The sequence below is a fragment of the Zea mays genome, chromosome 3 (genome assembly GCF_902167145.1).
Source record: "Zea mays cultivar B73 chromosome 3, Zm-B73-REFERENCE-NAM-5.0, whole genome shotgun sequence".
Taxonomy (NCBI): Eukaryota; Viridiplantae; Streptophyta; class Magnoliopsida; order Poales; family Poaceae; genus Zea; species Zea mays.
In genome coordinates, this window is record NC_050098.1 from 228315176 (window position 1) to 228387264 (window position 72089).

The 72089-nt window shown below is 42.5% G+C and overlaps 3 protein-coding genes and 1 long non-coding RNA gene across 6 annotated transcripts; 3 read left to right on the top strand and 1 right to left on the bottom strand.

Moving 5' to 3' along the window:
• Positions 1–22838: 22838 nt before the first annotated feature.
• On the bottom strand, positions 22839–23893 carry LOC100277071 (uncharacterized). The gene is made up of 2 exons (NM_001196351.2): positions 23389–23893; positions 22839–23244 (listed from the first exon to the last, which is right to left on the bottom strand). Exons 1-2 carry the CDS (start codon positions 23714–23716, stop codon positions 23078–23080), a joined length of 495 nt encoding a protein of 164 aa, NP_001183280.1. The 5' UTR covers positions 23717–23893; the 3' UTR covers positions 22839–23077.
• Positions 23894–26793: 2900 nt separating this feature from the next.
• On the top strand, positions 26794–35609 carry LOC100382646 (uncharacterized). Of its 3 annotated transcripts, none has more exons than XM_020549860.2 (12): positions 26794–27669; positions 29917–30016; positions 30105–30322; positions 30422–31260; positions 31378–31492; positions 32183–32302; positions 33086–33129; positions 33231–33276; positions 33370–33410; positions 33519–33596; positions 35045–35125; positions 35212–35589. In XM_020549860.2, the coding sequence occupies exons 1-9, from the start codon at positions 27053–27055 to the stop codon at positions 33395–33397; spliced, it is 2127 nt and encodes a 708-aa protein (XP_020405449.1). In that variant the 5' UTR covers positions 26794–27052; the 3' UTR covers positions 33398–33410; positions 33519–33596; positions 35045–35125; positions 35212–35589. The 3 variants fall into 3 exon arrangements, with proteins under 3 accessions (XP_020405449.1, XP_020405450.1, NP_001168841.1); XM_020549861.2 differs by having other exon boundaries at positions 26894–27669; positions 33503–33596; NM_001175370.1 differs by having other exon boundaries at positions 27029–27669; positions 33370–33439; positions 35212–35609.
• Positions 35610–38986: 3377 nt separating this feature from the next.
• LOC103651563 (probable boron transporter 7) lies at positions 38987–39769 on the top strand. The gene is made up of 3 exons (XM_020551197.2): positions 38987–39082; positions 39162–39278; positions 39494–39769. The coding sequence occupies exons 1-3, from the start codon at positions 39047–39049 to the stop codon at positions 39629–39631; spliced, it is 291 nt and encodes a 96-aa protein (XP_020406786.1). The 5' UTR covers positions 38987–39046; the 3' UTR covers positions 39632–39769.
• A 350-nt stretch (positions 39770–40119) lies between these two features.
• Positions 40120–40675, top strand: LOC103651564 (uncharacterized). The gene is made up of 3 exons (XR_564812.3): positions 40120–40228; positions 40337–40439; positions 40516–40675. It is a non-coding gene; the product is annotated as an uncharacterized lncRNA (long non-coding RNA).
• Positions 40676–72089: the final 31414 nt, after the last annotated feature.

Here is a 72089-nt window from a genome sequence, read left to right on the forward strand (position 1 = left end):
AGACGAGGCCTGCGCTTTATCAGTCGTTTATGGTTTGTTCTGAAGATGTTTTCCAGCCGGATTAAGGAGCATTGGGGGAAACCCTAATTACGGTCCCCGACAGATATATACTGACACAAATTATACTACACTGTGTAGGTATTTATGCAATTCGGTACACTGCGTAAAAAATCTGGCATGTTATTCACTGATGGACGCATCTCCGGGTTGGAGCTTAAAAACCTTAAGTTTTGAGCATAAAATTCCTCAATTATAAGCGTAAATATCGAGCCAATGTGAGAGGTTGATAGCTCTAGTATGTTGTTATTATGATCCTATATTGATGGCAGATCCGAAAAACATGGCAGCCGCATGCATGCGGTTTCTAATTTTATACAAATCCAAAAATTATGGCAGAATGCATGCATGAGTCAAACATGTTCCCTTGCACGCGTAAATTTAGGAAAGATATGTGTGACGGTTTCTATTTTTAAATGCTTTATTTCCTCCATAAATTTAGGATCGCTGCAATAGCCATGCAGCTAGACTCGTAATGACCATTTTATGATATATATTGATACTAAATATGCTACACTATGTAGATAATTATGCAATTCGGTATACTGCATAAAAATCTGTTATCAGCTGTATGCGCATGAATTTATGATCGAAAGAATGTGCAATGAAAGGAAATGAATTGCACGTATAGAAACAAAAAATCGTATTTAATGTTTTATTTTCTTCATAAATATAGGATCTCTCCAACAGCTATGCAACTAAACACATTAGAACTAGTTTATGATATATACTGACACGAATTATACTACACGGTGTAGGTATTTATGCAATTTGGTACACTGCGTAAAAAATCTGGCATGTTGTTCACTGGTGGACGCATCGTCGGGTTGGAGCGTAAAAACCTTAAGTTTTGAGCATAAAATCCCTCAATTATAAGCGTAAATATCGAGCCAATGTGAGTGGTTGATAGCTTTATTATGTTGTTATTATGATCCTATTTTGATGGCATATTCAAAAAACATGGCAGCCCCATGCATGTGGTTTCTAATTTTATACAGATCCAAAAATTACGATAAAATGCATGCATGAGTCAAACACGTTCCCTTGCATGCGCGTAAATTTAGGAAAGATATGTGTGACGGTTTCTATTTTTAAATGCTTAATTTCCTCCATAAATTTAGGATCGCTGCAACAACCATACAGCTAGACTCGTAATGACCATTTTATGATATATACTGATACTAAATATGCTACACTGTGTAGATAATTATGCAATTCGGTATACTGCATAAAAATCTGTTACCAGCTGCATGCACACGAATTTATGATCGAAAGAATGTGCAATGAAAGGAAATGAATTGCACGCATAGAAACAAAAAATCGTATTTAATATTTTATTTTCTTCATAAATATAGGATCTCTCCAACAGACATGCAACTAAACACATTAGAACTAGTTTAAGATATTGTCGGCGTTTCGGACCCACGAGGACCGTCAACCGACTAGTGAATTTATTGTTGCGTGTCCCTGCCCAGATGAGTTGATGCAAGATGGAACACAAGAGGGGAATGAGGCTTATATTATCTTGCACCGGAGTGCTCATAGTAGGGGTTACAAGCGTTGCGAGAGAGCGAGAGAGAGAGAGAGAGAGGGAGAGGGAGGGAGTTTAGCCCTGAAGTGAGGCGTCTGAGTTAGCCTTCATCGCGTCTCTCCTACTCTGCCTGCCTCTCTTCGCTCGTCTCGTCCCTGCGTGTGTCCGTCTGTGTTATGTCTCCGTTGTTGTGTGTGTGTTCCCCCGTGTGAACGTGCCTTAGGAAGGCCCTGGACATCCCCTTTTATAGATACAAGGAGATGCCCAGCTGTACAATGGTGTAGCTATGTGCTAACGTGGCTGGCGGAGAAGTGCCTTGAGCCCTGTACGTGCGCTAACGTGGCCGTCGGATAAGTGCCTTGAGCCTTGTAGAAGCATAGCTGGCGGTGCGGCATGGATCCTGCTGACGTTTTCTTGCTTCCGTAGGGGGTTGAGAGCAACCGACGTCATGAGCGCACGCGGGGAACCATCATTACCTGTTACCGGAGTGACCTTAGATGGGTCACCGGTCTTGTTCTTTCATAGCCTGAGGCGGCTAGCTAGGAGTAGGGTAATGATGTATCCCCTGTAGCGTAGTCGGTCCGAGACCGGGGTCGGGCGAGGCAGAGACTTCTCCTGAGGCCGAGGCCTGGGGTCGGGCGAAGCGGAGACCTTCTTCCGAGGCCGAGGCCGAGGCCTGGGGTCGGGCGAGGCGGAGCTCCTTGTTGCGCCGAGGTTGAACTCGGGGGAGGTCGAGACCTGCTGTCGTCAGTTTTACCCTGCTGGTTGGCACAGTAGTCGGAACGGGGTGAATAGCGCTGTTTTCCTGTCAGAACAGTAAGTAAAGGGGCGAAATGACTGTGGTCACTTCGACCTTGCCGACTAAGGCACGCGTGTCAGGATAAGGTGTCAGGCGATCCCCGCATTAAATGCGCATGCGATACGGTCGGTTGGTAAGGCGATCTGATCGAGGTCGCTGCACGACAAAGTTTGCCCAAGCTAGGCTTTGGGCGAGCCGAGGGTGTGCCCACTACCTGAGGAGGCCCTCGGGCGAGGCGTGAATCCGTTCGGGACTACTGTTCCCGCCCGAGGCCGAGGCTGGGCTCGGATAGGGTCGCGTCCCTTGTTAGACGAGGCCTGCGCTTTATCAGTCGTTTATGGTTTGTTCTGAAGATGTTTTCCAACCGGATTAAGGAGCATTGGGGGTACCCCTAATTACGGTCCCTGACAGATATATACTGACACAAATTATACTACACTGTGTTGGTATTTATGCAATTCGGTACACTGCGTAAAAAATCTGGCATGTTATTCACTGGTGGACGCATCTCCGGGTTGGAGCTTAAAAACCTTAAGTTTTGAGCATAAAATCCCTCAATTATAAGCGTAAATATTGAGCCAATGTGAGAGGTTGGTAGCTCTAGTATGTTGTTATTATGATCCTATTTTGATGGCAGATCCGAAAAACATGGCAGCCGCATGCATGCGGTTTCTAATTTTATACAGATCCAAAAATTATGGCAAAATGCATGCATGAGTCAAACACGTTCCCTTGCACGCGTAAATTTAGGAAAGGTATGTGTGACGGTTTTGTATTTTTAAATGCTTTATTTCCTCCATAAATTTAGGATCGCTGCAATAGTCATGCAGCTAGACTCGTAATGACCATTTTATGATATATATTGATACTAAATATGCTATACTGTGTAGATAATTATGCAATTCGGTATACTACATAAAAATCTGTTATCAGTTGTATGCGCATGAATTTATGATCGAAAGAATGTGCAATGAAAGGAAATGAATTGCACGCATAGAAACAAAAAATCGTATTTAATATTTTATTTTCTTCATAAATATATGATCTCTCCAACAGCTATGCAACTAAACACATTAAAACTAGTTTATGATATATACTGACACAAATTATACTACACAGTGTAGGTATTTATACCATCGTCGCACGAGGCGTCGCTAATGAATCGTGGTGGAGCGTAAAAAACTGAACCCTACCACTCTGAGTCCTGTTTTATAGACGTCTGAATCTGGTCCGGCTCGACCGGATTGCACCGTCCAACCTGGGCTTCCTCTAGTTATTCGAAACACAGGGCTCTTAATATATAAACTATATATATATATAATCTTTCTATGGAAAAAAAAATTATGAAAACGAGGTTAATATATTGGTAATTGGTGCATTTGCTATGGAAACACAGACAAATTTGAGTAGCATAAATGATTGGTAGGAGTACGTGAATATATATATCATACAAACAACTGATAATGATAGATTTTGTACCATCACTACTATAGAAAAACGTTTTTACGGGCAGCCCTAAAATGATACACCTATATTTAAGCAGAGGATAAGTCCGTTTATATGCTTATGAGCATTTAGAACCATTTGTAAAGACCATCATTTGCAAGCAGATGTCTTAAGACAACCACACAAATAATACTATTCAATACAACAAACACGAGTGATTGAACTTACCCGAAATTGGTATGGGGTCATCCCAGATTCCTTGCCTCGTCTCGTCTCACAATATGATCGATTGTCCGAGCTTTGTACAAAGCAACCTCCGTTCTACTCTATGTCATATTCTGTAGTTTCTTATTAAACTCATTTTTAGTCATTTTTCAAACTCCTTCGAGTTCTTGTTTAAGTCGACGGTTAAAACCTGCCTTGAAGACTGGGTGCACCAGACACTAGAGTGTACACTGGACAAAAATCATCGGACAGGACGTACAAAGAGGACTGTAGAAGTGGCCATGGTAGTTAAAGGGCACTACACATATCCGATGCAACATCGGACTCCATACTGGATGCGGCACTCAAAGAGGTTGCAAAATGCGGCCGAGCTAGGTGTAAGGCACCAGAGATGTCTCGTATATCTGTCATCAGTGGAACACCAGATACCCAGAAGGCTCAATGGTCGACAGCGGCTAATAATTCCCAATGGCTAGCAGGTGTAGAAGGCACCGTATGTCTAGTGACACACTGATGGAGCATCGAACATGCCTGGTAATACACAGAAAAGTGTTCCAGTTTTCGATGTCTCTTTTGAGTGTGGGGGTCATAAATACCAGCTCAACTGGCCATTTCAAGTGTGGGAGCTCAGATAAATTGCCAAAAGGTTAAGACTTCATTACATAGCTCTTAGATACTCAAGTGCTTAATAGAATCAATCGATGATTAGCATATGTGATTTGTGAAGTGTTTTGATTAGTTAGATTGTTTCCATAGCACTTGTTCTAGGTTAACCCCTAGTGAGAGAAGTGCAGAATAGACAGCTCCAAATCATTAGTTCTTGTGTGCACCATTGTAACCCTCGTTATTTTCGCTTATCATTGTAATTGTGTTGAGTGGGCGAGTGTCTTGCGAGATCACACCAGCCACGTTTGTGGTGTGGTCACTACCATGTACCGGAGGGGACAACGCCCACGATGTTTCATCTGGAAGCTCAATAGTGGAGACGGCGTGGAGTATTCAAGTGAGATTAGAAGAGCATCACTTGCACATGGAGAAGGTCCACGAGTAACTATGGAGTTATGTGATCGGGTGATAGGCCCTCGCATGAGCTTCCCTTTATAGAGGGGCACCAACGAGGATTAGTAAATAAAAATATTGGTGCGTCTACGGGAGTTTGCATCTCTATCACTTTTAAGCTTATGCTTTATATTGACTCCTTTGCTTATGTGTTTTTTCTATCCTAGCTTAATTAGTTATAGGCTAGTTGGTTGATCTGAAACCTATGTTGCATAACTCCATCTTGCAGTAGAGATAGCAACACTTAGAAAAAAATCTTAGTAGCACTAGCTAGCTTGGTTATCCACATAGGTTTTATTTAAGTGAAAAAATAAAGGACTAGATTAGCGAAAATATTTGTCCTAGTTCACTCTCCTGAGGCATCGACATTCCTTTCACCTAACATTGTGCCATGACAGAAGGCATGATGCTACATACAACTTTATAAACAAAATAATAGTAGGATTGTTGGGCCTTAGCTCACTGAACCCATGGTCCAGCTGATGTAAACCTCTGATCTGCTACCTTGAATATAAAATAAGGGAGCAAACTAATCATAATAGGGTTCATCCAGGTAGGATATTTTCTCCTAGATCGAACACATACACAATATATATTGGGAGACACAAAGGTGAGCTGCGGACCAATAGGCTAGAAGTCCCACCAAAACCAAATGGAAAGGAGAGCTACAAGGTCAATGTGCTTAGCTGGTTCTTAAGCTTGTATTCTTTTTTCACTTTTGTGTTCATCGATCAATTAGTAGTAAGTGGGCGTAGGGTACTATGAATACTACAACTTGGACCTCTTTAAATTGCTTGTGTGCTAGTTATCGGTTGTGCCCAGGTTCAACACATAGCTCTCCTTTGCCCCCACTCTCTCTGATAACTCTCTTCTTTGTGGTACTTGACTTGCCCTAGTGTCTACCCACGACGACAAATTATATATTCAAGATTTGCATTTCACAGTGCAAATTAACCACTCTATCATCATAAGGATATCTATTTCTCCTCCTTATTTTACCAATAATATCAATTTTCTTACTTTGAAAATAGAATTGTTCCAATTAGGGTTGGTTTGATGACAAGGGGACTAGAGGGGATTGAGGGGGAAATGAAACTAATTTCCCTCTCAAAATCCTATAATCCTACTTAATTCTCTTGTCACCAAACCAGACCTTAAAGAAAATAATTGACACTTATAGTGCTTAGGATCATTAGATTGTACATTATGCATTTCATGTTGCCTTGACTCGTTCTCTTTTGCCTCCTACCTAGAAATCCTCTAATCATTGCCACCAGTTCAGGCATCCTAACTCAGTGCCACTGGGAGCTATTTGGGCTAAGATTGTACTCCCTTTGTCCCAATATATAAGGGCATGTACAACCCCATTTAATAGGGGTCTCTCGAGGGGTCTTTAAAAAGGTTAATTGAAAAAAAATATAAGAGACGAGCTCTTTGCGAAAAGCTCGTCTCAACACGATTCTCCATATGCATTATCTCTAAACTGTATTTATGATTCAATGGCTCACGGTTGCACCATGCAGTTTTTTTGTTGTCTCTTATACTTAGAAATTTGTTCCACCGTCTCAGGGTTGTACATGTTGTAAGGTGTAACCACCTCTAATTTAAAGACCAAGAAACATATTTAATCTCTCTATCAATATTAGTACTATTATATCAATGTACTTATGTCTACAGAGAGCACACCTTATATTTTTTTGTCAAAAATAAAAAGTGGCCGTGTATGGTTTAGGGTTACTAGGTTGCTTCTTTTCTCGACGGCTTTAAGAGGGTATGAGATTTAAAGGCTGACATGCACGATGAGGAAGGTTGATAATATAGTTGATTGTTAGGTGTAAGGATCTTTGCAATCTACCACTTAGAGAAAGATTAATAATATAGCTTATAGCGGGTTTTATAATGTTGCCACGTCAAATAACAATAAAGGCTATATATTTAATGATTAGTCACTTTTATTTCTCTCACAAACTATGTTGGAGTCTGTGAGCAGCCTGCTTTTAGCTAGTTATTACTACTAAGCAACCCACTTTCTTTATCTCTCCATTTCTCTCTCTTCTACGTCACTATAAATCTAATGGAACATGTCTTACATCCCACCTACATCATCTTATTATATTTGTTCTTAGTTCATCCATATACTAGTTAGCTCTTCAATATTAATGATTGTTCGTCTCACCTACAAAACTTGTTGATTATAAGTCTGAAAAAAAGGAAGGGAGAATGAAAATTAGATGGAATCATCGCTTTCATAAAAAGTAAATCCAAAGAAATAATATTGAAATTATCCTTTGCCGAACCACATTCCTTGCCGGGATCAATCAGCAGGCTAATGCAATCAGAGGTGGGTGGGAGTGAAGTAGGTTTCGCAAGCATACACCCATATACTAAATATGTGGTGAGCATCTAATTCGTTGAGAATCGAGATGGTAGGTAGGGCATTGTGCTTAGTGAGTGAGGCATGCTCTTGCCTTCTTTTAGTGCTTCTTTAGTTACCCTACGCACACCATTGAGTTCACGTGATCTTTGTGCATGCCCAAAAAGTTCTAACTAAAGAACTTTAAACCGAAAGCAGACCGGATAAGTAGTTGTTGAAGTAGCTCTTTTGTCAAGTAGTATGTCTAAGTTGGTTGTAAATTTATAGCCCGCTTCTCCTCTATCTCTTATTCTCTCCCCTCATCATTTAGCTTGTTTGTATCCATTTTATTATATTTGCTCTAAGCGAGTGTAGCAATAGACTAGTGGTGACGTAAGGCGATGTTGGCAAGTAAGTGCGCGTACACATGCCCATGGTGTCGGTGGGTGTGTTAGATCGTCCATAGTGGTTCGCGTAAAATAGGGGACATGAAACTATAGATGACATAGTGTGACACTTAGAGTAAAGTTTGAAATAGGGGATGAGATAGGAGATTGAATAGGGGAATTACTAGAGATAGCCTTACGAGAGGGGTTCAGTTAGGCAGCATGAGCAGTGGATAACAGTTATTTAGGGCTAGTTTGGGATCCCCATTTTCTTAAGGAATTCCTATTTTTCCAAAGAAAAATGAACTAATTTTCCTTGGCAAAATAAAAAAAACCTTGGAAAATTAGGGTTCCGAAACTACCTTCCGGGATTTCCGGGGATTGAGGGGGGATCGAGAGAGAAATTAAGCTAATTTTCCCCTCAATCCCCGAGAATCATAAAGGAGATTTAAGTTAGGATTCAAAAAACCTATTATGTTATCTAATGGTACTAGAAAACTGATGTTTGTGCTGGCTAGAAGTTGGTCTGGTTGAACGCATGGAACAAGTTCTTCTAAGGTGTGTTTGGTTGCAGGATAGTCGGGATAACCACATCCCCGGCATCCCTGAGGGAGGTCCAATTTTGACGCACAAGTGGAAAAGACACTTGGATGGTATTATATTAATCCCTAACTTTGAACCAAACAACTTTATCGAAAGATTAGTCCCATCACATCTCATTCCATCATTGCAACCAAACATATTATAGTATAGGTGAGGCTCAACCTAAAGTACTAAATAACATACTGGCTTACTATAGGGTGGTAGCATGTAACAAGACCACTACAACGCATCATCAAGCCTAAATTTCACTTGCTTTTCGCACCTACTTCCAATGGAGGGAACGCCAATGCGCATGTAGGTACCTCCAAGTGTTTTCGAGCAAGGCTAACATGGAAATTGGGACTGATTCATAGTGCGATTTGACAAATGCCATAAAAATCTTTTCTACGTTTATAGGGAAACGTAATTGCGTAGACGTGAAGTCATAAATAAGCGTGTTGTTCTCTTAAGAGTAAACTAGCCAGTTTTCCGTGCTTTACTACGGTTATATCATATAAATAGGTATTAAGATATTTATTTAAATATAATTATTATTTATTTTTAAACACTAAGGCACGTGTGATCTAATGGTTAGCCTCAAATTTATGGAGCTCGGGGTGTGAGTTCGAGTGCTTGCTCTGCACTTTTTTTTTTGTACCTAAGAGAGGGACGCGAGAACTAGCGAGGACGCGTGAGGCGGGCCCAGAGTGTTAACGTGGAGGGTGAAGTTGTGGTAGCACCAGGTGATCACGTTAGGTTCTTAATATAGAATATTGATATATTTATTAAATATAATTATTGTTTATTTATAAACACTAAAGTATGTGTAGTCTGGTGGTTACTCCAAATGTTTGGAGCAAAAAGGTTGTGGGTTCGAGTGCTCACTTTGCACTATTTTTTCGCGGTGTGGTAGCGCGGAGGGTGAAGCCGTGGTAGCACTGGGTGCCCACATTAGAGTTTACCCCCAAAGAGTTGGGTTGTGAGTTCGTGTGCTCGCTTTGCTCTATTTTTAGGGTGAAGTCGTGGTAGCACCGTGCCCACCTTAGATTCTTAATAGATTTGTATATATAGACTAGGTATATGCCCGTGCGTTGCCACGGGAGACATAGATATGGAATGACAAACATAATTATAATACATAAAATCCGTGTACCAAAATATCACGGTAACACTATTATTATAAATATTGTGACTCAAATATAATGAACTGACGTCGAACAAACATTATAATATCACACAAACTATTTATAAAGAATTTTCAAATGGTTTGTTTGTCGCACCCAAAAATAGATCTAAGCCAATTCTTTTGGTGATGCCGAGCAACCTGCTAAACTTGCCTGCAGTGATGACAGGCCAGAGGCTTTCACAATGACTGAAAGCACTACAAACTGTGGGGATGAACTGTTGACAAATGTCGAAGAACCTGTGGCCAGTACAAAAAAAGAACAATTATTGGAAGACATTGAGACTATGCTAGATAATAATAAAGGTGAGGGGGCTCTATTCTATTAATCTCCTCGATTCCCTGGTTTGGATGCCCCGTTTATTAGTTGCGATCTTGTAGCTTCTATTGATCTGCAAGAATTTAGTCCCCTTGAAATTAGGCAGTGGATGTGGTCGACCATGAATGTCCCAACTCCTTTAAGATTATGGGGCTCTCCGACACATGATGAAAGCCTAGATGCATTGCTGTCAAGCTTCAAGACATGAAAGCCTTTCTTCGGTTGTCACTTGGACTCCCATTGGCAGCTTCTAGGTGTAAAACTTTAGCAGAAGCAGCAACAAAATACCCATACAGCTACTTCGTCTCTTCGGGATGTGCATGGCAAAGCCACGTTTCATTTTCTCGATTCTAAGAAATTAAATGTTAAAAAATGATTAGTATATGAGATTCCAACCAGATTAAGAAACTTTATCAAGATAAGGTTGGCGATCAGGTATTTTTAATGTTCCAGTACAGTGCGGGAAGATCCTTAATAGAAAAGAAGTGATTAGCTTACCTGGTGATTGTGACATTAGAGTAATACAGGAACTAAATGTGAGGATTAGTGACCCTTTCTATGCTTATAGTTTATACTAAACCTCATTGGTAAACAAATGGTTAATGCCTTTGTAGTTTTGCTATATATTGTAGCATTAGATAAATACAAGACTGTTTTAAAAAAAGATAAATACAGGAAACAACCTATTTGGGAACAACTTTTTCCAAGGTTTTGTCAACTGAGCATAAAATATTTTGTTTTGCTGAAGAAAATAAGTCGCATCATAAGCTAAATGTTTCCTGATATCATGCATTTATTACTGCACATTTCCTACAAGAAAGTAGAAAACGGCTATATATATTTATAGTGTCAAGCAACCTACGTGGGAGCAAGTTTTCCAAGACGACGAACCTTAGCGTCAGTCGTATCATCGACCACACTTCCTGATATCTCGATATAATACGACTTTCCAGGCATTCGAGAGAGCTCTCTCCCTACAAGCAAATCAAAATCTTTCTAGTGGAGCTCTCTCCCATTTACAAAGACTCTAGTGCTACCACCAGTGCAATTCTTGGGCATCAGATAGTTGAATTATTTTATAAATGGCTGCAAGGAACGAACAATAGTGTGTGATGACCGGAAATAGACAACGCTCGAGAAAATATGAACATGTAGAAAGTTCGACTTACTGGTATGATGCCTCTACATTCTTGTCCAAAGACACCCCCAAAATCCAGCACCATAGTCATACCTAAATTACAAAAAGTATGTGTTACTTTGCTTTTGACAATTCAGAATGCATTGTGAACTGAAGTTCCCAATAAACCATCCATGGTGCTGAGAAGTGAAGATCTAGTAGAATTTATTTCAAAAGACAAAGAAAAACAAGTGATACACTCATCATACTAACTTAAGGTCCAAATAATGGTAAGTGTTTCTCTGCACATTGCCGGTCTCCAAAATGTACTCATACTACTCATATATCAACCCAGATATGTACAAAGATATCGTCGTCAACATCAAAATAGTTTGACAATACACGTTCTAGGGTAAATTTATTATTTGTCCAGAGGCAGATCCTTGTCAAAGTTACACTAAATTTAACTGGCTCGTCTTATTCAAAAAAAATATTATTTTTATCTTATATCAAAAAAAATATTGTTGGGAGTGTGTCCACTCCCCAATTTTTAGCTGCACTGCAGACATTCGGTGTTGTAGATTGGGGTGGAGAGGAAATACCTCGACGATGCAAGTGCCACAACTTCCGCCGCCACCGCAGTTCATCACCTTGCCCTGCGAGCGATACAGCAAGACCAGGCTTTGTCAGGCAGGCTACAGCACAACACAAATGAAGAAGAAGAAAAGCAGAGCCCACGTATGCGGCGTAGAGCTCGATCTTGTTCTCGTTCATGACGTCACAGAGGAGCTTCTCGCCGCTGGTTGCCTCCGCCCGGTCCACCGGGAAGGAGCCGTCGGCACCAGGCTTCAGCTACCGAGCATCACAGAGTGCAGACCAAACAAATCAGGCCTCCAACGACCATGCATACTCCCGCTTCGGCGTTGGAGGAAGGGCAAGAGAGAGGCAGGCTTACCCCGATGAAGCTGATGCTGATGATGAATCATTCTCGCCAATGTAGAGGTCGTACGCCTTCCAGGTGTGGTCCAGTGCGCAAGGCTTGCCGGCGTCGAGACGGTCCCATGGCTTGCCCTTCCCAGACCAGTGCATGAGGCTGACGAGCCCGTTATGGAGAGGGCGGCAGCTACCGAACACGTTGTCGCCGCCCAGGCCGTGCTGGTTCCACCATGATGTGGTCAAGCATGCCTGTAGAACAGGGCGGCAGCAACTTATTCACACTAAATGCTAAGTCGAAATAGTGTAGTTTAACTAACACTGATACAGCATTACACAAACTTACAGTGATGACACCTTATTCACATAGTTGTACGTAAACAGCTAGCAATAAAATCAAGAAACAGGAAGCAATAAGCAAATTGCATGTATTCACACTCATATGTGCCACCTTTTTGCTTCTACGCAGCCATACTCAATACATTTCAGCCACAATCTACAAAGCGACCTCTCCTATTTACATGGTAGAATAATTCCTACAGCTGTGACAAAAAGCACAACTATGAAGGAAATGAAACATTGTAGTACCAGAACAAAGTTTACCTTGAGTGTAATTCCAGGGCCAAACCAGACGTCACCAGAAACCTTCAAGCTATCAAGCTCCGCTATGCTGCGAATGGACTTGAATCGCACAAGGAAATTGGCAACCTGTATTAGGGAAAATTTCATCGGTGCTTGTTGTGATCTGACACCAGTTGATAGGAGTGACAGTTTTTACTAATCAATGGTTTCATTAGGAATATTGAGGCTATTTCTCTTTTCTTCCTAAGAAATAAACAAAAACAACTATACAATTATACTTGCAGAGGGAAACACATCAGACATTTATTTTATTCATAATGGGAAGTAACATGTACAAGGTTTAGGACGAACCGCAACAACTGATGCAGCTAGACAAGGGCGTTCTCGTGGATCCTTGTTGTATATATGGGGGCAAAGTACCAAATCAAAGGACACAAGAAACACAATCGTTGTAAGATGGTTGAACTGGGTCTCAGGCAGTATGAGAACTTGATTATGTCAGTGTCATTTGAAACTGTTTTCAGAAACCATATATCTACAACACTTGTTATGTAGAACAGTTAGACCATGGCCACTCCTCCACCCAATCCTCCGCATGTACTTCATCTTCTTGTGCAGTGCAGGGATGTTCAGTTTTAGATCTGTACGTGTTCAACCACGGTAAGGCTACAATGGTAAAAACAAATGTATATCTAAAGGATTCAACCACATTTCTGAATTAACAAAAGATTTAAAAAAGAAAAATAATCTACCTGATAGGTTTTGTAAAGATTATTGTAGCTCCCAGTAACTCATCACTGCTTCCAATGCATGAACACGTACATGCTAGAGTTATTCCTTGAATAAGTAAAGGAGCAATACATAATGCATCTATAGTAAAAAAAGGTAATGTATTTTTATGTATGGAATCCTAGATAAGGATAATTCTACTCCTAGTTTACTTGCTTCCAGGATATGTTTGAGTTCATCTATGGAAATGGTAATTCTACTCCTAGTCTCATCAAAGCAAAAACAATGGATAAAACAAAGAAGAGGAACATGGGGGCTGGCACACCATGAGACAGGGGAGTCAGTTTAGCTAAACGTAAAAATGGAAAAGTGTGACCACAACTGATTGACCTTCCCTGAAGAAGAGGAACAACAGATTCAGACCATAAACTGAATGAGATTAAGCAGGCAAACCATGCATCAATCAAATTAGGTGTCTATGTTAGAGATAAACACTTGGAGAAACATGGACTGAATGAGCCCATATAAATCAGATAATGTCTTGGAGAACCATGTAGCAAAATTTAGCCCCGAAAATAACCAAAAAACGAATTTCCTGGTTGATTTTGGGATAAAAAGATAGGTCTCTATTTTATCAATTACTCCATTCTAAAATTTGTTGGTTTAGTTTTGTTCTAAATAAAAGTTCTTTAATTGCACCTATATGATGGTGATGATAGTTGGGTGGGTTTTGCAAAGAGAACACATCAAGCAGAGGGACACGCGAGGCCAATACCTATAATTGCGCCTAACATGGGCCTTCTCTTCTTGCACGTTGTCGTCCTCTCGCCGTCGGCCTTCTCTTCTTGACACCGGTCAATACCTATACTGATTTGACAAGTGAAAGAGGAAGCTCACCTAGCCCAAACTTCATGCATATTAGCAGCTCCACTATGCATATAGCTAGAGAGAGCCAATAGAAACGGATGTATGAGCCTCCAAACTTCATAAGACATCACTGACAGGGTATGTGCATCTAGGATAGAAACAACGGCAATGCGATTCAATGCAACTTTAACACTTGCATTCTCCACCATGATGTGGTCAAGCATGCCTGTAGAACAGATTATTTTTACCATTAGCCAGAGAAACTACACTCATTAACAAAAGAAAAATAATAAAATTATAGCAAGGCAGGAATATAGGCTACCACGTGTAGCTCTTGCAGGCTGTAGTTTGCTTAGCTCACGTGACAGTGTGGTCACTATAACGTCCATTTGTGCAGTGGCATCTGATTTGACGGATGTCCGAATGTTAGGAACAACTTAAACCCATATTTTTTAAAAAAGCAAAGCTGAAATTTTACTCATTAGCAACTTGGGATATTCCTAAGAATCTCATTTATTATGTGATATGCTCATTGCACAACTTTTTTTAAAAAATAAATTAGCGGTTTGAAGCATCACAAACAAATTTGTGTAAAAACAATAGAACTAAAATTTCTATATTCAGTAAAATGGGCTATTTCTAGTAATCTCATTATTACACACATATGCTAGTATCATAAAGTTTCTTACCAGTTGGATCATGTACTAAATAACACTCACACGAATAACACTCCAGTAGCATCTTGAATCCATGTCAACGGTTGCTGGTATCACAACTCCAAATGAGGTTTGGATATTTGAATATTTGAAACACACATCAAAACCAAACGCAAAAATGGATGTAGGGGGAAATGGAGAGCAGACTGCAGTACTATATAACTTTGGATTAACCTTCAAATGATATCTTCAAGGATATGGGTGTGTCAAGAAGGTATTGAAGCTGCTCTGTCCTGGTGGTAAGAAGAGAGGAAATCACTAACCACAAATTTTGTCTGCATGCACAGATAGGAACATGGATTAGTGTGTGCTCATTGAAGATGTATAAATCATCGCTTGCCCAGACTGAGTTCTTGCTTCAGCGCATGCAGCGGAACTCGATCTCGTGGAGAGGCGAGGTGTGCGCCTCCTCGCCGGCAGCCAGCAATGGCGAAGGAACTCGAGATCGAAAAAAGAAGAGAAAAACAGCACCTTGTACGCATTGGACTGCTCTCGCCTCGGCGCGGGTGCGCACCACCGCGGGCTCGATACGTCCGTTGACGGCGTGGGTGCCTCCGCCTCGGATTCGCCGCCCTGCCTCGTCCTCCTCTCGCGCTCCATTGACGGCACGGGCGCGCATCCGGTGGCAGTCCTGATGTTCATAAGCACCTGCCTTCTGTCATTTTAAAGCACGCAGCAAAACATTCATAGTTGTTACCAGTAACATAAGTAAAAGCATCTAGAATGGCCTTATAAAAATAATAGTAAAGATTCACAAAAAAAGGGGATGGGTTCATGCTGATATGCTTCTATGGTCTTCACCAACAAAATATGAAAATTCAAAAAAAAACTCCAATACTATAATAGTTTAGAAAAGGACATCTTACAGTATGAAATCACATAAGATGTGTAACTGAAATGGACATACCCTGATCACTGGCATTAAAACAGTTTTCACCAATCACAATGGAATGTGGACAATCTACTGAAAAAACATATTAAATACTCCTTATGTTCATAAGCACCTATTGTCGGTCATTTTAAAGCACGCAGCAAAACATTCATCATTGTTACCAGTAACATAGGTAAAAGCATCTAGAATGGCCTTATAAAAATAATAGTAAAAGATTCACAAAAGGAAGGGGATAGATTCATGGTGATATACTTCTATGGCCTTTACCAACAAAGTATGAAAATTCAAAAGTTTGTTCAAACAGCAGTGCAGTAAGACAAACTTACCTCAGGAATCACTGCATGAGCAAGATTAGCATACAAAAGGTCAATTGAGACCCCATTAATTTTGAATCCCAGAACAGGCACATGAGCATCTGGTACTGGATGTAACTCAGAAACTTCTGGCATCTCAGCTAGGATGTCATGAAGCCATCTGAAGAAGTACTCCTATGGAGGGAAAAATTAAAAGGTTCATTTGGCATCATAGTGATACAATAACTCTGGGATTTCAAAGGGAGCCCCTCTTACGTTTCGAGTTGCATGTCTTGGACCAACACATAGGGTGTCAATGTCGGCACCAGGGCCATGTACCTGTACAATAGATTACACACCATATTCAGAGCAGTTCCTTTAAGCCACTGTGATAAACAGCATGATAGAAGCAATAATCAAAGATCTGTACCTAACTGAAATTTTAAGATCGTACATGGGGAAAATGAAACATAAAATCCATACACACAATGTTTAATATATACATGTAATATGTACATTATGCAGGAGACCCATAATGGTAAATGAAAGTGGCTAATTATTGAATAAAAAGCCATTTTAACTCAGTGGTAGAGTAATGTCATGGTAAGGCTGATGCCCAGCCGATTCCTGGGTCGCCTTAATTTGGTCAGCCAACTACTTGGCGGAGCACGGAAAGGCATCAACCAACTGAGACCACAGTGTACAATAACAGTTTATAATTTTTTTAATAATATATATATAAAGATATTTGATAAACAGTAAGGTGGATTACCCTAAGACGGTATGAACCAAATGTAAAGATCTTTGCATTTGCTTCATGCACAAATTGCTCCCCATACCTGCTGATCCTAGTAGCCTTCTTAATCCAAGCTTTCACAGTCTGCCACAACATCCAACATCTTCAAATCAGTAGATGCCTAAGTGAATGATAATCCAAAATGGAGGGGCATCCATGGATATTGTTCAACCTGGTCCAGCTTGCCTAAAACCTCTTCTCGCAAATAGCCTCATCTTGCCTCTCATAGAGTGGTGCATCTGAAAGGTACTGATCAACACAAATAGAACCACGATGTTAAAACAAATAGCATGAATATGAGGAAAATAAAAAAAATGTGGAAGAGCTTTTGGTTTATCAGATATACAAATCCCCAACCTTTTCAACCTCAGCTGTCTGCATAAGGTACTTCTCAGTCGGCCCACTCAGCGAGATTGGCTCAGTGACTCCATGATAACCATTATTGTTCTTCACCTTCGACATTCCACAGCCCTCACAAACTCTCCGAACACTCAACTTCAGAATTACAAATTCTCACACAGCTAAAGTACAAATCTGTGTCATTTTAGAAGAAAACAAAACCTTGGAGTACAAATTCTTATGAGTACCTCTTTGGAATTGTTAGGTAGTACTTTTAGCAAATTTTGTCTGCATGCACAGATAGGAACATGGATTAGTGTGTGCTCATTGAAGATGTATACTTTTGTTTAGCTCCCTATAAGCTATAACTGGCTTCAGATGCTCCGAGACTCTTAGTATGTTAATTCGGAAAAATTGAGTGTGGTTCGAATACCAAATACCTTTCCTCCTCAAATTTCAGCTGGGTTTCTTCTAGCACAGTCTAAATGTTTGTTGCCACACTACAGGTTCAGAAACAATTAACAACAAACTGTAGTGATACAAATGAAGGAACATGACTTTCAGATTTGATCAGAGCAACCAGTTAGCGTACTCAGTTGAAAGTTAGTCCTTTCCATAGAAACAAAAGGTTAATAGTAGCTTTGCACTCTTGATGTACTTGAGGGTAGGAAAGGGTAAGTAGATGAATTTTCAATGAATTCCATAGAAACATTAGTATACACCATATGAGTGCATATAATATGCAAACTAAACAAGCTAAGAAAATACAAATTAGAGCGCACACTTGATTATCAGACTGGAAACCATGCTCAGAGAGATGTTAACCATAGGCACAATCAAATCTATAGTGTAATAACTATAACAACAACAGAGATAGCCTTGTATACTAAACCTACCACTGGCCGGGATTGGTAGCACTAAATTCAGTACTCAGACAAATGGAAGGAGTAGATTCTAGATATAGAGTAGAAATGTCCTTATAAGCCTCGAGAAATTGGCACATAACCTAAAAGAACTGTAAAGAGGTGCATCGACAATTTGAAAAGTGCTAGTGTGGTACCCGCAATAAGAGATGGGCGTATGGTACCTCTCGGAGCCCTTCTCTTATATGCACTGTAGAAGTTGAGAAAAGAGCATCCTTCATAGTTACCTGCTCCAACAACTTTGTGAATCTCATCAATGAAAAGAATGGTCTGCCCATCAGAATCTGTAACTTCTTGGAGAACAACCTTGGGTCTATCCTCAAACTCTCCACGATATTTGGCACCAACAATTAATGCACCCCTATCAAGTGCAATTAGTTGTTTAAAAGAAACAATAGAATAGAGTTTAAAAAATCACATGTATTTTTTTAAAAAAAGTATCCATAGAAGTCAAGAAGGTATAGTGGTTACAATTTAAATGCACTAAAGCAAAAAGGGAATCTAAACCAACATCGAACTGGTACTGATTAGTAAAGTCAATACTTTGGAAACTGATTAAAATCATCTGCAAACATATAAGAAAATGATATACAACATCAAAGAGCCAGCTATGTCCATACATTCCAATCTATATCAGAACAGAACCCTTAAGTCCTAAACCAATAAGTGCCTAACAATCAAATAGGTCGCAACTCCTAATGCAGTGGTCCAACAGTCATATCAAATGTACCAAAACAGCATAACAAATGAGCACCTATAGTTAGTGAAATGAGCTTAGTCTGTTTTGTCAGTTTTATTTAAAATTATGAGAAAATAGTAGTGTTAAGTTGTATGTGTTCAGAATTGCTAGTATAACTGAAAATCTGGAAAAACAAATCCAATAGTGAAGAATCTCAGACTAAGTGTCTTTATATTTCACATGCCAAGTATGTTACAAAACAAAATAATTTAACATTTAGTTTTTACAAATCGTTTCACACTTACAGTGGGATCGAGACCTTTGAGATCTTGATAGTGATCGTCCTGTGTTCTTTCATTCATGTACCTACCACTACATCTATGAAAGCACAAATTTATTTCTATTTAGTTTTTCATACAATGTTGCTAAGGACAACCAAGAGCATATATCAAAGGATAAAGAAACAAATAATGAACCTTCTTGTTCTCATGCACATTTCTTGTGGCGTTTTTCGATTCTCCTCGCATAAACTATTGAAATTTCTCGACCACCAATGACTTGATGATTCATCTCGCGCTTGGCAACTGTAGCATCCTCAAGGTAGCAAAATTTGACAAATCCAAAAGCACTTAGTTCCCTGTAAAATTGACCAATTCAACCAAGGATTAAGAAGGAAAGAAGTCATTGTCATTCAACAAATATACTCTATGTTCCAACAGATGGCTGTTCATTCCAATCCCAATTTAAGAAAGAACCGGTAAATACACTTAAAAACCTATTTATCAAAAAACAGGGAACATATACAACAAAACCATGCCATGATATTAAATGGGATTCTTTTTATTGCCAAAAGAACCAGAATTTTTATGAGATAATTTCAAGCCATGTGAAGTCTTAAAATAACTTATACGAAATCTTAAACATCACTAATATGTAATATGTTGAATTAAGGGGATGATAATGTTTAATAGATAGAAAGCACAAACAGAAGAGCAACTAACCTGTAAGGATAATATTAAGAAGATCCATATTCGATCAAAACTATGAAATATGTGCCAAAATGAGCATATCTCCACAAAATTAACGTTTCCCATCGAATAAACATCACCTGCAGATTCGTTCTCCTGGATGATGACCAGAATATGGCTAGGGCTTGATTGTATAGATGGCTTGATGCTTAGCTCTTTCCTGCAAAATTGGATATTTAGATAAACATACACAATAGGAACAAAAATAAGAACTCCAATATTATCAGATTTCTTTAGATAAGTATAAACCGGAACAGAGAGTCGTAGGTGATAATAATTTGTCCAAATATTTCGTACTAATAACAGTAGATAAGATTAACTATAAATGTAATCAGGAAAGGAAGCATGGTGTATATCTAATCAGTCCGTACATAAACAACTACTTGTACCTTAGGAACATAGAATCCTTTAATCATGGAGTAGGCTCGTGCGTAGGAAGGTCTCGGCGGCAGCCCGGCCGACCTCACGACGTGGAGCAGCACACGTTGGAGCGCGCACAACATGGATGCCTCGACGACGGTGGCCTAGATTTCCTGGCGCGAGGTCAGGAGGTTGACGACGACAAAGGAGGAAGCGGTGGCATCCGCGACCACGACGCTTGTGCACGGTCAAAGGTTGTTGCCGTACTTGCAGCTGTCGCCGTTCTTCGATGATTAGCCTCTGGTGGGTTTAGGTCTAAGCTCTGTCATTGCTTGTAATTATATACTTCTATGAAATACAAAGCCAAAGTATGCTTTTGTGCAACTATTTTCTAGGAAATGCTACCCCTAATCATTTACACACATCTAAAATAGGTTCCTAACAAGTGTCATCATGCAAAGGCATCATCTATCCCACTCTAAAAATGCTTCAATAATGGATAGATAGGATAAGTACCTCAATATCATTCATATTAAATCGAATTCTAAAGGTCACAGTGCCACACATCTAAAAGATGGGCTTTTAGACTAAATAAATTCATATGACACATAGATAGGATAAGTATCCCCTCTATATCATTCAGGTATTCAATACTGAATTCACACGCATAGGTTTTCGAATTCTAAAGGTCACACATCTAAAAGATGGAATTTTAGACTAAATAGAATTCACATGACGCATAAACAGGACAAGTATATCCTCCTTATCATTTAGTTATTCAATAATGGATTTGTACACAGGGGATTTTTTAAAGAACTTGTGATGTGACAATGGAAATAACAGGATTTTGCATGCTATATAGAACCTTCACATCCAATCCAAGTATGCCTAATTAGAAATAGGCATGGAACCCTTACTGCCCCGTCTATCCCATTCTCGCGCGCACCAGCAACTTGGTCTACTGTTGTCAGTAATCAATCACAGATCAAATCCACAAAAATCAAACCCCAACACTGATGCAGCAAACAAATCAACAGATTAGCAACGGGTGTGAGCCTTGTCCCAAACCACAGTCAATACACAGAGACAATCCTAGCCCTAACGAGGTAGAGGCCGAGGGCTACTGGTGGGCATGAGGATAACGCGAGAGCAAGGACAGCGACGTTGAGGATGTCGGTGATGTAGGCGGCTGCGCCACCAAACCCTAGACCCTAATCTCCATGGTAGAGACGAGCGCAGAGCGAGACAAAAGAAGACGCGTACCAGAGAGATGGGGAGGCCGAGGCCCAGTTCCCACCGACGCCGCAGTCGGCTCCGCCCTTGCTCGCGTCGTAGAGGAGAGAAGTGGTGGAGTTAGGACGTGGCTGTGGACCTCTCACCACCACCAACCCGAGTGGCCGAGAGAGAGCCGCGTCGAGATCATGGTGGCGGCCCAACGACCGTGTCCGGCGCGATCTGGTGAAGCCGAGCAGGTTGGGGAAGAAGCGAGACGAGAGGGACGGAGAGAGAAGGAGGGGGAGAGGGCGGCGGCGTCGGTTCCAGAGAGGGAGAGGTCGCTCGTGGCGTCGGTTCCAGAGATGGATCGCGTGGGCGGATGGACACACGTGGGCGGATGGATCGCGAGCGGAGCGACTACCGTGACAACGGACGGTCGAGATCGATTAAAGGCAGAACGGCAGAACGGCAGAACGAGAGGGAGGCAGACTACTATTGCTTACTTAATAAGTAGTACAGATATAGACATAATAAGGTAAGGTATACATGTTGTAAGAGATGACACACCAGATTTGTGGTAGGATGAAAAAAGAGAAATAGAGAAATAAAGAAAACAAGCTAATCACTAGTAGCCAGCTAAAAGTGACGGATCATGAACTCCAAGGCACTTTGTAGGTGAAAGAGATAGACCAAATACCTCTTTTCGTTCTTTTTTGTTTGTCACATTTTAGATCAAAAAATGAACTAGTTCGAGAATAGAGGTAGTATTAAATATACAATTTATATCGTGAGAAAGTTATAATATAACTAAGCTTTTAGTTGGCTATATGATATGGCATTATCATAAATTCATCTATAGGCTATATTATAACCCTGACGCTAAGCCGAGGTAGTATTAACTATACAGTTTGTATCATGCGATGAATGGAAAATGATTTCTCGAATTAGTCAATAGTGTTGAACTTTTTTTTCTTGGTTACGCTTGAGCACAGGGTTAGCTACTGTATTTCATTTTAGTAATGGTGGATCGGATTTTTTTTAAGAGAACGAAGCCGTGGGCTCTCATCCGTTACCTACAAAAAAATATAGTCGAGATTCTTTTTGAAACGAAATACTTGAGAAAAAATTGGTCACGATTAAGAAGAATTGGCCCAGCAATCAGACTTGCTCCCTCAGTTGCTCTGTACAAATTGTCTACGCTTGATGACGCGGTGTGGTTACTCCGTCCTGTGCAGCACTGAGCAGTCTCACTTTCTTGTTCCAACAAGCTCGTTTATTAATTAGGCCTAGTTTGGATAATCTAGTAATAAAAGATATTGAAGTAATCTAGTAATAAAAGGGATTTAAGTGGATTGAGATGTATTATGAGAGTTTTTGATCTATTAAGGATTTATACACTCTTCAATCCCTCCAAACCACTTCTAGTATTACCCAAACTAGGTCTTAATATATTGAAACTGGAATGAGATGGCAAATAGCTTTGGTGCTGGGTTTATGTTACACCCCAACTCAAGAGAAAATGTCACTTCGGTTACAGTCATGAGATCCTTCTTTTTTTGAAGTAAGTACTCCTAAGTATTTTATTATTATGGGAATATAAGGAGTAAGTTGACCGTTGCTCTCTACTACTTCATGCATGTGTACCAAGAGCATCCATGCAACATGGGCTTAATTTGGCGGAGATGGTGGCGTCGGGCTGGGACCAGGAGCAGGCGGGCCAGGCGCAGGTGGGCCAGGCACAGGCGGGCCAGGCGCAGGTGGGCCAGGCGCAGGTGGGCCATTGATGAAGCACTTCTCGCAGCAGTCCTTCAAGCACGCCGTTTTCTTTCTGCTATCTGTAACAGTGAAACAAACAAAACGGGCCCAACACATGAACAGAAGAGAGGCATTAATCAGACAACCATACTATAGTACAGTATAATATCGCGTGCTGCTCTGCTCCTCGATTGTTTTGATGGGGCGTTTGACCGTGCACGTACGGTGCGGATGGCTGAGGCAGGTGGCGATGGCGCACTGCGGGTAGGTGATGGCCGGCAGGTCCTTGAAGCACGCGTTGTCATGGCAGCTGTTGTTCTTGCACTCGCGGGTGACGGCGGCGGAGACCTTGGCGGCGGCCCCGGAGAGGAAGTCCGCCACGGCAGCAGCGCCGTTGTCGTGGTCGTGGTCGTGGTGGTGGTGGCAGCCTCTGGAGCATGACTTGAAGCACTGCCAGGGCTGCGTCTTGTCGTCGTCGTCCGCCGCCCTCGCCGTCGCCGCCGCGAGGAGCGCGGCCACGGCCAGTAGAACGCCGACCGCCCTGCGCGCCATCTAGCTGGCTGGTCTCTCGGTCCACCGTCCAAGCTAGACGATCGAGCAGATGCTGTAGCTTTATGTGCGTGGATGGCTCGTTCTATATACTACAGTGTGATGCAACAAGCGCCGCGGCCCGACGACGACGAGTAACGCACGCGCGCACGTCGAACGCGTGAGGCCGCGATGTCCAACGGCCCGGGCTGATACGCGCACGGGAAACGGAGTAAGCGCTGAGCAGAGCGAGTGAGTGAAATCCGCGCGGATAGATTCATGCTTTTCTTGTTCCTGGCAATAGCAGTGGCAGCATACCTGTCTGATTTTTATTAGACATCCTCTTTCAGGTAGAGCCAAAAAAATGTTCAGTACAGGGCGACAGCAAAATGCACAGAATTTGCAGGTCAATATACACCGATTGAAATACCCAAACACACAGACTAGGAGGTGTTTGATTTCTTATGATTAATTTTTAGTCCTTTCGTTTTAGTGTCTTTTAGTCCCTAAATTGTTAAACACGCTGATTAAAAGAGAGATTATTTTTATTTTAGTCATTGTATTTGACAATTTAGAGATTAAAAAGGAGAGACTAAAAATTAGTCTCTAGAAAAACACCCCCTAAAGAGATTGGAGACTAATCAGGTGCTACACAAGCTAATCTGAATGCTCCCGCGATGATTAAAAAAAAGAGTCCTCTCCTGCTTTACCCCAGCACAATGACCAGAAAACATGCATGCGTTGCATGCATACGTGCAAAATTCCATGAGCCGTGTACAAAGTTTTCATGTATGACAATACCAAATACATGGAGATGAGATCATGGGAGAAGAAGCTCGACTGGCCAACATTATGGTCGACTGGCCAACACATGACCGCTCGACGTAGCCAAGGCCGCCCAACCAAGCCTTAACCACCAGACCATGCCCATGTCCCCTTTCATGTATATTGTTCCAAGGCATGCAAACAAACACATTTGTGATGAGATACAACTATGGATTTAAACACATGGACCATTCAGGTCTTATTCGGTTATTTCAATTCCATATGGATTGTGTGTATTGAGATGAATTATAATGAATTTTGACTTGCTATGGATTTAAACCAACTCAATACCACCCAATCTACATGGATTAACGGCGAAACGAACAAGCCCTCAAGGGTCAAAAGGAAGTCACCTCGTCACTTACATGGATTGCTGAGCTCACCAAGTCGCGTGGCCAACTAAATTAATTGTAAATCGATCTTGAGAGTCAATATGGAGCGTTGATCAAGTGAGGCGATGCATCGAAGGGGTCAGCCAGCCATGCCTTGGCTGCCCAGACTAACACGTGTCCACCCAACTACTGACTTTCTCCCTTTACTGACCTAGCTCACCTATAAGTATCCCCAGCTCAGTTTTAGCTATAAAACCCCTGGTAGAGTGTGGAAATATTTTGAAACTACCTTTAGTTTTGTGAAGTGAGCGTGCTTGATTGTATCAAGGATGAAGAGTGAGAAAAAGAGTGAAGGAGCTAGAATTTCTCTTGTACCCCGTTTGGACGTAGATATTGAAGCATGAAATTGGGAATTGGAATCAACTTTCCTAAAACATGTCGTTCGGTTGCACATGGAATTGAGATTTGAAATCAAAGACCCAATTCATTGGAATTGGACTATAACTAGAAACCACATCTCCTAATACCGAGCACCCCCTCTGTATCGGGTGAATTACACCACAACAATTCCAAGCTTCAATCCAGTGACATCCAAATAATAGAATTGGAATTATATATCATTTCAATACCATGGTTGATTTGATATTGAACACGATTCAATTCATGCCCTCCAATATCGACATCCAAACGAAGCGTTGATTTTCTATCTCCGAGCTTGTATTCTCTAAGAAAGGATATTCAACTCTCTAGGCTTGAGTAAAGATCCTTGTTATACCACTGCTTCTATACTACCTGTCTTGCTTTCATACTTAGTTACTCTGCTTAGTCGATTACAGAAACCCTAGTGCATGTTTATAATTAAATTGTATAAGTGCTTGCGTGTTACTCTGACTTACATCCAGAGTAACAATAAAACCTTTGCTTAGACGTGATGTTTAGGTTTAGTGTTTTGCTAGTGGCTGGTTGTTCTATCCCATGCAAATTTGCATGGTAGTCCCACCCAACGACAGTGAGTGTGTGTCCTAAGTATTTCGACCCGGTCGTTCGAATAGTTAACGCTGATGATATAGATGAGTTTCTATAGTACTCGCCTTACTTGTCTATGTTATTAGTACTCTGTTGCTCGTAAATGGTTCTAAGTAATCTGACTAACTTAGGGCCTGATTGGATCCCACATGCTAAACTTTAGCACCCTAAAGTGCTAATGAGTGCTAAACTTTAGCACTTTAGAGCATCTCCACTAGTTACCAGAAGAAGTCCCTAAAATTAATTTAGGGTGTCATTAACTAACATCATCTTGTCCAAAAATATACTAACTTTCTAAATATCCATATTTAGTCCCTAGACTTAGGGACCTCTTGTGTACTCCCTATAGCCTATTTCGCATGTCAATCACACTGTAAAACACATTTGCCCCCCATTAAGTCTGCACCAATGTACAAGCGACACACTTTGAATAATTGGAGCTATGGAAAGGATTAATTCAACATCCTCGTTTGATAAGTCTGAAGATGTCTTCATCTAAAAAATTAGAGAAAAATGACAAAACACGGTGCATACAGAAAGAAAATATTAATAAAGGGAAGAGCGATGATCATTGAACTTTATCATACAAACGAAACTAAATTTGAAGTTGCTAGAAAAGCTGAGTTAATTTAAAAATATTTAATAACTTAAGAATTGAAAACCGTTGGAGAATAAAATTGATTTTGTTCTCAATATATTTAGCAACTTATTAAATTTGAGGTTAGTCTTTATTTATGAAACTAGTGGACATGCTCTTATCTTTGACATCTTTTAGCACTCATGTTTGGATCTATAAATGCTGAAATTTATTAAAAATATAGTGCTAAACTTTAATATTTTGAGCAAACAAGCCTTTATACTAGTATGCTCAGAAAAATTGCATTCAGCCTAACCTACTCCATGGACGACAACCAAACTGTACAGGCCGGGCATTTGCGGTTGCAGTGCCCCGTGCCGTACCAGTTGCACGGCCCCGTCCGCCTCATCCGCGTCCTCCCCTCCCGTTTCGTACTTTCGCTCCACGAGTCTCTGGGCTCTGGCTGCCTGTTGTCCGCTGCTCCCCCGCCCCCCCTCCTCTACGAACTCTCTCAAAACAAAAACCGCAGCGTACAAGAAAAGGGAAAAATCTCACCATACCGCAACGCGCCGCTCCCAAATCTAGGGTTCCTTTTTGACCATGGCCGACCCGCCGGCCTCCGACGCACAGCCGGAGCAGGCGCCCGCCGCCGCTGCTGCTTCCAATGACCCTGCCGAGGACGCCACGGTCGAGAAGCCCCTCGCGGCGCCGCCCACGCCGAAGCTGGACGCCGCTGCGGCGGCGGATGGGTCAGCGTATGAGGTGGAGGATGATGAGTACGTGAGCGATCCCAACGATGAGCCGTTTCCTACGATGCGTCGTCGAGAGGCCAGCGACGACGAGGGGTCCGAGGACGGGAGGCCCAGGGCGCGGATCGGCCCTGACCAGGACGACGACGGCCAGGGGGGCCCCGAGGCGTACGACGACGAGGTGGACGAGGAGGATGAGGAGTACTACGACGAGGAAGAGGAGGACCTGGGAGAGGGATTCGAGGAGTACGAAGGGCGCGCGGCACCTCCCATGGAGGACGGCGGCGGCGGCGGCGGCGGCCAAGTCTCGCGCGGAGAGGATGGCGTGGCTGGAGAGGAGGGATTGCCGGAGGGGGAGGCCAAGGGCGAGGGAGAAGAGAAGGAGCAGGAGCCCTTCGCCGTGCCCACTTCCGGCGCCTTCTACATGCACGATGACCGGTTTCAGGAGGAGAACCGCGGCAGGCGCAGGTGTGTGTGGATCGCTTTAAACTGCACATTCGGTTCTAGCTCGTACTTTCTGAATAATCACACTTATTGCCACTTAATTTTAACTGGGACAACCTCTGGCCTGTTTGCACTGAGTCCGGCTTTATCAAAACAGGCACAACCAAATTGTCTGCTCAGCACCTAAAACTGATAATTACGTTAAACTAAATGCTGAAAAACTTTAATCGAAGTCTGCAATATTTTGTTAACAAGCCTTTGTCTCTCATTAGTACTAAATAAAATGGTGATATATTTCAGTTAAAGGGTCCAAAGGCTATTGGATGAGGACAGGACCCTAATGTAAAATTAGGGTTAGTATTAGGCTGATATTGCCTGGAGTTCTGAACTCAAAAGCTTGGCATGAAAAGTTACAGCTTTTCCTGACTTAGGTGAATAGAAAAAACAGAATTTGAGAAAGCGAGGGCCGAGGGCATTAATATCGTCCGCCATAATATCTGGTTTTGCTTATACAATCTCTGTCCTTTGTTTCAAAAGGCAGAACAGCGCCGCTTCGTGGACTACATAGGCATTTTGTCTAGGTGTTTTGCTGCTTAGAATGGTTTATGGCTTTATCCCATGTGAGGGTGGGAGTGTGGGACAAATGGGAGACGTAGGAAGATGAACTGTGGTCATGGAACTTGTTTACCTGATAATGTCAAATTCATTGTTTTAACTATTATGACATATTTTTTCTAGCTAACCTGACATCACTCGAGCTGTCTAGAGAAAGTACAATTATCTAGGGCCGTCTGACTATGTGCTGCTAACCTGAACACCTCCCTAGCACCAATGTTTTTAAATCGTCTAGTCGACCCTAGTCATATCAGGGGCGATAATAAGTTCAACTAGGACGACTAGGGTGGCTAGTTGCCCCTAGCTGATCCTAGTCGACAGTTAATCTTCCTACCTCCTCCAGGGCTGACATATATACACTTATATAGTGTATAGTTGTACACTGTATAGCACTATAACAGTATAATATCACACAATTTATAATGATGGTCAATTTCTAGTGCTTACTTGTGAATTTTGATAGGTAATAAAGGTGTGGTGGCTGGCTGTCCTATTCCCAATCTTGCTGAGTTGCAGCTCTTGTACCTGAAACAAAGATTAAATGAGTAAGAGGTGGCAGTGCAGCAACCACAATGAAGCAAAATTAGATAATTGAACTATATGACCAAAGCAGCCAAGTAAATAAGGATTAAACCATATGACCAAGCAGCCAACAACCAAGTAAATTGGTCTAAAACTCCAGATTACGTAATCGAACCATATCAATGTCTAGAACAGCAACAACTTGAGTTCAAATGCATCGAAATGACAAAGAGAATAGGATATTCATAAATTTCAGATTTGAAACATCTACTAAACAGTTGGGTCCGGTTGAACACCTGGCAGCTTCGATCGAAATGACAAAGAGAATAGGATATTCCAATTGGCTACCACGTGTCTACGCAGCAAAGCTGTCAGGTCATCGATTGAGATACATGAGTTTTCGATTTAGTAATTTTGGGATTAGTTAGGCCTGATTCGAGATTGTAGTTGTTTGATTGAGGAGGTGAGTGGCGCCAGCGCAGGCACCCGTCGTGGCGCCGCGGCCCTTCACGCCTGCGAGGCTTGAAGTCGTGAGGACGCGAGTAGGACTTCGCACCACCATCCTCGCAAGCCGCACATGACTTTTGGATGCTTATTGTAATGGTTTGGAATGTGTTTGAACAACTATCTCATTTAATCAAGGTCTACCTATTTGATATACAGAAACCGTAGTAATGCACATGCATCTAACTAGTTCGGTGTTAAGTATGTCTCGTCTCTTGTATGAATATTCAATTACTGTGTGATAGACTGTGGTGGCAGCTGTGACATTATTTGTGCTTTTGATGATGGTTGGCTTCCAGCCTGGAAGTAGTAGACTTCGGTAATGTTTTGGGCTGTGAATCGTTATTCTCTTTTGGTTGGGTTGAGTGATGAAATTGTAGTTGTGAACATTATCACACAACATTTCTCAGAGAGATTGAGCAAAAAATTGCCTGCTTATGGCTTACAATGCAATGAGCAACTCAGCATGCCCTAGCGTGTTCTACCACTGCATGGATGTTTTGGTGCTGTAGGTTCCGTTTTCTAGTGCTAACATGCTTTTGTCATAATGCCACCTGCCAGTGGATGGTAATATTTAATGCTTCATATTTATATGCACATGTACTGACTGCTTCTTGCCCCTCTAAACAGGCGAATGTTTGGTGCAAGGAAGTTATGGGATGCTAAAGATGATCAAGCTTGGGTGCATGACAGATTTGAGGAGATGAACTTGCATGATGATCGCTATGAAGTAATTGGTCAAATCCCTTAGTATGCAAAACCAAGATCATCTTTTGCTGCTAAACAAATCTCAAGGGTGCAAAAATCTTTTATTGCAGGACCAGCGGATGTCTAGAGGTCGTTTTAGAGGTCGTGGTGGTCGAGGTAAAGCAAGAGGTGGTGGCCGTGGTTTTCCCAGAGGTGGGAAGCAGCCCAATTACCATGAAGATGGCAACACCCAAAACCGCCCCCCAAAGGTAGTGAGAGGGAGGGGACCTCGACGTTATGAAGCTGTTGCAAGGAGCAGCAGAGAGGTTGTTGGATCCCAACGAAAGCAGTGAGTAATAACTATCTTGGGACGTAAATATTTTGTCACTGGCTCACTGCTGCACTTTTGCTTGTGTTCTCTTACACAGTTTTCTGATTGTTTGTTCAGAGCAGCTAGATTTCGAGAGCCTGTTCCAAATGCTGCAGCAGCCAGAAATTCTGGTCAAGTTTCACATGCACAACAAGAGGCTGCTCCTCCCAAAAAGAATGTCATCAGCTCAAGCCTGAATTCTGCATCCCCTCCATTTTATCCCTCTGGTGCAGCTTGTCAAGATTTTCCGGTAGCAACTCAGAGGAGAGACATACAAACAGGAGGTTCTAATAAGATTCCTCCATCTTCCATGAAGATGGATGATAACTCAATATTACAATCTGGTTCAATGGTTAGAGGGAGAACAGCCATGGATTATGGTGGGCGTGATAGGTTTCATGCTGATGGTCCTGTTAGGTCATCCCTTGGAAGGGTGCCAACGGCGTCACTGAATTCAGGATTTACATCATCATTGGTAAATCCTAGCCAATCCACTATTGTCCGGGCTTCAGGGGGCAATTCAAACATTGGAATATCTTCAAATAATCAGCCTACTTCATCGCTTCACCAAACGTCAAGGATTTCTACACATCCACAAAGTCATGGACCAGTGATGCACCAGAAGTCAATGCAAGTGCAGAATCAGTCTGCAGCAAGAATTCCAACTCAGCAATTGAGCCATCGGACTAACAATTCATTACCAGCAGCTCAGCATCTATCTGTTAAATCAACAGAAAGTGGCGAGAATGGTTCATACCCTAGTCTGAACAATTCAAAGACAGCTTCTGCAGTGGTAAAAGCCAATAGCCAGGAAACTGGAATGGATTCATTGATGTATGGTGGTGCCCAAGTTATTGGGGCTGCTGGTCTTTCCCAGGGAGATCAAAATTTTCCTGGCACTCCAGCTTTGCTGCCAGGTTTGCTTCCTTCATTCGGTTGACCTTATTTTTCTTAACTGTTTTGATCATTATTTTCAGTTTTCTTATAACCACTTTAATTGATCCATCACCTATTTCTTCTGTAATCTAATGCAGTGATGCAATTTGGGGGTCAGCATCCTGGTGGTCTTGGAGTTCCTACTGTTGGTATGGCCCTCCCTGGCTATGTATCTCAACAGCAGATGGGAATGGGAAACAATGAAATGGCATGGTATGTTCATTATGTCTTGCTATTACCAGTGTTTCAGTTGTGTTGACATGTTGCTGTTTTATAATTGATTGTGTCTACTGTCTAGTGCTATGTTGCTGTTGTATATTCATGTTTATTGGAAGTAACACTAACTGCATCGGTTCCCTAATAAGACAGCAAAATGGGAAAGCAACAAAAGTATTTGCATCAATATCCTGTGGCTGTGATTGTGTCCGTCTAGTTTCTGATTACTTTTTATTTGGCCTAAAAATGTTTATGTTGTTCACATTGCAGCAATGCTTTCACTTTCATGCACTTAAATAGTACGGATGGGTTAGTTTATATATTGAAGATGTGGGATTGCTGGCCTAGATCCTTGGAGGTCTTAGGCTTTTTATGGTCGTTTATTGATTGTAAAGTGGTATGCTCGTTCCCCTAAAATACTGCTGTGTGGAATGTGTTTGGGAGGGGTTAGTTTTTGATATTCCCTTTGTATCTTGTTTCTCTCTTAATGAAATGGCACAGCTCTCCCGCATTGTAAAAAGAAAAATCTTATTGAAAATGTTTAGACCTGTCATGTATTCTACAGCACTTCTAATATGTTGACATAAATGATTTTCCTCTCTGACATGATATATCGGCTGGGATTGGTGCTCATATCTCTGCATAATATTCTTTGTTTATAGCTTACAATGCTTAAAATTGGTACAGGTTGCCATTATTGGCTGGTGCTGCTGGTGCTTTTGGAGCATCATATCCACCATATATAACTCTTGATCCGAGTTTTTACTCCAGGTCTCCAGGACAGACATCATCATCAGTTCCATCCAGGTGAAATATTAAAATTTGACCTGGGCAACCATACAATTTGTATAATTGTCAGGCAGCCATGCTTTTTTATACCATATAAATGGCAGTGTTTAAAAGGCGACTAGGCATCCAGGCGAGTGCTAGGTCTGCCTGGACGCCTTCCCCTCCTATAGTATATGCATTCCCCCTCGGTGTTTGCTGCTGCCGTCTCCTTCAAGATCGGGTTGCTTGAGCTGGTCCCATTCTAGATTGCCATCGCCACACCAGAGGGATGTTTGCAATGGGCACCGGATGGAATTGCTTGTGGTGGGTATATTGCTGTGGCTTGGCCCCCCTTTCTCCCGGCCCTGGGGATGCCTACGACCCTGTTGTTATGAATAGCACTTGTATTCAGTATGAGGGCACTAGGCTTTAATATATGTACCGATACAAGATAGAGACCATGTGCAACAAGGACTATATATGGGACCGAATACTTACAAGGACATGCATAGGCATCTAACACCCGCTTGGGACCTTTTTTTGCGATGGCGTAAGAACTCAGGGGTGGGTATACATTTTTCTTTCATGAGAAGCTTGAAACATGTCCCCCTATCTGTATTGAATAGTTCCTTCAGCAATGTTTGCAGTGCTTGAAACCCGTTCTCCTGTAGTTCCTTATTTTATTTTAGGGGAAACTATTTGTAGTTTGTTACATTCTTGTCCTCTGCCCCATTGTCTGATTGCAGTATTGCACCATGTTTTTATTACATTATCCACAAACTGTTCCCTTGACAAAGGATTCTGAGTCTATTATTCTTACAGGGAACCTAGTGCTAATAGAGGGTCTAAATCTCCTCCTCGAAATGGTGAGCTGTACCTGCGCGTTTATTATGCATTGAGAACAGTTCTAGCTCATGCTACAATTTTATACTGCTTCACTAATATTTGAAAAAAAATTGAACTGCAGATATTGGAAATGAGGAGCTTGATCAGCGCCAGAACAAACCTAGGAGGTAAGAAAAATTTTCAACATTTTTGACTTGCAAATCACTTTTGTATTTGTTACTCTAACAATCTTATGCATGATGTGCACTCTTGTGCTGCAGATACTCAGAGATGAACTTCAGCCAGTGAAGCATCTTGTAAGGTGAACTGCATCTGAATAAGCTGCTTATGGTTAGTTACATGTTTCTTATATTGTCTAACTTCTTTTTTTTCTGTGGTTAAACTTATCTGTAGCTTTTCTAATATGCAGGCCCTATTTAGGCCCTTTGTGATCTCCAGTTCTGATCTGGAGCACTTTGGGTGGCTTTGGTATCCTTACTTATGTTAGGTAATGTACTGCTTTTATACATGTTTGGAGCTTATAAGAAAATGCATGTATTTCAACTGAGGAATGTCTGATTCCGTTGTTCACTGTGCTTAGTTTGAAATACAACATCATTGTGGTTGTTCACAGGGCTTAGTTTGAAATACAACATCATTGTGCTCACCATCCAGCTTCTTGTTTTTCTCTCTTTTAAATCACATTCGTTACTTTCTTTCTGAGATATATTTTTACTTTGTTGAAGCATCATTCAATGACTAGAAGGGATTAGGAAGAAAACATCATTGTCAGATACATTACTACTCATTGGGGGTTATTTGGCCTTGCTTGGAACATATTGTATAAGATATCGATAACACTCTCAGTCATGATTGTGGTCATGTTGGTCAGTGTGACAGCTTGAGGTTACGGGGGTTTGTACTTGTTGGGCTGTGCTCAACAGATCGTGCATATAGCCGTGCAAAACACTGTTTTGTACTGTAGACTCTTCTCTTTATAGAGTGAAGTTTGAAATAGGAGGTGTGATAGAGTCTCTTGGAGATTGTTCATTTCTCTCTCAATCCCCTCTAATCCTGGAGTGGAGTTCGAGTTTCCAAACTAGCCCTTAGTGTTTGGAGGTGACAAGTGGTTTAGGAAAGTTAGACTGTCTCCAACAACGTCCCCAAAATTCCATCCTCTAAAGGAATATACCCTGTCCTTTGCAGCACTCTCTAAAAAATTACATCCTCTATATCTTCTCTATCTCCAGCAGTGTCCTCTATATGTACAGTGATAACATAATTCTTCTTCCCCTTTGTTTTCCTTCAAAATTGAATTGTTTCTCAATTGTAATTAAGTATGCATTTAAAATAAATTATTTTAATTTCGGAGAGAGCGCATAGAAGAAAGATAAAAACTTGATGAAGATCCAAACAGATGCCCAAATCCCAGATTCCGTTGAGTGTCTGTGGTCGGAGGCTTCAATCAATCCCACCCTTCCTTGGAAGCCATGGCTGCCCTCAATCCTAGTTTCACGACAGTGAAACTATCAGCTGTCCTCTCTCCAAATGACGGCGAGATGGTAGGGAGAGCAAGCCAATCGTGGAGGAGAAAACTCCGAGCCAGCGTGGGAGCGAGAGGGGCGAACGTATAGCGGACGGCTGAGGAACCCTACATTTGGCGTCTCTGGCAGCATGCGCTAAATTTACAGGAGCCTATAACAGCCCTTGCTGGAGGCGTACCCGAGGCCAGCATCCGCTATACGTAGCGAACAGGCCCACTTTAGCGGACCTTGCTGGAGCCAGTCTTAAAATGATGGATTTTCCTAATGAAGCTACAATTGTATCAAACTTAGACTTGCACTGCTGTGTTCCGTAAATATTCGTATACGCATTTTGACTGGCAGTTGAGATATGGTTACATGTTTGATAGTTGGATGTACTTCGTGCATAACTGTTAGCGCTTACATCTACCAGGTCTTATGCCTGTTCGTGCTGGAGTTATCTGATGGGTCACTTCACAGCAAAGGAGGGGTGGCATTTGTTACTTGAATTGTAGTAAGCATTTTGGTCCCATGAACCCTACTATGAAGTCTAGTTTCAGTTTCTACAGCAATGTGACTGATGCCATCATGAAATTTCAGGTATTGCTCGGTTGTGTTGCGTCAGGAAATGCCAAATTTGTTGGTTGTTGCTGCGTCTGAAGATGTGCACGGTTGTTGAGGAGAGCTTGAAAATATTGGTCTGGTTGGGCTGATAAAGTTAAGAGTATTTTTTAAGTACACCTTGTTAGTGAATCCGGTTGGTGTCGGTCTACTCTGCTGAAGACCAAGCGGCTTCATTGCCGCAGCTTGTATCTTTTGGAATCCGTTGAAATGTGCGTGCGGTTTGACTACTTTCAGCTTAAATGAGCGTGCCCAACATGGATTTTTCGGTTACCTGCAAGAAAAGCCAACAGAATAATCCGCCCGTCGTTTCCCCCCGGGTGATAGAAAATTTATTTCATGGTTAAAAGTTTCAAAGAACAATGTTCTATTCTGTGATGTGGAATGAACTACATTCTATCTTACCGGAGCTAGAAACGAATCAAAACCTTCGACGTGATATGCTGTAGGGGGTGTTTAATTACTTAACCCTTCTAAACTTTAGTCCCTAAAATTTATATGGGAAGCCATATTTAGTTATAACGTTTGGTAGTTTAGGGACTAAGACCATATTTGAATGCACCGGAGCTAATCTCTACTACTACTTAAGTTACTAGTGTAGGTGTCCATATTTTTTTTGGTGCCGGCGCCCTTGCTCTCCTCTCTCGTCCCTCGCTCTCTCGCCTGCCATCATGGAAGGAGAATTTGGAAGGTCCGCGTGGTTCCATGGAACTCTCCTCTCTGCTGTCTCTCTCACCCACCATCTGCGCGCTCTCTGGTCGCCATCTCCGTGCCCCCGCTCTCCTCTCCACTCGCCGCAGACCCAGCGCCTTCGCCTCCACCTCCGCTCCATGGCGCGATACAGGCTGGTACGTGGCCAGCATCCTGCAATCCCCACGCTCTGGATCTAGGAACGAGCAATCAGCGCCTCCATCCGCAATCAGCGTCTTCCCCCAGCCGCAGCCTTCGCCTCCACTCGCCCCGATGCCCCTGCCCCCGCAATCAGCGCCTTCGCCTCCACAAGATTGGACCGGAATCTAACATGGAGAGCGGAATCCCCACCGCAATCGACGTTCGCTTCCACTCGCCCCGACGCCCCCGCCCCCGTCTTCCCCCAGCCACAGCCTTCGCCTCGACAGAGGACGCACGGCCGCTGCGCCCGCCCTGCTCGCGGTGACCCCCTCCCTCCCCCCGATAGTCGTCGCCGCACCCAGATCCATTTTCCCCAACCCTCCACACTCTTCTCCAAGAAACAGAGCAACGATAGCCGTGTCGACGAGATCGACCCAACAGCAGGATCGATCTGCGGGAGAGGTTCTTGCGGAGCTCGATGGCATTGTCGGTGGCGCTGCTCATGGCGCTCATCCGGGCGGCGAGCTCGCTAGCGAGCGACTCCTGCAGGGCACGGAGGAGCTGGCTGTTGAGGTAGAGCAGGAGCAGCGCGTCCAGGATCTGCACGGGGTCCTGCTCGAACTGCACCACGGGGGAGAAGGGCTGCATCTCGATCTTCACCTTCTCGCGCTCCACGGTGAGCTTCCCCTCCTTGGTGGTGAGGCGGAAGAGCTCGTCCTCAGTGGCGTCCACGCAGACGGTGGCGCCGGCGGCTCCGTGAGGATGGCCGCCGCGGCGGGGGAGGAGGCGCTGTCTAGCACCACCAAGCAGAAGGTGGCGGCGACAAAGCAGTACATCGAGAAACACTACAAGTCGCAGATGAAGTCGCTTCAGGAGCACAAGGAGAGGTCAGTCCAATCCACTCCACTCCACTTTCCTTCCTGGTGTGATGGCAATGCGCGTGTGCCTGGGTGATTTGAGGGGGACTCAGTGTTGGCAAATCGCTATATTTATCAAGTGATGTAACTTTGAGATGGGCAGTTGGCCTCGGTCTTCTATTAATTGCTAAGTGATCATTCATCATTTACTATTATCAGCTTGTCTATGCCATTTTTAGGGGAGCCGGGTTCTGTAGGCCTATTAACATTTTATCTGTTTGCAAATACTTACAAAACTGCTAATGGTCTGTTTGGTTCCAGGGACTAAAGATTAGTCCCTCTATTTTAGTCTCATTATTTTCTTTTGCAATGAGAAAACAGGTTAACCCAACAAGGTGGAACATACCATACATAATTATCAACTTATATGGTCAAGAATGAGGATAAAATCTTCCCATAGAGAAGGGAATAAATTGTAACCAGTTGACTGATGAAATCAGCCCCAACTTTATTTTAGTGCCCCCATTAGTCTGCATGAGCACTGTTAGCAGATACAACTTCATATAGAATTATGGATTATGGAAGTAAGTACACATTGCAGTCTGCTTCAGTACTTTGGTATGAATATAGATGTTCTATCTGTATTCGTATGGGTCTTAGCACCACATTCTTGCAGGGTCGATCGATCGACTTATTTTCTTGACTATTCACATTTCTCTTTTGCCCATAAGTTACACTTGAGAACTCTTCTTCTTTAGGACTTCTGTAGGCCTTATTAAACTGCTGTTGTATATATTTTTTGGGATCATTCTTCTGCTATACATTGTTGAGTTCTGGCTAAGTTTGCTGCAACCCATGTTGATATCAACCAATATTCTAGGCATTGGATGTTGGAGAGGAAACTAGCAGATGCAGATGTATTTGAAGAAGAGCAAAATAATATACTGAAAGATTTAGAAAAAAGGAGGCAAAATACATGCGCCTACGAAGGCATAAAATGGGCGTTGATGACTTTGAATTGCTCACCATTATTAGGAGAGGTGCGTTTGGGGAGGTAACAAATATTTGAGTCATCCTCTTTGATACAATATATAGTTGGGTGTTCTGTAATGAACAACAATTTACTCAATACTTCGAGAGATCTTAGTTTTCTTGTGAAATACATGCAGGTCTCTAAAGAGACAATGTCTGTTTTCTGTGTCTGCCTGCAACTTACCCCATTATAATATTTTGCAGGTGAGACTTTGTAGAGAAAAAACTACATCCAATGTGTATGCAATGAAATAGCTTAAGAAGTCCGAAATGTTACGAAGAGGGAAGGTATTCCATGATGTTTACTCCTGCAAGGAGACTATGTATCCCTCCAAAAAAAAGTTGTCACCGTTTCATTGTTTTGCTTCCATGTACTATTTAGCTTCCAGAGATGCATGTATATATATCTCAAGAACTGCTACTAGAGCACTAAAATGTTGAAAACAATTATTATGGTGGTGGACATAATACAGCTAAAGACATGTTCATCTATTATCATTGTTCACATATTTTCCAAAAATAGTATTTACTACTTTCAAATTCATCTAACCATACAGTCTGATTATATCCCTTCTAGATGAAAAAAATTCTAACATTCGTAGAGGTTTCCTGCATGTCATGATTCTGAATGCTTCCTCTTCTGTCTCTCCAGCATATATATATTTGGAGCCATTCTGCCTGCTTTTATGGTCGCAGGACTTTACTTCTTTGATCACAGCGTAGATTCACAGTTGGCACAGCAAAAAGAGTATAATTTGTAGAAGCCTTCTGCCTACCACTATAACATTTTGGTCCTTGGATTCGTGGTATGTGGCACATGAGTCTGTCATACAAATTGTTTATTTAGAGTGTTCATTTGGTTGTAAGTTTAACCTCAGTTTCTTGGGATCTCAATCACATTCGTCAGACCAAGTGTGACAATCTATTTGTCTTCCAACTATAGTATAGAAATGATACAGACGTTTGGTCTGCGTTTTTAGTTTAGATATTATGGTTGTTTAGTTAGTTTCTTTTCTCACGGTATTAAATGCCAGGTCCTGCTCTGCGGTTTGCTTGGTATCCCTCCATCTAATGGAGTGCTTCCTCAGTCGCCCATGCACACAAAAAGTCTTGCTGTCCTTAAGAGGCAGGTTGGTGAAATTCAAATCGATTCATGTGGTTTGCTAACCTAATCAGCTTTCCTCATACATTTCCATCTCTTAAGTTCAGTTGCTAAGCAAAAAGATGGTTGATACTGCCAAGGAGAGCATAGGAGGAAGTGCTACCAGTTTGGAAATATATGGCAAGATGGAAGAAGTTTTCATCAAAATGGATAGCGAAGAGAATGTGAGCCTTTTGACTCCTTGTTACTTGACTTATTTATATGTGCCAACAAAAAACAAAGCTTTTGAATCTTACAACAATTTGCGTTTGCCAATTAGATATGGGTTCTCCTTAATTTTTGTCCCGTACCTAACTACCACCTAAATGTTGTCCATGTTATTCTTTATGGAGAACTTACCAGTAAAATAATGGTAATGCTCAACATGTTGTCTTTTCAGACTGATTCTGTTGACAGGGAGTTGAAGAACTTCAAGGATGCTATTCTGCAAGAAGGCAACGGAGAAGGGAGATTGGCTAGAGAATTTGACCCTCGCAAACATATAGAAGCCCACTTGCCTGTTCGAGTGAACGAATAGAGACTGAGCAATCTGCTGCAGTCCATACTGGTTGGTGGGTGTGTTGGAGCTATGCCAGTCATCAGGATGATACCCACATCGGTCCTCTGGGGTTACTTTGCCTACATGGCCATTGACAGTCTACCAGGGAATCAGTTCTGGGAGAGGATACAACTTCTGTTCATTACAGAAAGACGACGCTACAAGTAACATCTCTGTCCCACAGCAATTCACTTCAACTGAACGATTGGGCTAGCACGGGCACAAATGCAGAGCATGTGTTTCTTCTTTGCGACTAATCATCCGATTACGATGTGGTTGCAGGGTTCTTGAAGGTCCCCATGCATCGTTTGAGGTTGATATAAGCTTTTACTGTAGTACACAATCATGAAACTCTTTTATCTTTGAGAGGTTGATATAAGCTTTTACTGTAGTACACAATCAGTTAGTGACCTAAATAATGATCTTATTCAACTAACTTTATCTTATTTTGTAGCCTTGTGCTTCTTTCTACTGCGTTGTCTTGTACCAACTAAAAATAGAGGTATTTTATCTCAGGTTCTCTACTATGTGTAATCTCGTATCAAGATTAATGAGTATCGTGATCGTATAATTTTGGTGAGTATCCATGGAATGCCCAGGTTATCCTCTAAATGCATGAGCTTTTACTTTCCTTAATTTTATAGATGCTATCATGATTCTAATTATTTTTCTAAACCACCATAGAATCCTATCAACCCATATGGCAAGGCAAAGAAAATTACAGTGGACATCATCCTAGATTTTACAAAATCAAAGGAGCAACCAGACATGGCTGTCATGATCTAAGGTTTGTTTTCAATAACCTATATTAAATTGTAACCCATGGAATAGTTCTAACATGTTTCTCGCTCTTTATAAATTAGATACTTCAACGTGATTGGATCGAACCCAGACAAATGACTAGGAGAAGCTCCAAGGCCACTTTGTCAAGGGTCTCTGCAATGCACTTACTGGTGCATGATTTACTGGAGGTTGTGCACATGAATGTGCCACGCATTGGTATGTGGGTTGGAGTTGAAGCAGGTAATTTTCACCAACATTGGTATGTGAACTGGAGTTGAAGCAGGTTATTCATTTGATGAAAGTGTGCGTATAATATTATCTCAAATCCTAGTCGCTGCTTGAACTGTTTTGTTGTCCCTATGGCAGGAGACATGATTGTCATTCCTATCCTGTGCACACTGCCTCCTCGCCGTCATTCGTCGTTGCTCTCGCAGTCCCGATACCGGAGCATGGTTGCCAGGGGAGAGCAGTCCAAGGCAAATTTGCCATGTTGGAGCAGTCACAGGAGCCAAGGGGCTGCAGTCACAGGTCCTGCTAGCCAGGATGGAGCAATCATAGGACCTCCTAGCAGTCCAAGGCAAATTTGCGAGGTGGAGTAGTTGCAACTTCTGAAACCCACGTGATAACATGCTCAAGCGTTCGTATGATAAAAAAGAAGATGGCACATAATCAAAAGAAGACCTCCTGTTTTGTGTTTGTGAACCTGTTTGTATTTTTTTGAACTTGTTTTGTGAACCTCTATCTGTAAACCTGTAAAATCTGAAGTCGTGAATATGTGAGCTTGTTTTTGTAAAATCTGAATCTGGTTTTATGAACCTCTTTGTGAGCCTGATAAATGATGAACTTGAGCCTAACATCTGTGGGTCTGAATCTGTGAGTCTGAAATCTAAAGTGAGCCTGAACATGTGAGTTTGAAATCTGAAATCTTAACCTGGCAAATGCTGAAGATGGCAAATGATGAACATGTGAGTCTGAAATTAGTGAGTGTGAACCTGTGATTCAGTCTGAAAACTGAGATTGACAGCCCTTTGCAAATGATGAAGCTGTTAATATGAACCTGTGAACATGTTTCCCTAAATCTGTAAAATTGAATTCGACGACAGTTTGTCGAGCACCACTGCTAGCTGCTAGCTGCTAGCTTAGTGTTATGATGATATCTTGCCTCGTGGTTTTGTATACCATAGTAATGTTTGTCGTTTTGTATCTATGCTTTATACTAATTTTTAACTTTCGTGGCAACGCACGGGTACTCACCTAGTAGTTAACTACTAAAATTAGTTTCCAATCAATCTAGCTCACCTATTAGCTATTTTTAGCAAATTAATTAGTAGTTAGCTAGCTAATTCCACTGATAACTTTGTAGTTAACTAACTATTAGCTCTAATACATTCAAACATTTCCTAAAAGTGATTAAACTTTAGTGAACTAAAGTTTAGGAGGTGGGGACCAATCATCCCTTAATTTGGTAGTTTGGACTCTGGATCCAGCGTTGGTGGGCATTGTCTACTAACGTGACCGGTGATCAATATTGACTAGCGTGGATTCGATGATCGGTGGTCGATAGTGACAAGCGGGGCTTGAACGTCGGTCGCTTAGGTCGGTTGGATGGTGTGGCTGGTACTTGAAAGGAAAATGTGCCCTTGGGCCATTTCTAAGTATTTTGGTGATTGAGTGCCAACACAAGTGCTTTTGTGTTAATCTATGCAAAGTGGTGGACAAAATGCAAATCATGTCAAAAGGTATGTTTCTAGACTTAGTACATTGTGTTATGGACTAATGTATTGTGTCTAAGTGTTGGAAACAGGAAAAATTGAATTGGAAATGAGATGGCTCTGTTCAGCCAAAGTCAGCTCGGTCTAGGTGCACCGGACAATGTCCAGTGGTGCACCGGATAGTGTCCGGTGCGCCAGACTGGCTCTGGCGAACTTGCTGCCCTCGGGACTTCGACGACGGTGTACGGCTATAATTCACCGGACTGTCCGGTGGTGCACCGGACTGTCCGGTGAGCCGTTCACAGGCGAACTCGTCGCTCTCGGGAGATGTGAAAGCACCTAGAGGGGGGGGGGTGAATAGGTGATCCTGTAAAACTTCAAAACTTAAGCCACAAAAACTTGTCAAGTGTTAGCACAATTATGGCCAAGTGGCTAGAGAGGAGTCAAAACACAATAACCACAAGAATTCAATCACAGAGATGACACGGTGGTTATCCCGTGGTTCGGCCAAGTACAAAACTTGCCTACTCCACGTTGTGGCGTCCCAACGGACGAGAGTTGCACTCAACTCCTCTCAAGTGATCCAATGATCAACTTGAATACCACGGTGTTCTTGCTTTTCTTTTCTCTATCCCGTTTGCGAGGAATCTCCACAACTTGGAGCCTCTCGCCCTTACAAAAGATGTTCACAGAGAATCACAGAGCAAGGGAGGGATTAGCAACTCACACACGACACAAAGATCACAGCGAATACGCACACACAAGACCCAGACTTGAGCTCAAAAGACTAGCACACTAGAACAGAGCTCAAATCACTAGAATGTCGAACAAGTGCGCGAGATTGATGTGTGAGTGATCAAGAGTGCTCAAGGAATGCTTGGTTGTCTCCTCCATGCGCCTAGGGGTCCCTTTTATAGCCCCAAGGCAGCTAGGAGCCGTTGAGAGCACATCTGGAAGGCTATCCTTGCCTTCTGTCGTCGGGCGCACCGGACAGTCCGGTGCACACCGGACACTGTCCGGTGCCCGATTTATTTCCATAAACAGCGCAGCCGACCGTTGCCGACCGTTGCAGATCTGGCGCACCGGACAGTCCGGTGCACACCGGACAGTCCGGTGCCTCCTTCCGACCGTTGGCTCGGCCACGTGTCGCGCGCCGATCACGCGGCCGACCGTTGGCCCGGTCGACCGTTGGCTCACCGGACAGTCCGGTGTACACCGGACAGTCCGGTGAATTTTAGCCGAAGTCGCCGGAGAAAAACCCGAGAGCGACTGTTTTGCTCCGCGCTGGTCTGGCGCACCGGACACTGTCCGGTGCACACCGGACAGTCCGGTGCCCCAGCCCGAAGCAGCCTTTGGCTTTACACAGCCACTCTCCACTTCCTTTCTTTTCTTCTTCTTCCTGTTTCTAACACTTAGACAAGAATATTAGTACACAAACCAATGTACTAAGGCTTAGAAACATACCTTATCTTGTGATTTGCACTTTGTTCATCCTTGGGCATATTTTCACATTTAAGCACTTGTGTTTGCACTCAATCACCAAAATACTTAGAAATGGCCCAAAGGCACATTTCCCTTTCAATCTCCCCCTTTTTGGTGATTTATGCCAACACAACATAAAGCAACTAGAACAAGTGCAAAACTACTTCAAATAAAAACTAACTTTGAGTTTTATTCAATTTTGGCATATATGGATCATCCTTTGCCACCACTTGGTTTGTTTTTGCAAATCAAACTCAAATCTCTATCTCTAAGTCAAACACACATGTTGAAGCATAAAGAGAGTCATTCCAAAAGAGATTGATCAAAGATTTCAAAAACTCCCCCTATTTCCCATAATCAATACTTCTCCCCACAAGAAGCCAACTTTTGACAAGAGAGACAATAAAAGAGTTTAACAACACAAAAACTCTATTCTACTATTTTCAAAATCTCTCAAGTGGTAGCTGATCCATTTATCACTTTGGCCTTTATTTTCTCCCCCTTTGGCATCAAGCACCAAAACGGGATTAATCTTGACCTTTTAACCCCATTGCCTCACCAAAGTCTTCAATTAAAAGCAAATGGCAATAAGATTTCATGAGATGAACTTGGAATTAGTTACCCTCTCATCGGAGAGCAGTGGAAGTCTTTCATGGTCCAAGTCCACCTTTTCCCTTTCAATCCTCCTTCGAGACTAAATTACCAAACTCAAGCACATGGTTAGTCTCAAAGGGTCAAGTTGTAACACATCTCCCCCTAAACATGTGCATTACTTTGCAACGGACTTGTGAGGTCCAGGGAGTGTTTGTACAACTTGAGCACCATAATAAGCAACAAAATGCAGAATGAACATGATCAAGGGCATAAACACATGTATGCTACAATTCAATCCAAGTTCCGCGAATCTAAGACATTTAGCTCACTACGCAGCCTGCAAAAGGTCTTCTCATCTAGAGGCTTGGTAAAGATATCGGCTAGCTGGTTCTCGGTGCTAACATGAAACACTTCGATATCTCCCTTTTGCTGGTGGTCTCTCAAAAAGTGATGCCGGATGTCTATGTGCTTTGTGCGGCTGTGTTCAACAGGATTTTCTGCCATGCGGATAGCACTCTCATTATCACATAGGAGTGGGACTTTGCTCAGATTGTAGCCAAAGTCCCTGAGGGTTTGCCTCATCCAAAGTAGTTGCGCGCAACACTGTCCTGCGGCAACATACTCGGCCTCAGCGGTGGATAGGGCAACAGAGGTTTGTTTCTTAAAGTTCCATGACACCAGGGACCTTCCTAAGAATTGGCACGTCCCCGATGTGCTCTTCCTATCGACCTTACATCCAGCATAGTCGGAGTCTGAGTATCCAACTAGGTCAAAGGTAGACCCCTTTGGATACCAGAGCCCGAAGCAAGGCGTAGCAACCAAATATCTAAGAATTCGCTTCACCGCCACTAAGTGACACTCCTTAGGATCGGATTGAAATCTAGCACACATGCATACGCTAAGCATAATATCCGGTCTACTAGCACATAAGTAAAGCAAAGAACCTATCATTGACCGGTATGTTTTTTGATCAACGGACTTACCTCCTTTGTTGAGGTCGGTGTGTCCGTCGGTCCCCATCGGAGTCTTGGCGGGCTTGGCGTCCTTCATTCCAAACCGCTTTAGCAGATCTTGCGTGTACTTCGTTTGGGAGATGAAGGTGCCGTCCTTGAGTTGCTTCACTTGGAACCCAAGGAAGTAGTTCAACTCGCCCATCATCGACATCTCGAATTTCTGCGTCATCACCCTGCTAAACTCTTCACAAGACTTTTGGTTAGTAGAACCAAATATTATGTCATCGACATAAATTTGGCACACAAACAAATCACCATAACATGTATTTGTAAAAAGAGTTGGATCGGCTTTCCCAACCTTGAAAGCATTAGCAATTAAAAAGTCTCTAAGGCATTCATACCATGCTCTTGGGGCTTGCTTAAGTCCATAGAGCGCCTTAGAGAGCTTACACACATGGTCGGGATACCGTTCATCCCCGAAGCCAGGGGGTTGCTCCACGTACACCTCCTCCTTGATTGGTCCGTTGAGGAACGCGCTCTTCACATCCATTTGGAACAACCTGAAAGAATGGTGAGCGGCATATGCTAGCAAGATACGAATTGATTCTAGCCTAGCCACAGGAGCAAAAGTCTCCTCGAAATCCAAACCTGCGACTTGGGCATAACCTTTTGCCACAAGTCGAGCCTTGTTTCTCGTCACCACCCCGTGCTCGTCCTGTTTGTTGCGGAACACCCACTTGGTTCCCACAACATTTTGCTTGGGACGAGGCACTAGTGTCCAAACTTCATTGCGCTTGAAGTTGTTTAGCTCCTCTTGCATGGCCAACACCCAGTCCGGATCTAGCAAGGCCTCCTCTACCCTGAAAGGCTCAATAGAAGAGACAAAGGAGTAATGCTCACAAAAATTAACTAGTCGAGATCGAGTAGTTACTCCCTTGCTAATGTCACCCAGAATTTGGTCGACGGGATGATCCCTTTGAATCATCGCTCGAACTTGGGTTGGAGGTGCCGGTAGCGCTTCTTCCTCCATCACTTGATCACCTTGTGCTCCCCCTTGATCAAGCGCCTCTACTTGAGGTACCTGTTCGTCATCTTCGGTTGGGGAATGCACCATAGTTGAGGAAGAAGGTTGATCTCGTTCATCTTGTTCCTGTGGCCGTACTTCTCCAATCGCCATGGTCCGTATAGCGGCCGTCGGAACATCTTCTTCATCTACATCAACACAATCAACAACTTGCTCTCTAGGAGAGCCATTAGTCTCATCAAATACAACGTCGCTAGAGACTTCAACCAAACCCGATGATTTGTTGAAGACTCTATACGCCTTTGTATTTGAGTCATAACCTAATAAAAACCCTTCTACAGCTTTGGGAGCAAACTTAGAATTTCTACCCTTCTTCACTAGAATGTAGCATTTACTCCCAAATACACGAAAGTACGATACATTGGGTTTGTTACCGGTTAGTAGCTCATACGACGTCTTCTTGAGGAGGCGATGAAGGTAGACCCTGTTGTTGGCGTGGCAAGCAGTGTTAACGGCTTCCGTCCAAAAGCACTCGGGGGTCTTGAACTCTCCTAGCATCGTCCTCGCCATATCGATGAGCGTCCTGTTCTTCCTCTCTACCACACCATTTTGCTGTGGTGTGTAGGGAGCGGAGAACTCGTGCTTGATCCCTTCCTCTTCAAGGAACTCCTCCACTTGAAGGTTCTTGAACTCGGATCCGTTGTCGCTCCTTATCTTCTTCACTTTGAGCTCAAACTCATTTTGAGCTCTCCTGAGGAAGCGCTTGAGGGTCCCTTGGGTTTCAGACTTATCCTGCAAAAAGAACACCCAAGTGAAGCGGGAAAAGTCATCAACAATAACTAGACCATACTTACTCCCTCCTATGCTTAGATAGGCGACGGGTCCGAAGAGGTCCATATGCAGCAGCTCCAGGGGTCTTGAAGTGGTCATCACGTTCTTGCCGTGATGCGCTCCTCCCACTTGTTTACCTGCTTGACAAGCTGCACAAGGTCTATCTTTTTCGAAATGCACGTTAGTCAAACCTATCACGTGTTCTCCCTTTAGAAGCTTTTGAAGGTTCTTCATCCCCACATGTGCTAAGCGGCGATGCCACAGCCAGCCCATGCTAGTCTTAGCTATTAAGCATGCATCTAGACCGGCCTCTTCTTTTGCAAAATCAACTAAATAAAGTTTGCCGTCTAATACACCCTTAAAAGCTAGTGAACCATCACTTCTTCTAAAGACAGACACATCTACATTTGTAAATAGACAGTTATACCCCATGTGACATAATTGACTAACAGATAGCAAATTATATCCAAGACTCTCTACTAAAAATACATTAGAGATAGAATGCTCATTAGAAATTGCAATTTTACCTAACCCTTTTACCTTGCCTTGATTCCCATCACCAAATATAATTGAATCCTGGGAATCCTTATTCTTGACGTAGGAAGTGAACATCTTCTTCTCCCCCGTCATATGGTTTGTGCATCCGCTGTCGATAATCCAGCTTGATCCCCCGGATGCATAAACCTGCAAGGCAAATTTAGGCTTGGGACTTAGGTACCCAACTCTTGTTGGGTCCTACAAGGTTAGTACAAATTTCCTTAGGGACCCAAATGCAAGTTTTGTCTCCCTTGCATTTTGCCCCTAGCTTCCTAGCAACAATTTTCTTATCCTTTCTACAAATTGCAAAGGAAGCATTCAAAGCACAATAAATCGTAGAAGGTTCATTCACTACTTTCCTAACAACATTTCTCCTAGGCATTTGATGAACAACATTTCTTCTAAGCCCATTTCTACCATGCATAACATGAGAACTAGAAGCAGTCATAGCATAAGAGTCATAAGCATGTGAATCAAAAACATCATGACCTCTAAAAGCATTTCTAGAATATCTCCTATCATAGTACATGAAAGCATGATTCTTCTTAACACTATTAGCCATAGGAGCCTTCCCTTTCTCCTTGGTGGAGATGGGAGTCTTATGGGTTGTTAAGTTCTTGGCTTCCCTCTTGAAGCCAAGCCCATCCTTAATTGAGGGATGTCTTCCTATTGTGTAAGCATCCCTTGCAAATTTTAACTTATCAAATTCACTTTTGCTAGTCTTAAGTTGGGCATTAAGACTAGCCACTTCATTATTTAACTTTGCAATAGAAGCTATGTGTTCACTACAAGCATCAATATCAAAGTCTTTACATCTATTGCAAATAACAACATTTTCTACACAAGTTGTTGATTTACTAGCTATTTCTATCTTAGCATTCAACTCATCGTTAATGCTCTTTAATTTTGAAATTGTCTCATGGCATGAAGATAATTCACAAGTAAGCATTTCATTTCTTTTAACTTCTAGAGCATGAGATTTTTGAGCTTCTAAAAATTTATCATGCTCTTCATACAATAAATCCTCTTGTTTCTCTAAGAGTTTATCCTTCTCATTCAATGCATCAATTAATTCATTAATTTTGCCAATCGTGATTCTATCTAGACCTTTAAATAAACTAGAATAGTCTATTTCATCATCGTCACTAGAATCATCACCACTAGAAGAAGCATAAGTAGAGTTTCGAGTACTTACTTTCTTCTCCTTAGCCATGAGACACGTGTGACGCTCGTTGGGGAAGAGGGCCGATTTGTTGAAGGCGGTGGCGGCGAGTCCCTCATTGTCGGAGTCGGAGGAGGAGCAATCCGAATCCCACTCCTTGCCTATATGCGCCTCGCCCTTGGCCTTTTTATAGTGCTTCTTCTTCTCCCTTTTGTTCCCCTTTTCCTGGTCACTTTCATTATCAGGACAGTTAGCAATAAAATGACCAAGCTTACCGCATTTGAAGCATGATCGCTTCCCCTTGGTCTTAGTCTTGCTCGGCTGTCCATTGCGACCCTTTAGCACCGTCTTGAATCTCTTGATAATGAGGGCCATTTCTTCATCATTAAGACCGGCCGCCTCAATTTGCGCCACCTTGCTGGGTAGCGCCTCCTTGTTCCTTGTGGCTTTGAGAGCAAAAGGTTGCGGCTCGTTGATCGGTCCATTCAAGGCGTCATCCACATACCTTGCCTCCTTGATCATCATTCGCCCGCTGACGAATTTTCCTAGGACTTCTTCGGGCGACATTTTGGTGTACCTGGGATTCTCACGAATATTATTCACCAAATGAGGATCAAGAACGGTAAAGGACCTGAGCATTAGTCGGACGACGTCGTGGTCCGTCCATCGCGTGCTTCCGTAGCTCCTTATTTTGTTGATAAGGGTCTTGAGCCGGTTGTATGTCTGAGTTGGCTCCTCGCCCCTTATCATCGCGAACCGTCCAAGCTCGCCTTCCACCAACTCCGTTTTGGTGAGCAAGGTAACGTCATTCCCTTCATGAGAGATCTTGAGGGTGTCCCAGATCTGCTTGGCGTTATCCAAGCCGCTCACTTTGTTATATTCATCCCTGCACAATGAAGCTAGAAGAACAGTGGTAGCTTGTGCATTCTTATGGATTTGCTCATTAATGAATGAAGGGCTATCCGAGCTATCAAATTTCATTCCACTTTCCACAATCTCCCAAATGCTTGGATGGAGAGAAAATAGGTGAGTACGCATTTTGTGACTCCAAAATCCGTAGTCCTCTCCATCAAAGTGAGGAGGCTTGCCAAGTGGAATGGGGAGCAAATGAGCATTTGAGCTATATGGAATGCGCGAATAATCAAAAGAAAAGTTTGAGTTAACCGTCTTTTGTTTGTCGTGGTCGTCGTCCTTTTGGGAAGAAGAGGACTCATCGCTGTCGTAGTAGACGATCTCCTTGATGCGTCTTGTCTTCTTCTTCTTCCCATCTTTTCGCTTGTGGCCCGAGCCCGAGTCATTGGACTTGTCATCCCTTGGCTCGTTGACGAAGGACTCCTTCTCCTTGTCGTTGATCACAATTCCCTTCCCCTTAGGATCCATCTCTTCGGGCGGTTAGTCCCTTTCTTGAAGAGAACGGTTCTGATACCAATTGAAAGCACCTAGAGGGGGGGGTGAATAGGTGATCCTGTAAAACTTCAAAACTTAAGCCACAAAAACTTGTCAAGTGTTAGCACAATTATGGCCAAGTGGCTAGAGAGGAGTCAAAACACAATAACAACAAGAATTCAATCACAGAGATGACACGGTGGTTATCCCGTGGTTCGGCCAAGTACAAAACTTGCCTACTCCACGTTGTGGCGTCCCAACGGACGAGAGTTGCACTCAACTCCTCTCAAGTGATCCAATGATCAACTTGAATACCACGGTGTTCTTGCTTTTCTTTTCTCTATCCCGTTTGCGAGGAATCTCCACAACTTGGAGCCTCTCGCCCTTACAAAAGATGTTCACAGAGAATCACAGAGCAAGGGAGGGATTAGCAACTCACACACGACACAAAGATCACAGCGAATACGCACACACAAGACCCAGACTTGAGCTCAAAAGACTAGCACACTAGAACAGAGCTCAAATCACTAGAATGTCGAACAAGTGCGCGAGATTGATGTGTGAGTGATCAAGAGTGCTCAAGGAATGCTTGGTTGTCTCCTCCATGCGCCTAGGGGTCCCTTTTATAGCCCCAAGGCAGCTAGGAGCCGTTGAGAGCACATCTGGAAGGCTATCCTTGCCTTCTGTCGTCGGGCGCACCGGACAGTCCGGTGCCCGATTTATTTCCATAAACAGCGCAGCCGACCGTTGCCGACCGTTGCAGATCTGGCGCACCGGACAGTCCGGTGCACACCGGACAGTCCGGTGCCTCCTTCCGACCGTTGGCTCGGCCACGTGTCGCGCGCCGATCACGCGGCCGACCGTTGGCCCGGTCGACCGTTGGCTCACCGGACAGTCCGGTGTACACCGGACAGTCCGGTGAATTTTAGCCGAAGTCGCCGGAGAAAAACCCGAGAGCGGCTGTTTTGCTCCGCGCTGGTCTGGCGCACCGGACACTGTCCGGTGCACACCGGACAGTCCGGTGCCCCAGCCCGAAGCAGCCTTTGGCTTTACACAGCCACTCTCCACTTCCTTTCTTTTCTTCTTCTTCCTGTTTCTAACACTTAGACAAGAATATTAGTACACAAACCAATGTACTAAGGCTTAGAAACATACCTTATCTTGTGATTTGCACTTTGTTCATCCTTGGGCATATTTTCACATTTAAGCACTTGTGTTTGCACTCAATCACCAAAATACTTAGAAATGGCCCAAAGGCACATTTCCCTTTCAAGATGATTAACGGCGTACGGCTATAATTCACCGGACTATCCGGTGGTGCACCGGACTGTCCGGTGAGCCAACGGTCAGCCCGGGCAACGGTCGGCCGAGGATTCCGCGCGTGACGCATGGCCGAGCCAACAGTCACATTGGGGCACCAGACACTTTTTGAGAGACCACCATCAAAAGGGAGATATCGAAGTGTTTCATGTTAGCACCGAGAACTAGCTAGCCGATATCTTTACCAAGCCTTTAGATGAGAAGACCTTTTGCAGGCTGCGTAGTGAGCTAAATGTCTTAGATTCGCGGAACTTAGATTGATTTATAGCATACATGTGTTTATGCCTTTGATCATGTTCCTTATGCATTTTGTTGCTTACTTGTGGTGCTCAAGTTGTACATACACTCCCCGGACCTCACAAGTCCTCTTGCACGTGATGCACATATTTAGGGGGAGAAGTGCTACAACTTGACCCTTTGAGACTAACCGTGTGCTTGAGTTTGCTTGATTTAGTCTCAAGGGAAGTTTGAAAGGGAAAAGGTGGACTTGGACCATGAAAAACTTCCACTGCACTCCGATGAGAGGGTAACTTATTCCAAGTTCATCTCATGTACTCCTATTGCCGTTATATTCTTATTTGAAGATTTTGGTGAGGCAATGGGGTTAAGGGGCCAAGATTAATCCCGTTTTGGTGCTTGATGCCAAAGGGGGAGAAAATAAAGGCCAAAGCAATAAATGGATCAGCTACCACTTGAGAAATTTTGAAAATAGTAGAATAGAGCTTTTGGTTTGTCAAAACTCTTCTATTGTCTCTTTTGTCAAAAGTTGGCCTCTTGTGGGGAGAAGTGTTGATTATGGGAAAAAAGGGGGAGTTTTTGAAGTCCTTGATCAATTTCTTTTGGAATACCTCTCTTTATGTCTCTACAAGTGAGTTTGACTTAGAGATAGGAAATTGAGTTTGATTTGCAAAAACAAACCAAGTGGTGGCAAAGTATGATCCATATATGCCAAATTTGATTCAAAACAACTTTGAGTTTTCATTTGCATTGATATTGAACTTGTTCTATTTGCATTGAGATTGAAAGGGAAATGTGCCCTTAGGCCATTTCTAAGTATTTTGGTGATTGAGTGCCAACACAAGTGCTTTTGTGTTAATCTATGCAAAGTGGTGGACAAAATGCAAATCATGTCAAAAGGTATGTTTCTAGACTTAGTACATTGTTTTATGGACTAATGTATTGTGTCTAAGTGCTGGAAACAGGAAAAATTGAATTGGAAATGAGATGGCTCTGTTCAGCCAAAGTCAGCTCGGTCTGGGTTCACCGGACTGTCCGGTGGTGCAGACTGGCTCTAGCGAACTTGCTGCCCTCAGGACTTCGACGGCGGTGTACGGCTATAATTCACCGGACTGTCCGGTGGTGCACCGGACTGTCCGGTGAGCCATTCATAGGCGAACTCGTCGCTCTCGGGAGATGATTAATGGCGTACGACTATAATTCACCTGACTATCCGGTGGTGCACCGGACTGTCCGGTGAGCCAACGGTCAGCCGGGGCAACGGTCGGCCGAGGATTTCGCGCGTGACGCATGGCCGAGCCAACAGTCACATTGGGGCACCGGACTGTCCGGTGTGCACCGGACAGTGTCCGGTGCGCCAACGACTCTCAATCTGCAACGGTCGGCTTTGCCAAAGAAGGAAAGAAATTCGCATCGGACAGTGTCCGGTGGTGCACCGGACTGTCCGGTGCGCCAGGCGACAGAAGGCAAGATCTGCCTTCCTGGAATGCTCTTAACGGCTCCTAGCTGTCTTGAGGCTATAAAAGGGACCCCTAGGCGCATGGAGGAGTACACCAAGCATACTCAAAGCATTCCTAAGCACCGAGACTTCGATTCCACACATTTGTTTCTTCGTGATAGCATCTAGAGCTCTAGTTGAGTTGTGAACTCGTCGGGTTGTGTTGCGAGCTCTTGTTGCGACTTGTGCGCGTGTTGACATTCTGATTATGTGTCTTGTGTGCGTTGCTCATCCCTCCCTTACTCCGTGCTTCTTTGTGAACTTCAAGTGTAAGGGCGAGAGACTCCAAGTTGTGGAGATTCCTCGCAAACGGGATAAAGAAAAGCAAAGCAAAACACTGTGATATTCAAGTGGGTCTTTGGACCGCTTGAGAGGGGTTGATTGCAACCCTCGTCCGTTGGGACGCCACAACGTGGAGTAGGCAAGCGTTGGTCTTGGCCAAACCACGGGATAAACCACTGTGCTATCTCTGTGATTGATCTCTTGTGGTTATTGTGTTTTGTTGAGACTCCTCTCTAGCCACTTGGCGATTATTGTGCTAACGCTTAACCAAGTTTTTGTGGCTTAAGTTTCAAGTTTTACAGGATCACCTATTCACCCCCCCTCTAGGTGCTCTCAATTGGTATCGGAGCCGTTCTCTTCACAAAGGGACTAATCGCCCGAAGAGATGGATCCTAAGGGGAAGGGAATCGTGATCAACAATAAGGAGAAGGAGTCCTTCGTCAACGAGCCGAAGAATGACAAGCCTACCGACTCGGGCTCGGGCCACAAACGCAAAGATGGGAAGAAGAAGAAGACGAGACGCATCAAGGAGATCGTCTACTACGACGATAGCAATGAGTCCACTTCTTCCCAAAAGGATGACTACGACTACGAGAAACAAAAGACGGTTAATTCGAATTTTTCTTTCGATTACTCTCGTATTCCTCAGAGTTCAAATGCTCATTTGCTTTCCATCCCTCTTGGCAAACCTCCACACTTTGATGGGGAGGACTACGGATTTTGGAGTCACAAAATGCGTAGTCACCTGTTCTCTCTCCATCCAAGCATATGGGAGATTGTTGAGAATGGAATGAAATTTGATAGCTCGGATAGTCCTATATTTATTAATGAACAGATACATAAAAATGCACAAGCTACTACTGTGTTGTTAGCCTCTTTGTGCAGGGACAAGTACCATAAGGTGAGCGGCTTGGACAATGCCAAGCAGATCTGGGACACCCTCAAGATCTCTCATGAGGGGAACGATGTCACCTTGCTCACCAAGATGGAGTTGGTAGAGGGCGAGCTTGGAAGATTCGCGATGATAAGGGGCGAGGAGCCAACCCAAACATACAACCGGCTCAAGACCCTTATCAACAGAATAAGGAGCTACGGAAGCACGCGATGGATGGACCACGACGTCATTCGCCTGATGCTAAGGTCCTTTACTGTACTTGATCCACATTTGGTGAACAATATTCGTGAAAATCCTAGGTACACTAAGATGTCGCCCGAAGAAGTCCTTGGGAAGTTCGTGAGCGGGCGAATGATGATCAAGGAGGCGAGATACGTGGACGACGCGTTGAACGGTCCAATCCATGAGCCTCAACCCATTGCTCTCAAGGCAACGAGGAGCAAGGAGACGCTACCTAGCAAGGTGGCGCAAGTTGAGGCGGCCGGGCTCAATGATGAAGAGATGGCCCTCATCATCAAGCGCTTCAAGACGACGCTAAAGGGTCGCAAGGGACAACCAAGCAAGACCAAGACAAAGGGGAGGCGCTCATGCTTCAAATGTGGTAAGATTGGTCATTTTATTGCTAACTGTCCCGATAATGAAAGTGACCAGGAAAAAGGGAACAAAAGGGAAAAGAAGAAGAATTACAAGAAGGCCAAGGGCGAGGCACATATCGGAAAGGAGTGGGATTCAGATTGCTCCTCCTCCGACTCCGACAATGAAGGACTCGCCGCCACCGCCTTCAACAAGTCATCCCTCTTCCCCAACGAACATCACACATGCCTCATGGCGAAGGAGAAGAAGGTGTGTACTCGGGATACCACTTATGCTTCTTCAAGTGATGATGATTCTAGTGATGACGATGAAATAGACTATTCTAGTTTATTTAAAGGTTTAGATAGAATTAAAATTGGCAAAATTAATGAGTTAATTGATGCCTTGAATGACAAGAATAGGCTACTAGAAAAGCAAGAAGATTTGTTGTATGAAGAACATGATAAATTTGTAGAGGCACAAAGATCTCATGCTTTAGAAGTTAAAAGAAATGAAATGCTTTCTTATGAACTATCTACTTGTCATGAAACCATTTCTACTTTAAAAGGTGTAAATGATGATTTAAATGCTAAACTAGAAGTAGCAAGTAAATCTAACTCTTGTGTAGAACATGTTAGGATTTGCAATAGGTGTAAAGATTTTGACATTGATGCTTGTAGTGAACACCTAGTTTCAATTTCCAAATTAAATGATGAATTGGCTAGTCTTAATGCCCAACTTAAGACTAGCAAAAGTGAATTTGACAAACTAAAATTTGCAAGGGATGCCTACACGATTGGTAGACACCCCTCAATTAAGGATGGTCTTGGCTTCAAGAGGGAAGCCAAGAACTTAACAAGCCATAAGGCTCCCATCTCCGCCAAGGAGAAAGGGAAGGCCCCTATGGCTAGTAGTGTGCAAAAGAATCATGCTTTCATGTATCATGATAGGAGACATTCTAAGAATGCCTTTAGAAGTTATGATGCTTTTGATTTTCATGCTATGACTGCTTCTAGCTCCCATGTTGCTAGGAGAAATGTTGTTCATAATATGCCTAGGAGAAATGTTGTTAATGTTCCTAGGAAAGTTAATGAACCTTCTACAATTTATTATTCTTGCAATGCTTCCTTTGCTATTTGTAGAAAGGATAAGAAGGTAATCGCTAGGAAGTTAGGGGCCAAATGTAAGGGAGACAAGACTTGCATTTGGGTCCCTAAGACAATTGTGACTAACCTTGTAGGACCCAACAAGAGTTGGGTACCTAAGACCCAAGCCTAAATTTGCCTTGCAGGTTTATGCATCCGGGGGTTCAAGCTGGATTATCGATAGCGGATGCACAAACCATATGACGGGGGAGAAGAAGATGTTCACCTCCTACGTCAAAAACAAGGATTCCCAAGATTCAATAATTTTCGGTGATGGGAACCAAGGCAAGGTAAAAGGGTTAGGTAAAATTGCTATTTCATCCGAGCATTCTATATCTAATGTGTTTTTAGTTGAGTCTCTTGGATATAATTTGTTATCTGTTAGTCAATTATGCAATATGGGATATAATTGTCTATTCACAAATGTAGATGTGTCTGTCTTTAGAAGGTGTGATGGTTCACTAGCTTTTAAGGGTGTACTAGACGGCAAACTTTATTTGGTTGATTTTGCAAAAGAAGAGGCCGGTCTAGATGCATGCTTAATTGCTAAGACTTGCATGGGCTGGCTGTGGCATCGCCGCTTAGCACATGTGGGGATGAAGAACCTCCACAAACTTCTAAAGGGAGAACACGTGATAGGTCTAACTAATGTGCATTTCGAAAAAGATAGACCTTGTGCAGCTTGTCAAGCAGGGAAACAGGTGGGAAGCTCTCATCACACCAAAAATGTGATGACCACATCAAAACCCTTGGAGATGCTTCATATGGACCTCTTCGGACCTGTCGCCTATCTAAGCATAGGAGGAAGTAAGTATGGTCTTGTTATAGTTGATGATTTTTCCCGCTTCACTTGGGTATTCTTTTTGCAGGATAAATCTGAAACCCAAGGGACCCTCAAGCGCTTCCTCAGGAGAGCTCAAAATGAGTTTGAGCTCAAGGTGAAGAAGATAAGGAGCGACAACAGGTCTGAATTCAAGAACCTTCAAGTGGAGGAGTTCCTTGAGGAGGAGGGGATCAAGCACGAGTTCTTCGCTCCCTACACACCACAACAAAATGGTGTGGTAGAGAGGAAGAACAGGACGCTCATAGACATGGCGAGGACGATGCTTGGAGAATTCAAGACCCCCGAGCGGTTTTGGTCGGAAGCCATGAACACGGCTTGCCACGCCATCAACCGAGTCTACCTTCACCGCCTCCTCAAGAAGACTTCGTATGAGCTACTAACCGGTAACAAACCCAATGTGTCTTATTTTCGTGTATTTGGGAGCAAGTGTTATATTCTTGTGAAGAAAGGTAGAACTTCAAAATTTGCTCCCAAAGCTGTAGAAGGGTTTTTATTAGGTTATGACTCAAATACAAAGGCGTATAGGGTCTTCAACAAATCATCGGGTTTGGTTGAAGTCTCTAGCGACGTTGTATTTGATGAGACTAATGGCTCTCCAAGAGAGCAAGTTGTTGATCTTAATGATGTAGATGAAGAAGACGTTCCAACGGCCGCTATGCGCACCATGGCGATGTGCGACCACAGGAACAATTGGAGCAAGATCAACCTTCTTCCTCAACAATGGTGCATCCCCCAACCCAAGATGACGAACAGGTACCTCAAGTGGAGGCGCATGATCAAGGGGGAGCACAGGATGTTCAAGTTGAAGAGGAAGAAGCACCTCAGGCACCTTCAACCCAAGTTCGAGCGACGATTCAAAGGATCATCCCGTCGACCAAATTTTGGGCGATATTAGCAAGGGAGTAACTACTCGCTCTAGATTGGTGAATTTTTGTGAGCATTACTCTTTTGTCTCTTCTATTGAGCCTTTCAGGGTAGAAGAGGCCTTGCTAGATCCGGACTGGGTGTTGGCCATGCAGGAAGAGCTCAACAACTTCAAGCGTAATGAAGTTTGGACACTGGTGCCTCGTCCCAAGCAAAACGTTGTGGGAACCAAGTGGGTGTTCCACAACAAACAGGACGAGCACGGGGTGGTGACGAGGAACAAGGCTTGACTTGTGGCAAAAGGTTATGCCCAAGTCGCAGGTTTGGACTTTGAGGAGACCTTCGCTCCTGTGGCTAGGCTAGAATCAATTCGTATTTTGCTAGCATATGCCGCTCACCATTCTTTCAGGTTGTTCCAAATGGATGTGAAGAGCGCCTTCCTCAATGGGCCGATCAAGGAGGAGGTGTACATGGAGCAACCCCCTGGCTTCGAGGATGAACGGTACCCCGACCACGTGTGTAAGCTCTCTAAGGCGCTCTATGGACTTAAGCAAGCCCCAAGAGCATGGTATGAATGCCTTAGAGACTTTTTAATTGCTAATGCTTTCAAGGTTGGGAAAGCCGATCCAACACTTTTTACTAAGATTTGCGATGGTGATCTTTTTGTGTGCCAAATTTATGTCGATGACATAATATTTGGTTCTACTAATCAAAAGTCTTGTGAAGAGTTCAGCAGGGTGATGACGCAGAAATTCGAGATGTCGATGATGGGCGAGTTGAACTACTTCCTTGGGTTCCAAGTGAAGCAACTCAAGGACGGCACCTTCATCTCCCAAACGAAGTACACGCAAGACTTGCTAAAGCGGTTTGGGATGAAGGACGCCAAGCCCGCAAAGACGCCGATGGGAACCGACGGACACACCGACCTCAACAAAGGAGGTAAGTCCGTTGATCAAAAGGCATATCTGTCTATGATAGGGTCTTTACTTTATTTGTGTGCTAGTAGACCGGATATTATGCTTAGCATATGCATGTGTGCTAGATTTCAATCCGATCCAAGGGAGTGTCACTTAGTGGCTGTGAAGCGAATTCTTAGATATTTAGTCGCTACGCCTTGCTTCGGGATCTGGTATCCAAAGGGGTCTAACTTTGACTTGATTGGATATTCAGATTCCGACTATGCTGGATGTAAGGTCGATAGGAAGAGTACATCGGGGACGTGCCAATTCTTAGGAAGGTCCTTGGTGTCGTGGAACTCTAAGAAACAAACTTCCGTTGCCCTATCCACCGCTGAGGCCGAGTATGTTGCCGCAGGACAGTGTTGCGCGCAACTACTTTGGATGAGGCAAACCCTCCGGGACTTTGGCTACAATCTGAGCAAAGTCCCACTCCTATGTGACAATGAGAGCGCTATCCGAATAGCGGAAAATCCTGTTGAGCACAGCCGCACAAAGCACATTGACATCCGGCATCACTTTTTGAGAGACCACCAGCAAAAGGGAGATATCGAAGTGTTTCATGTTAGCATCGAGAACTAGCTAGCCGATATCTTTACCAAGCCTTTAGATGAGAAGACCTTTTGCAGGTTGCGTAGTGAGCTAAATGTCTTAGATTCGCAGAACTTGGATTGATTTATAACATACATGTGTTTATGCCTTTGATCATGTTCCTTATGCATTTTGTTGCTTACTTGTGGTGCTCAAGTTGTACATACACTCCCCGGACCTCACAAGTCCTCTTGGACGTGATGCACATATTTAGGGGGAGAAGTGCTACAACTTGACCCTTTGAGACTAACCGTGTGCTTGAGTTTGCTTGATTTAGTCTCAAGGGAAGTTTGAAAGGGAAAAGGTGGACTTGGACCATGAAAAACTTCCACTGCACTCCGATGAGAGGGTAACTTATTCCAAGTTCATCTCATGTACTCCTATTTCCGTTATATTCTTATTTGAAGATTTTGGTGAGGCAATGGGGTTAAGGGGCCAAGATTAATCCCGTTTTGGTGCTTGATGCCAAAGGGGGAGAAAATAAAGGCCAAAGCAATAAATGGATCAGCTACCACTTGAGAAATTTTGAAAATAGTAGAATAGAGCTTTTGGTTTGTCAAAACTCTTCTATTGTCTCTTTTGTCAAAAGTTGGCCTCTTGTGGGGAGAAGTGTTGATTATGGGAAAAAGGGGGAGTTTTTGAAATCCTTGATCAATTTCTTTTGGAATACCTCTCTTTATGTCTCTACAAGTGAGTTTGACTTAGAGATAGGAAATTGAGTTTGATTTGCAAAAACAAACCAAGTGGTGGCAAAGTATGATCCATATATGCCAAATTTGATTCAAAACAACTTTGAGTTTTCATTTGCATTGATATTGAACTTGTTCTATTTGCATTGAGATTGAAAGGGAAATGTGCCCTTAGGCCATTTCTAAGTATTTTGGTGATTGAGTGCCAACACAAGTGCTTTTGTGTTAATCTATGCAAAGTGGTGGATAAAATGCAAATCATGTCAAAAGGTATGTTTCTAGACTTAGTACATTGTTTTATGGACTAATGTATTGTGTCTAAGTGCTGGAAACAGGAAAAATTGAATTGGAAATGAGATGGCTCTGTTCAGCCAAAGTCAGCTCGGTCTGGGTTCACCGGACTGTCCGGTGGTGCAGACTGGCTCTAGCGAACTTGCTGCCCTCGGGACTTCGACGACGGTGTACGGCTATAATTCACCGGACTGTCCGGTGGTGCACCGGACTGTCCGGTGAGCCGTTCATAGGCGAACTCGTCGCTCTCGGGAGATGATTAACGGCGTACGACTATAATTCACCGGACTATCCGGTGGTGCACCGGACTGTCTGGTGAGCCAACGGTCAGCCGGGGCAACGGTCAGCCGAGGATTTCGCGCGTGACGCATGGCCGAGCCAACAGTCACATTGGGGCACCGGACAGTGTCCGGTGCGCCAACGGCTCTCAATCTGCAACGGTCGGCTTTGCCAAAGAAGGAAAGAAATTCGCACCGGACAGTGTCCGGTGGTGCACCGGACTGTCCGGTGCGCCAGGCGACAGAAGGCAAGATCTGCCTTCCTGGAATGCTCTGGCTCCTAGCTGCCTTGGGGCTATAAAAGGGACCCCTAGGCACATGGAGGAGTACACCAAGCATACTCAAAGCATTCCTAAGCACCGAGACTTCGATTCCACGCATTTGTTTCTTCGTGATAGCATCTAGAGCTCTAGTTGAGTTGTGAACTCGTCGGGTTGTGTTGCGAGCTCTTGTTACGACTTGTGCGCGTGTTGACATTCTGATTTTGTGTCTTGTGTGCGTTGCTCATCCCTCCCTTACTCCGTGCTTCTTTGTGAACTTCAAGTGTAAGGGCGAGAGACTCCAAGTTGTGGAGATTCCTCGCAAACGGGATAAAGAAAAGCAAAGCAAAACACTGTGGTATTCAAGTGGGTCTTTGGACCGCTTGAGAGGGGTTGATTGCAACCCTCGTCCGTTGGGACGCCACAACGTGGAGTAGGCAAGCGTTGGTCTTGGCCGAACCACGGGATAAACCACTGTGCTATCTCTGTGATTGATCTCTTGTGGTTATTGTGTTTTGTTGAGACTCCTCTCTAGCCACTTGGCGATTATTGTGCTAACGCTTAACCAAGTTTTTGTGGCTTAAGTTTCAAGTTTTACAGGATCACCTATTCACCCCCCTCTAGGTGCTCTCAGTACTGGCCATGGTATAGCGTTCGCTTAGGTCGGTTGGATGGTGTGGCTGGTACTGGCCATGGTATAGCGTGGCTTCATTGGTGGTCAAATTGGGTCGGGTGGTTGGCGTGGTTCGTACTGGTTGTGGTGGGATCGACTCGATCAATATTGATTGTAGCGTTGGAGCATGCATTGTTACTGATTAGACATGGTTGGTATCAGCTATCGATAGCTAACATGACATTATCTGATTGGTTAGTGCTATTTTATCTGTTTGAACTTTTAAAAAATCTACTTTTTAATCCATCATACAATAGAGAGGGTGTTTGGGTTCACACACATTTCTCTCTAATGGATCTAAGGTGTAGTTCCAACATTAATACGTTCACATACTTCAACGAGCAACCTTTATAACGTCTTGAGACCCCTACTGGTGCGAGACAAATATTCTTCGATGGTCTTTCTATGCTCTCTAACTCCATAACTCTCTTTCCTTATCTGTATCCTCCTCCTCTATATCCATATCGATCAAGTGCTAATGCTCCTCATTCAACTACTGAGCCTCCAACGACCGATGCTTCTCATACCATTAAAGCCCTTCCACCAATGCTCCTCCTCCACAACCTTTTTCTTATCCATATCCTTCTCCGTACCATACAAATATCCATATAGTCCTGTCCTTATAAATCGTATGGTGATCCTTTATATGCTCGTCCTTATTGTGCTCCTCCCACATATGGTGGTCATACTCCTTTTCGTCCTTCCTTAGGCATGGTAGTGCCACCAAGAAACAACAATGATGCATCGTCCAATTAGTTTGCGTACTTTGATGTATTGCAATTCTAACGCTGAAGGGATTAGACTAAGAGAAAGGATGAAAGACTTGTAAGTATACATAAATATTTACGAGTTTCACACTTTTTAAGTCAAGAATAGTTTGTGAGTTCACCAATTTATGGGTAGAGCTCATCGTATGTGGCCTAGCACAACTTCACCATTGAACCTTCTCGCCATCATACCAGCAAACAACTTAAGGATCAGTGGTCCATGAGCAGCCGAAATTTCACCCTCTTCAATGGCATCTACAACCGCTTATCCACGACCCGGTCAAGCGAATAAGATGATGCTATGCTGCTTAAAGTAGCAAAGGAGAGCTTCTGCATCAAGCTAGTTGAAACAGACTTCTAGATGGAGCACACGTGGTGTGCTCTTTGTCATCGGCCAATTGGTGTGTACGACATGGTGACTCCAACTCCAGGAACGCGAGCAAACGACCCCACCTTAACATAGAGGGCGATTATAGCTCCACATCACTGAATAGTGTCTAACCATCACACCCATTGGTCGTGATAGGGCAAGAGCGCAACACAAGGGTAAGAGGCTAGCAATAAGTAGTAGCGATGTCAAATCGAAGAACATAGTAAAGAAGTTCTATAAGGGCAGTGAGAAGATAAAATCAATCAAAATAGTTTGATCACTTCACCAAATTGCTGGATTAGTATATCACCGAAATGGACCATGATATGAGAAGGGCACACGAGTTGGCCATAAAAATATTGATCAAATAATTAAGATTAAGGGCTAGTTTGGCAATACCATTTTCCCAAGAGATTCTCATTTTCCTAAGGGAAAATGAACTAATTTCCTTTAGGAAAATAAAAATCTCTTGAAAAAATGGGGTTGCCAAACTAGCTCTAAAAGAGAAAGAAAATGAGGAAGAGATGGAGGAGGAGGATAATAACGATGAGTAGTTTTATTTCTTTACGATCTATATTTTTTTTTTATTTGCTCGCATTTTATTTCACTTTGTTTGAATTATAAGCAGAAATTGAAGAACACCAACCTCACAAGTGATGCACCATGCTTCTTGCCAAAAAAAAAAAATCAGGTTGGAAGAGGTGAGTTGGAAGTGACCAGTGGGTGTAATGTGTTATAGCTTGTTGATTGAAAACATCATGAAATTCAAACAGTTGTTCAACAGTAGTGCTGGAACGAATTTCGGTACTTGAGATGTGGCCACTGGGACATCTAGACTAAAGATCAGTCTGGCATCCTGATTTTTAAGTTAACCCAGCTATCAACCACTTGTTACGGCCTCTAATAGCTAACGCAACCATTAACCACTTGGTACAAGAACAATGTTGCTCATGATCTTTTAAATGCTTCTATCTTACAATGATTAATCTAGTGAAGGTGTCCATTTGTTTTCCAGGTATCCTGCCGCATGTTCCATGGTAGTACGTGACATCCTAGAATTGAAGGGCAGTTGAACGGCAAGCACACATCAGCGTTTTTTTTAATTCCATCTGTCTTCATTGTAATGTAAATGTATAATAAATTTATAATAGATGCATAGGGCAAAGACTGGATCGATAAACGCCTTTATACAGGCTAAAAATCCGGGATCACGACAGCAGTTCTTGCATTTCATTAGGAATGCCCTCCTACGTCATGGTTTGAAAAGCTATGCTTGTATTTATCGTCCTTGTTAAGATCAGCTTCAGCTGTATAAGGCTACATGGCATAAGGCATGCCATCTTCAGCATAGCATAGCGTGTATATGAACATGCAAATTATTGTTTTGCAATGTGACTATTGTTTACAGAGTGAAGTCCGAAATAGGAAGTGAGATAGAGAGACTGTCGGAGATAGCCTAAAAAGAAAATTAAGGTGCAAGACCTCTAGTTGCTGAATACAAATGCCATTGTGAATAGTACAAGTAGCTGAATACAAATGCCTTTATCGATAGTCGAAGAATCTTTGTTATTGCTGAACGTTGTGTGATATTTCAGCAGCTCTCACTACCGGAATCCGGGCCTTTGCCGAGTGCCAGGCTCTGTGTCGAATGCTTTTTATCGGACACTCGACAAAGAAGGATTTACCGAGAGCCGCACTCGACAAAGTCCTGCGCTCGGTAAAGAGCTTGTTTACCGAGTACGGGACACTCAGCAAAGACTGCTTTGCCGAGCGGCAAACACTCGGCAAAGATGGCTCTCGGCAAAGGGCCGTTAGCGGTCGTCTAAAGCTGACGGCCGTCATCCTTTGCCGAGGGCCGAAGGTCGGCACTCGGCAAAGAGGATTCTTTGCCAAGATCCAAATAGCTGACACTCGGCAAAGGAGGTCTTTACCGAGTGTCCAAAGAGCATATTTTTATTTTTTTAATTTTGGCAACCAAACTTTTTATGGTATGTTCCTACACTATGTAGACCTACATGTATTATTTTGGGACAATTCTAACAGTGTTTTCAATAGCTAGTAGATTTAGTTCGTTTATTTGAATTTTTTCGAAACATTTAGATTTGAATTGCAAGTCACTCGAAACTTGGATAATCGTGCATGCAAAAATGATACAGATATTATTTAACACAAGTTACGACCGATTTCAGGAGCGGACCGGAAACTTCGAGCAACATGCTCACTAAACATGGCCGTGAACTTGCCATCCATGTGTTTAAAAATTGTATAAAACACAAATAAAGTCAAAAAATCATAAAACTTGTCCACGTGTCATGATATCATATGTAGAGGCTGTGATAAAAATTTGAAAAAGTTTCGAGAAAACCGTGATGCACTATGTGTAGAAACCTAGGAGAACCACACATGAAATCATAGAGTTTTAATATAGTTCTCCTAGGTTTCTACACATAGTACGTCACAACTTTCTCAAAACATTCTCAAATTTTTATCATAGCCTCTACATATGATATCATGACACGTGGACAAGTTTCATGATTTTTTTACTTTGTTTGTGTTTTATACAATTTTTAAACTGCTGGATGGCAAGTTCACAGCCATGTTGAATGAGCATGGTGCTCGAAGTTTCCGATTCTCTCATGAAATCGGTCGTAACTTATGTCAGAATTTGTGTTAATACTGTTTGTGTTGGCTATATATGTCTGTGATGATCTGTGATGTATATATGTGAAATATCTTTTGTTTGTTTGGATGGAATAGGGAAAGCAAATAAAAAAGGTGTGTACTGGTCACTTTGCCGAGTGTTACACTCGGTAAAGAGGTGCTTTGCCGAGTGTCAGGACCATAGCACTCGGCAAAGAATCAAGACCTGGGCACCGATATAGGTTCTTTGCCGAGTGTAATGGCTCTGGCACTCGGCAAAGTGAAAGTCGCCTAGAGGGGGGGTGGATAGGCGAAACCTGAAAATTAAAACTTTATCCCCCAACTAGATCCCTTGATTAGTGTTTAGAACAAGATATACAAATATCGGAGTATAAAAACTAAGTTCTTGCTTGTAAAGAGTATTGCGCTTAAATAATGCGGAAGTGATAAATCAATACTACTAACAAGTTTATGAGAATAAAGCAAGAAGGCTTAGATAAGAAGAGTAATAACACAAGTTCTCTCTTGCAATGAGTTGCTTCACTAAAAGAGATTTTAACTTAAAGCAACACCAAATAGAATTAGCAAAGAGTAGTGCAAGAGGAACCAAGAAAGGAAAAAGGCAAACAAATCACAAGCAATAAGCACACGAGACACGGGTGATTTGTTTTACCGAGGTTCGGCCCTCGAAGGCCTAGTCCCCGTTGAGGAGTCCACTAAGGACGAGTCTTTTTCAACCCTTTCCCTCTCTCCACCGATCACCCAAGGATCGGCGAGCTCTTCTTCTTCTCAAGGATCACTCTTGATCCCGCAAGGACCACCACTCTTTGGTGTCTCTTGCTAGCTTTTACAAGCCTCCAAAACTTTGGAGGAAGTTCGATGGGAGTCAAAACTCCATGCACAAATGAACACAAAGATGTAGCGCACACTATCTCTCAATGAATCTCACAAGGCACTAGTGCTAAACTCAAATGAGAAGCTCTCTCTTGCTTGCTCTCTCTTTTGTGGCACTTGTGTTGGTTGTAGTGGCCTAAATCTTGTGTATAGGATGTATCAATGAATGTATGTGGTTGGGAGGGCTTGAGTATGTCAACTAGATGACTTGGAATGTTGCTTGGACTCTCACCCCTTGAAGTGGCCGGTTGGGGTGGTATTTATAGCCACCAACCAAATTGTAGCCGTTGGAGAAGTCTGCTGGCGATGGGCGCACCGGACAGTCCAGTGCGCCACCGGACAGTGTCCGGTGTGCCGCCACGTCATCCGGCCATTGGGTTCCGACCATTGGAGCCCTGACTTGTGGGCCCGCCTGGCTGTCCGGTGGTGCACCGTACAGGCCCTGTAGGCTGTCCGGTGTGCCACCCACGCGTGCACCGCACCTCTGCGCGCGCTGGCGCGCATTTAATGCGTTACAGTCGACTGTTTAGCGCGAAGTAGCCGTTGCTCCGCTGTCACACCGGACAGTCCGGTGTGCACCGGACAGTCCGGTGAATTATAGCGGAGCGGATTCCCGAAGTTGGCGAGTTCAAAGTCGCTCTCCCCTGGAGCACCGGACAGTCCGGTGAATTATAGCGAAGTGCCTCTGAGGTTTCCCGAAGGTGAAGAGTTCAACTTGGAGTCCCCTGGTGCACCGGACACTGTCCGGTGGCACACCGGACAGTCCGGTGCGCCAGACCAGGGAGCCTTCGGTTGTCCCTTTGCTCTTTTGTTTGAACCCTTTTTCTTGGTCATTTTATTGACTTTTTGTGAACCTTTGGCACCTGTAGAACTTATAGACTAGAGCAAACTAGTTAGTCCACTTATTTGTGTTGGGCAATTCAACCACCAAAATCAATTTAGGAAATAGGTGTAAGCCTAATTCCCTTTCAATCTCCCCCTTTTTGGTGATTGATGCCAACACAAACCAAAGCAAGTATAGAAGTGCATAATTGAACTAGTTTGTAAAATGTAAGTGCAAATGTTACTTAGAATTGAGCCAATAAATATTACTTACTAGATATGCATGGATTGTTTCTATATTTTTAACATTTTGGACCACGCTTGCACCACATGTTTTGTTTTTGCAAATTCTTTTTGTAAATCCTTTTCAAAGTCCTTTTGCAAATAGTCAAAGTTAAATGAATAAGATTTTGCGAAGCATTTTCAAGATTTGAAATTTTCTCCCCTTGTTTCAAATGCTTTTCCTTTGACTAAACAAAACTCTCCCTCAATAAAAACTTCCTCTTAGTGTTCAAGAGGGTTTTAAGACATCAATTTTGAAAATACTACTTTCTCCCCCTTTTGCACACAAAGAGATACCAATTTGAAAATCATGAGTTTTTAAAATTAGGTGGTGGTGCGGTCCTTTTGCTTTGGGCCAATACTTTCTCCCCCTTTGGCATGAATCGCCAAAAACAGATACTTAGAGTGAGATATAAGCCCTTTTATAAGAGTTATCCCCCTTTGGCAAACAATATATGAGTGAAAGATTATACCAATGTGGAGAGACCGTGTGGAGTGATGGCGAAGGGTAGATAATACCGATAGAGTTGAGTGGAAGCCTTGTCTTCGCCGAAGACTCCATTTCCCTTTCAATCTACGACTTTAGCATAGAGATCACTTGAAAGCACATTAGTCATAGACATAAAGAGATATGATCAAGAGATATGTCAATTAAGAATGATCATAGTTCTATACAATATAGATTGGTCCCCCTAAATATGTGCCTTGATAGGAATCCATATTTGGGCCTTGAAATGCCAATTGCACATAATGAGGTAAATGAGAACATATCTATACCATACAGAGTGCATTGTGTCATAGTATAAGTGTGATGTTTATGACAGTTTATGCACTTATGAAAGCATGTTATAAATATCTTAAGCATTTTCCCTTAAGGACTTCAAAGAGGCTTAAGGACCATCCACCTTTGGGACAAAGGCAGCTTATCCTCGTTACAAGGTTAAGCTTTAAGCTCTTTGACAATAAAATTACTTCACCCAGTTTTAACAAAGATGCATAAATGCGGGAATGAAATATTTGAGAGGTCAAACTAGGTATGAAGCAGGGAAAAATGCAAAGGACATGCTTTCTCTTCCTTTTATATAAGATATGCAAAGAATGCTTATAAGAGGAAGATTTAGGTACATGTTTGAATGAAAGGAAGTAGTTTTACCCTTTTTGTACCTTTACTTGGAGATGCTTTCTTCATTGTGCTTTGTCCTTAGTCTTGTTTGCTTAAGACCTATACTCAATGACAATGAATGAAAATATTTTGCACAAGAGAGAGTTCTTACAACTAGTGATCCTTTTCTAATTCATGGTTAGCATATAACAAGTGGATCACCAATTGTATAAATGAATCATGAATTCTCCTTTTAACTTAGTGCATATCAAGAGAGATATTGATTGAAAGAATATGAGGCACTAAGAGGCATATGCATAAATTGATGTTATTCAATGATCAAATAAACAACAGATGTGATCAAGAAAACAACATATGCATTAGATTATCAAAAGCTTTATAGGAGAACCCAGTAAATATGCTACTTTTAAAAAAAGAAAGCTACAATCCTTGATAAAGATGACATTATTTAACCAAGTTGGATTGACAAATAGTAGCATACTTCATGAGAGACTCATCCTTATACATGAAACTATATGAGATACTAAGATAAAATGATAGTCTCAACATAATCAAGATATAGAAATAGGCTCCCCCTAAACATATGCATCAAGCTTTTGAGTGAGATAAGGTAAATGGGGAGAAGCACAATACATCTTGATCAAGGCTTATAAAATTTGCAATAAATAACTTGCGCCTTGCATTTCTCATAATGAAGAAGGATTTAGAATACTTACAACCACATCATTGATCCAAGTAGGTGTTGTTGCTCTTGATGTCTTCCTTTTTCACTTGAGTGTCCTTCCTTGGTAGTTGTCTCTTTTTCTTTTCAAACTCATTGAAATTACTCAAGAGAGATGTTAGTAGCACAAGGGAGTATATGATAGATGATGATTTCTTTTAGATAAGAAGTATAAACAATTCATCATCCACAAGTTATATAGACATGAGGTAAAATCCTTAATATTAGTGCACATTATTAGAAACGTGGGATATGCACCTTTTAGACAATTATAGTCAATCATAGGAATTTTACTTCTTAATATTGAACTTTAATATCATAATTTAGGTTAAATAGCCATTGAGGTGGGAACTAAATTTGATTAAGAAGATGAGTTCCCATACCTTTGCTTCTACCTTTCTTCTTTTGGGTGAAGAGCAACCCATGAGGCTTGTGCACTTTCTCTTTTGTAGATATTCATACGTAGGCTCAAGAGATACTTTGTTAGTAACACAAGCACTAGTTTCCATTTTTGATAAGGAATGAAAAGCTAGATTACTAAAACATGGAAACTTCATAGCATGAACTAGATTATCCATAGATGATGTTATGCTTAATTTTAACTCATAAAATAAGCACAAGTAATCCTTTAAGATTACGGGTATAAATCTAATTCATGATATGGAAAGCGATAAATGTGTAAGAATCAAATCCAATTTAAGCAAATAGAAACACATCACAAATCATTGGATTGATTTTTCTTTTCATGTTAGATTACACATTTCCAAAGAGAAACTTATTCTCTATAAGTGAGACTACTTGGGTTACTCATTAGACTCACTATTCTAGTTATAGAGAGAGTTTTCCTTTTATAAGTGTCCTAAGGATTTGAATTCCTTACATGACACCTTATTCTTTTAAGGACTTTGAAAATATCTCTCTATATCTAGAATCATGGCAATAATAGGATGACTAGCGAAAAACATGCCATTAGACTTGCAATAATTTAAAGCATGTAGATTGCCATAGGATGGAAATGATGAGTATGCAATCTACCATATGAGAGGAAATTCTTCAAAGAATGGTAATATAAATTTAAAGACATTTGAAGTGCTACACATTTCTATGTGACTACACAAGACACCTAAGAGATGATATTTTAAAATACTTGTACTTAAAAGCATAGAAGTTACCATCCTTTGACTTTCCTCCATGTTGTAGGCCTTGATTTTTCACACATGATAATTCTTTTATTTCCTACAACATTAATGTCTTCCTCGAGATGATATGAGTTTAAGACATAGTAATTTAAAGAATAACCATGGGTCAATCACGGATATAGATCATTGAAGATTGATAGCTTGAGTTGATAAGAATTGAGTGGACTCTCTTAAGCACCCCAAAGCTTCATATCATCTCTTTCTCCTGCAAAGCTTGTCAAGCATATTTTGGTACCCATCGCTTGATGGGTCCATCGAGGTTAGTCAACAAAGATCTAGGAACCCAAATGTCCTTTGTGTTAGCACTAGGTAAACTCATTACCTTTCTAGCACAAGTTGCAATTTTGGGTTGCCTAGTTACATGAGAATTAATTGACAAGCTAGGAGTGGGAGTGTTACCAATGGGACAATCTTTGCATTGATGTCCCTTCTTTCGGCATATGTAGCATAGGCGATCTTCAAGCCTTGAAGATTTCTTCCTTCCTTGTTTCTTGCTTGCTACATGGTTAGTGAATATTTTCTTTTCTAACCTTATGCCTTTTTGTTTTAAATGGGGACAAGATCTAAATAAGTGTCCTTTCTTTGAGCATTTAAAACAAAGTCTATCATCCTTGTTAATAATCAAGCCATTTTTAATGTAGGGACATGACCTAATCAAGTGTCCCTCTTCAAAGCATTCACTACACTTCTTATTTTTTCTTAGTATGAAGTGTGGCTTGATCATTACCTTGGATGTTACCTTGTATGGAGGCATGGTTGAGGCTTTTGGAAGAGGTATTAATTTTCTTCTTTTGTTTCCTCTTCTTGGCAATCCTCAAGTCCTTGACATTTTCTTCAAGGGATTTAGTGCATGCTTCGGTTGTTTCATTCTCAAGCTTCTTCACCATGTGGTCACGGTTATCTTGAGAAGGTTGAGCAACACATTTCCCTTTAAGTTGTGTCAAGCTCATCTTTAGCCTCTCATTCTCTTCTTTGAGCTTTTGATATGTATTATCTTTTGTTCCTGCAAATTCTAGCTCAAAAGAAGATTTGCTTGTCGACGGACAACAAGCATTATCACATGATAATATAGTATCAATTTGAATACATGTGCATGAGTGAGGTTGTTGGGATTTTAAGTTTTCTATCACAACCTCATGAGCAATATTCAATATGATATGATTATCCATAAGATTTTCATGAGAACATAGAAGCATATCATATTTTTCTTGAAAAGCTATATTTTCATTTTTTAGCTTTTCTACTTGGTCCTTAAGCAAGGTATTCTTATTTACTAATTGAGCGATACAATGTAAAGCGTTATCTTGCTCAATTGAAATAGTTTCATACCTTTGGACCAAATCAACATGAGAGCACTTTAGCTCCTCATGTTCTTTAGTCAACTCGTCAAAGCATTGCATCTTCATGGAGAGAATACTTTCTAGCCTTTGACGAGCTTCGCCTTGCTCTCTTGCTCTTTCTAGAAGTTTGAGCATGACCGCCTTATCTTCTTGGCTTAGGCGAGCGTAGAGTTGCATGAAGCTTCTTTCTTCTTCCTCATCCTCATTTGTGCTTCCGCTATCATTTTCATTAGCCACACAACATATGTGGGAATCGAAATGGGAAGACAAACCTCTTGGAGAGGTGGATTCATCGTTTGGTCTCCATCGTTCATTTTCTTCTTCTTCCTTGCAAGGGTTAGTATCACAAAGACCAAAGGAAGCAGAAGCACACAATGAACTATCATGTTTGGACTCATCAAATTTGCTTTTAATTCTAG

Excerpts from the sequence above, each read along its gene's own strand:
- LOC103651563 (XM_020551197.2), top strand. The coding sequence starts at position 39,047 with ATGCACACAAAAAGTCTTGCTGTCCTTAAGAGGCAG. Across the intron at positions 39,083-39,161 it reads TTGCTGTCCTTAAGAGGCAG|TTGCTAAGCAAAAAGATGGT; the intron begins GTTGGTGAAATT and ends TCTTAAGTTCAG. Across the intron at positions 39,279-39,493 it reads AAATGGATAGCGAAGAGAAT|ACTGATTCTGTTGACAGGGA; the intron begins GTGAGCCTTTTG and ends TTGTCTTTTCAG.
- LOC100277071 (NM_001196351.2), bottom strand. The coding sequence starts at position 23,716 with ATGGCGCGCAGGGCGGTCGGCGTTCTACTGGCCGTGGCCGCGCTCCTC. Across the intron at positions 23,245-23,388 it reads CTGCCTCAGCCATCCGCACC|ATAGCAGAAAGAAAACGGCG; the intron begins GTACGTGCACGG and ends TCACTGTTACAG.
- LOC100382646 (XM_020549860.2), top strand. The coding sequence starts at position 27,053 with ATGGCCGACCCGCCGGCCTCCGACGCACAGCCGGAGCAGGCGCCCGCC. Across the intron at positions 30,017-30,104 it reads TGCATGATGATCGCTATGAA|GACCAGCGGATGTCTAGAGG; the intron begins GTAATTGGTCAA and ends CTTTTATTGCAG. Across the intron at positions 31,493-32,182 it reads GGAAACAATGAAATGGCATG|GTTGCCATTATTGGCTGGTG; the intron begins GTATGTTCATTA and ends AAATTGGTACAG.